General features: G+C 36.6%; 6 protein-coding genes across 6 annotated transcripts; 4 read left to right on the top strand and 2 right to left on the bottom strand.

The window, feature by feature from the left end:
* Positions 1–10,312: 10,312 nt before the first annotated feature.
* On the top strand, positions 10,313–12,480 carry LOC137631478 (uncharacterized). Its single transcript, XM_068363244.1, has 2 exons — positions 10,313–10,334; positions 11,067–12,480. Exons 1-2 carry the CDS (start codon positions 10,323–10,325, stop codon positions 12,429–12,431), a joined length of 1,377 nt encoding a protein of 458 aa, XP_068219345.1. The 5' UTR covers positions 10,313–10,322; the 3' UTR covers positions 12,432–12,480.
* A 2,043-nt stretch (positions 12,481–14,523) lies between these two features.
* Positions 14,524–16,323, bottom strand: LOC137630935 (adhesive plaque matrix protein-like). The gene is made up of 2 exons (XM_068362469.1): positions 16,011–16,323; positions 14,524–15,761 (listed from the first exon to the last, which is right to left on the bottom strand). The coding sequence occupies exons 1-2, from the start codon at positions 16,321–16,323 to the stop codon at positions 14,524–14,526; spliced, it is 1,551 nt and encodes a 516-aa protein (XP_068218570.1).
* Positions 16,324–17,729: 1,406 nt separating this feature from the next.
* Positions 17,730–19,493, top strand: LOC137630936 (uncharacterized). Its single transcript, XM_068362470.1, has 2 exons — positions 17,730–17,741; positions 18,144–19,493. Exons 1-2 carry the CDS (start codon positions 17,730–17,732, stop codon positions 19,491–19,493), a joined length of 1,362 nt encoding a protein of 453 aa, XP_068218571.1.
* A 2,009-nt stretch (positions 19,494–21,502) lies between these two features.
* On the bottom strand, positions 21,503–25,169 carry LOC137630937 (uncharacterized protein slr1819-like). Its single transcript, XM_068362471.1, has 3 exons — positions 25,139–25,169; positions 22,216–23,229; positions 21,503–22,149 (listed from the first exon to the last, which is right to left on the bottom strand). Exons 1-3 carry the CDS (start codon positions 25,167–25,169, stop codon positions 21,503–21,505), a joined length of 1,692 nt encoding a protein of 563 aa, XP_068218572.1.
* A 544-nt stretch (positions 25,170–25,713) lies between these two features.
* On the top strand, positions 25,714–35,254 carry LOC137630938 (uncharacterized). The gene is made up of 5 exons (XM_068362472.1): positions 25,714–25,733; positions 26,136–27,468; positions 29,248–29,336; positions 33,451–33,507; positions 33,887–35,254. The coding sequence occupies exons 1-5, from the start codon at positions 25,722–25,724 to the stop codon at positions 35,243–35,245; spliced, it is 2,850 nt and encodes a 949-aa protein (XP_068218573.1). The 5' UTR covers positions 25,714–25,721; the 3' UTR covers positions 35,246–35,254.
* A 5,075-nt stretch (positions 35,255–40,329) lies between these two features.
* On the top strand, positions 40,330–42,053 carry LOC137630939 (uncharacterized). Its single transcript, XM_068362473.1, has 2 exons — positions 40,330–40,341; positions 40,749–42,053. Exons 1-2 carry the CDS (start codon positions 40,330–40,332, stop codon positions 42,051–42,053), a joined length of 1,317 nt encoding a protein of 438 aa, XP_068218574.1.
* Positions 42,054–57,500: the final 15,447 nt, after the last annotated feature.

Below are 57,500 nucleotides of genomic sequence, written 5' to 3' on the forward strand. Positions count from 1 at the left end.
AGAGAACTTCCTTTCAATCAGCGAGGAGCCTTCAACCTTTGTACTGAACTCTGGAAACGACCTGACTTTCCCAAGCAACGACCAGTTCCCTGGGAGCATTAGTAACGACATCTCAGGGACCATCGACGTACGCATTCCTCAGCAACTTTATTCCTCTCCTTGAGTGATTGACCTCTGACCACGGCTGCTGACCTTATCATTCAGCTTTGAGTCTTTCAGTGGATAAAACCCACAATCTTTAAATGATCAGATGTTGAATTATTTGTTATTATGTTTATTAGGTTTATGATGAAATGTTGATTTATTACAAAAATAAATATTCTGTCTAATGAAACATGCTGTTATTGATCCACTTTAATGAAACTGGTAGAGAATGCGAAACAAATTTAAAAATACTAGCATACAAAATTTAATATATTTAAAGACATTACAAATAGAATTTTCGTTTCTAGAGAGCTTAAAAAATTGAAATAAATATTTGAAAGTGAATTCTCATTGCAAATCTTAGAAAATACAAAACAATTTGAAAATATTTAAAGAAACTCTATATAGAAAAAAAGAGCAATTAGGTGGCGTAAGACGCATAATGAAGGTATATAATTGCTTTAATCAGATATACTAAGCTGGAAATTAGTAGTTTAATTCTTCTTATAGTCTACAAGGGAAATTTCTGAAAACCTTTTCAGTACCATTAGGCCTATTATATTTTTTGGAAAAAAAAAGAAGACGGGAATGTAGAGATTGGAGACGCATCTTGGATTACAAAAGTTAGCAGAGGGGGAAGGGAAATTTCTGAAAACATTTCAAAATCACTGGGCTTATTTTATTTATTTTTTTTTTTTGGAAAACAAAGAAGACTGAAACGACTTTGTTTTGACTCCTGTGAAGTTCGTATACCGATGCAAAAAAACTTATCCATTTACATTCTAAAGAAATGTCTTTGGGATTCTATAAAGCATTTCATATTATCAGACGCCTTTTAACTTTTCGTTAGGGCAGGATAAGATGAGAAACGAAATAAAGTATTGAATTCTGAAACGATTCGAAAAAATAAGATTGGCCAATGAAATGACTTGTTTTTAAGTTAATAACTTGTTGCCACCAGTTTAGTTTCGTCTTTCCTTGAATTTATTCTGAGCATAAAGTGATCTTATATATATATATATATATATATACACACACACACACATATATATATATATATATATACACACACATATATATATATATATATACATATATATATATATATATATATATATCTGTGTATATATATATCTGTATTAGTAAGATTAACATCTCTTTTTTTACATTTTTCTTTTTTCTTGCCTCACATATTATGACTGCCACGGGCGTAACCAAAACCAGCTCACACGAGCTCTGAACCGCTTCAAACAGCAGCTTCTGTTTCGTGACTGGCATGTATTGTAAGATAATCTCTCCTCCATTATCTCTTAACTTACTACAGCTTCAGAGCTACTATTCTTAAGACCTAGTCATGTATTGTAAGATAATCTCTTGTCGATTATCTCTTAACTTACTACAGCTTCTGAGCTACGATTCTTAAGACAGTTGAAAGACCAAAAACTTCATTGCGTGTCTGATCAAATTTTTCCTATTAGTGTTTGACCTTTCTTGATGTTTTCAACTTCTTTTAACCTCTTTTAAATGCTGCATCTGAAGATTTTTCCCATAGTTGTATTTTAATGCTTACCGGTAGACCATATGGCTCAAATTACATATATAGAAATAGTTGTGTAAGTTTATATCAGAGTGACTTTAGCAGACGAAGCTCATTTAAGAAGAAATCATGTAAAAACTGATCCAAAATTATACATAAAAAATTGCCCTTATTGTTTTACAACTACAAAGATAAGATTGTTGAAGGAATATGATATATTATTATTATTATTATTATTATTATTATTATTATTATTATTATTATTATTATTATTATTATTATTATTATTATTTTTTTTTTTTATTATCATTATCAAAGCCACGGGATATTGACTCAAAGAGATTATTTGAAAAGATAATATTATTATAATGATACCCAACATCGTTAAATCGTTAAAGTTTTTCAGCTTATCAGTTAATCGACCAGTCAACCAATAAATAAAAGAAACCAATAAACATGGATCCATATTAATTATAAAGGTTCATAGTACACTGACCAAAGATTCAACATAGATGTTACGTCGTAAAAGTAATGGTTGAAGGAAACGTATTTTTAAACACGTTATCCACCTCAAAACTAAGTATTTTCTTGACCGTTCATCATTTATTAATCTATTTATTGTCCTATTAAGCAGGACAATGCCCTAAAGACTGACCATATATCATACGATCAGCGCCCACTCAAGCTTGGACCAATGAGGGCCAGGCAATGGCTGCTGATGACTCAGCAGATCAACCTATAAACTCCCCCCAAGCCCCCATCTTTAGCTCACAAGGATGGTGCGGTTGCAGCGACCAAAGGAACTATCGAATTTGAGAGGGACTCCAACCACTGCCTTGCGTTCACCAGTCAGGGACGTTACCATATCGGCCACCACAAGAAATATAAAAAAACCAGCTAATATTAGATGGTCTTCCTTATCCTATGTTCATTGAAACTTGTAATTTTTCTTCCACATATTCTTTAATGATAAAGACTCTTTATTTTCCCTTTTCTTTTCATATTTCTTCCTTTTAAACCCCGATCACACCTACGCATGGATGCAGTGGATAGTTACGGAGGCTCCATCCGCAGCCATCCGTGATGAATTCTCATTCTTAGCGTAGAGTCTCCTTGTCAGAATTTGCGAATGTCCTGTGATCCGCCGCCGAATTTTATAAGTGATCGCATGTTGCACGTTCTAATGAAAGCTCTATGAATTAAATCACACTCTCAGATGAGGCATATTTCTGCATGGTCACACTCGGAACTATATCAGTAGCACGTTCAATTGTACCTAACAAAGCATTCTCTATTCAATAGTGATATTTATAAGTAATTCTGTGTCCTTTTCTTGGTAACTGTAATGACTTAATTAGATTTTCTCATCTGTGCGGACGAGAAAATTCTGTGTTGTATACTCACTCTCTCCGAACGGCATTTGCCACTATCTTTACTTTATCCTCGGCTTCAGTACTCTTTCTGGCGATGGTTATAGACATGCACACTTCTCTAAGATAACCTACATTTCCATGATTATTTGTTATAAAAGACAGAAAAATTCTTTCTATTCATTATGAAGTGATGATTGTATAACTTTTAAAACATTGGGTTTGTTATCTTATTTTACTCTAGATAATTGTAAAACACGGTCAGTCTATCAGTAAAACATTTTAATATTAATTGTAAAGTGATTATGTGATTGCGTAATAACTCCACGATAGATAGCCATCGATAAACATAAAACTACTCTTCGGTAATAACGGACCTTACGTTAAGCGGGGTTTACACGGTCGAACGGTTCGTCAAACCCGGTTGTCGAACCTTTTATTCAAACGGTTCGAAGACGTGGAGTCAGCCATTAATGCATAAGGTTTGTGGACAATGAAGCCCTGCTTACAAAAAGTCAAGCGTGGACAGACTTTCTTCGAACTGTTCGACGAACGTGTTCGACAACTAAATACCTCATTCACACGTTTGAACATTACTTCAAACACTTGTCTGTCGAACAACATTCGACGAGCCGTTCGACCGTGTAGACCTGCCTTGATACAGAAATGTATGGAAAATATAGATGTTTTCTTTGACGCCAGAAGTCTACTATAATGTATAATTGTCAGGCATACGATGAACAAAAGCTTATCTTCTTATAACAAAAACAAATTTCTGCCCCAGAGAGAGAGAGAGAGAGAGAGAGAGAGAGAGAGAGAGAGAGAGAGAGAGGTAATATGAATTTAGTTCACTCAACAAATACATTCGTTTGTTCTTCTGTTGTTCCACTTTACGTGTAATGTTTGTGAATAGGAAAAAGTTAGTTCATTCTTACGTATCAAATATTACGTAGACTATCAATACATGAAAACAGTGGGCAATACCAATATGAAATATGTGTATGTGAAAGAAATACAAGTATTTTCTACCATGGATAAGAACATTTATAAGTAAAAATTTCGTTCTGGTTTATTTATTTAGCTCTCTCTCTCTCTCTCTCTCTCTCTCTCTCTCTCTCTCTAACCCAATATATGCATATGAAATAAAAGCAAATTTTCGTATCATACATAAGAATATTAATGAGTAAAATTACTGATTTAATACTTTAAGACTTAATCCCCCCCCCCCCTCTCTCTCTCTCTCTCTCTCTCTCTCTCTCTCTCTCTCTAACCCAATATATGCATATGAAATAAAAGCAAATTTTCGTATCATACATAAGAATATTAATGAGTAAAATTACTGATTTAATACTTTAAGACTTAATCCCCCCCCCCTCTCTCTCTCTCTCTCTCTCTCTCTCTCTCTCTCTCTCTCTCTCAGGTGTTTAATCGATCAATTCAAGGGGAAATAATGATAAAAATGTATCAAATTGGTATTGGTAAATTTACTCCTATATGCTCAAATGAATACACCAAACAACCATTGCAATTGAATAAATTTTTATTTATCTTGTATTATTTCACGTACTCATAATTATGTAGGTTGTAAGTTATGATATACTTTTATGGAGAATAAATGTTACATAAGTTTTGAACATGCTATTAGCAGTAATATTTGGTGGTATAAACTCCAAAGACAAAAGTGCCAGTTTTTTCTTATTCATTTTCAGTCAATGATTCCCTACTGTTAATACATCCATACTATATCCATAGTTTCCGTATTTTCTACGTAGGTTCATCTTTACCAAGATTCTTGGGCAGGATGTGTTGTACTATGCTAGCGGTATTTTTAGATTTATTTCAGAAGCAGGTCTTCTGAGAGCTATTTAACTCTTATAAGGGCATCTTTGATTTTATGGCTTTAAATTAAATATCCTTTGATTGTTTAATTATAAAAAATTATATTGGCATCAGTGATTTTCGATATCAGAATGCTAGAAAACTCAAAATCAATCAGTCAATCTCTACGCAGCCACCCACGCCATCCATGCGTGGGTGTGATTGGGGTATTAGGTCTACGATTTGAAACACTATGTCTCTTGTTTCATTAGACCTGTTCTTAAGAAATAAAAAGGAAACTATGAAATGGGCTGGAAAAGGACATTAGGTAGCCTATTCCTTTACGTTTGGTCTTTAAAGAAAAGAAGGAATATTATTTATTACGCATAGCGCGGAACCCCTGAAGAGATAAGAAATATATCTTCGTAAAGTCCCATTGACAAGAGAATGTTTGGGAAGGAATTTCGTGGTCTTACAATACAAACTAGACCATTATAATCTCCGGGGAGTTTTGCCATGTAAGAGAGCTTGAACTATGTCAAGAAAAAATCATCCATAAAAGAATGGGAAGTTATGGGAGTTATTCCACCATATCAGGAGAAAGTACACGTCTATGGGATGCTGTGAATGGGATTAAAGAATTTTTCTGATGCTATGAGGAATGGGTTATTTGATGAATGATGATGTGAGGCGGATTTAATGTGCTGTTCAATTATTATCGAATGTCATGTTTATAAAAACAAGTTTCTTAAAACGAAAAGATGCCAGAAGTATGATGTCGAATTGTGAAGATTGAGGATCACAGTATAATTCATAACCAGATTTAAGTTTCAAGATTTTTCAGTTTCTTCTTTCATTAATGACTGAAATATAACACTGCCATGCAAGAAACTTCCTCAACCTCATAATAACAGCATATATTTGAATCAATGTTATATATCTCAAGGAAATAAAATGTATCCTTACCTAGAAATCTACTAAATCCCACTTTATCCTATCTACCTTGATCTTATAAAGAAGAACACTTTATTACAAGCCCACAGAAGATCACTTTAATTCCCATTCAAAACGAAAAACCCATTAAAAGTATAAATGTTTGGAAAAGAAAATTCCTGACATGTCCCTAGCTATCTATAAACAGACAGCATGAAAAAAAAAAATTATCCACATTCCACGACCTATTGTAACCAGCAACAATAATAGATCTTCACAAAAACATACATCTGTGTAACTCGAGGGGACATGCACTCAGGTAACTTTTTCTTTGATAGCTCCGATACCTCGAATGATAGTCTTCAACTCCCGGAGAGATTCACCCTTAACTATCAAATGAAAGATGGCTCCTTCAGGCGGTCGACGGAAGCCTTCAATTTTTAAAGAGTTATTATCTCCTGAAGTTCCCACCGAGTAGATCAATCTAATTCGTTCACCTACTGAAGGTAATTGCACTGACACGTGGAGAGAGAGAGAGAGAGAGAGAGAGAGAGAGAGAGAGAGAGAGAATGTTTTTATATAAATTTCAACCTTTCTCTATTAATCAAAACTAGAACGAAATCATCATCTCAAGAGAGAGAGAGAGAGAGAGAGAGAGAGAGAGAGAGAGAGAGAATGATTTTATATAAATTTTAACCTTTCCATGTTACTCGAAACAGGAATGAAATCATAATCTCAAGAGAGAGAGAGAGAGAGAGAGAGAGAGAGAGAGAGAGAGAACTAAAGTTTTTATATAAATTTCAACATTTCTCTATTGATCAAAACAAGCATAAAACCATCATCTCAGAGAGAGAGAGAGAGAGAGAGAGAGAGAGAGAGAGAGAGAGAGTATGATGTTTAGAAATTATTCGAGCCTTTTTTTAACGCTTTCAAGAAAATTGATAACATAAAACGCATCCAGCATGAATGTACCAATTTCAGATGCTGGAATGTCAAACTATATTCCTTTATTCAAAAGAGTTTTTTTTATCATTTTATGAAAATGATTTAAAATACGTCTTAAAGCTAACTTTTACCTTCGATAAATGGGTTATGTTTTTTCTTCAACTAATCTGTTAGTATTTTGGTTGGAAAGATGACTAAATTTGTTTAATGTAAAAAGGTAAATATTTGTAGACTTTACTGTATAGCTGAATGGAAATATCGTATCTAAGAACGATTAAAATGTAATATTTTGTCCTTAGGCAAGGTATCGTGAATATATTTTTTTTTCTTTATGTATTTTATTAAATAAAATAAGAATTTTTCATATTACTTAACAACTCACACTATTAAAAAAACCCGTAATTTTAATCGGAAATTCTCCGTAAAAATATACTGTTCTCAGCCGTATTTCAGTAAAATACAGGCGACTGTAATTTTACCCTAGTTTTTTTTATTATCTTTTACTGGTTGGTGACCGTAATTATCACTCCTTTACGTCAATATATCCGTTTTAAAACGGTAAATGTCTGGCAACATTTATGCCAGGATTTTTACAGTTTTTATTACGGCAAATTTTTAACAGTGTACTATAATGCTTAACGGAGCTTCATTTTATATCTGTCTGTATGTCTGTATGTCTGTCTTTCACACATATGCATGGGAAAAAAATCACAATGGAATTCATCAATATAAACAACATGTAAATTCTATATATTTCTGTCTCAGGCCAAATGTCTGCCGGCCAGTCTGTGTTACCATATTTGTAGCAACAGAAATGTATACAATGAACTAAATCATCTCTCTCTCTCTCTCTCTCTCTCTCTCTCTCTCTCTCCATCAGAGATCTAATTTTCGTTTGTTGTTGGCCGATATCAAAGTGACAAGTTTATGGAAATAATAGCTTAAACGGCTCTTTCAACTCTTCGAAGAATTTTTATTATCATTTTTCTGTGGTTTTAAAGATATTCTGTTACATCAATTTTAGTTGTATGAAGTGTTTAAGATATTCGAAGGTTCTTAAAGACACGTTTAAAAGCATATATGTATATATGTATACACACACACACACACACACATATATATATATATATATATATATACATATATATATATATATATATATATGGTTGGTTTCGACCTGGCCTTTCATTAGAAGGGGCTAGCGTTCGATCCCAAGTATGAGGTAGAAATTTATCTCTATTTGAACACGATGTTGTGTTGATATTTATCCATATATATATATATATATATATACTTATAAAATAAAAAAAAACATCTAGTTACGCATACAGATACACACACATACAAAAAAACACACAAATAACACACACACACACACACATATATATATATATATATATATACATATATATATATATATATATATATAAATATATATATATATATATATACATATAGATTCACACACACTCATATAATATAATTGTTTAACATCATCATCCTCATCAGCCGTTACTAGTCTACTGGAGGACAAACGCCTCAGACATGTCCTTCCACTCGTGTCTGTTATGGGCTTTCTATGCCAGACAATACCAGCAAATTTTTTAGGTCGGTAAGCGAAATGTATGGTATTTCAAAAGTTGTGACCGAAAAACCACCTTTTAAAAGGAAAGGAAACATAAACACAACCTAAATAATACGGAAGGTTTCACCTGTCCCAACTAATTAGATTTACCTTTTTTAAGGTGCATATATATATATAGTGTATATATATATATATATATATATGTATATATATATATATATGTATGTATGTATATGTATATATATATATATATATGTATGTATATGTATATATATATATATATATATACAGTATATATGCATATATTTGTATATATATATACATATATATACTGTATGTATATATATATATATATATATACATACATATATATATATGTACTGTATATATATATATATATATATACACAAGTATATACATATATATGTAAATACACACACACATATATATATATATATACATATATATAAATATATATGTATATATGTATATATATATATATATATATAAATATATATATATATATATATATGTATATATATATATATATATATATATAAACTACAACAAGTAACAACAGATGCAGTCGTTTTTTGTCCACTGCGGGACAAAGGCCTTAGACTTGTCCTTATTCATGTCTGGGGTTGGGACAGTTTTCATCATAATGCTGCCACTGCGGATTGGTGATAGTGGGAGAATATCCTTTGATCGATTACGATAAACCATCCTAGAATAGGTGAGCTGCCTAGTACAGCTTTGCTGATCATGATGATACAGAAACTCTCTAACAACGTTAAGGTACCTCCATTCATATACAGTATATATATACATATATATGTGTGTATATATATATATATATATATATATGTGTGTGTGTGTGTGTGTGTGTGTTTGTATAAACAAGAGCATGCAATAGAGAGAGAGAGAGAGAGAGAGAGAGAGAGAGAGAGAGAGAGAGAGAGAAATTAACTAGTGATTTTGATAATAATTTGATTTTTCCTTATAAGTATAATAGATGTTTAGTAATGTATATGACGAAGCATATCAATTATCTTCCTATTAACCTTCATATGAAAATTAAAGTTTTCATTTTTCGAAATATCATTTTTTTTTTTTTTTTAGAAAATTCGCGTATATTCGATTTCATGTATTACCTGAAATTCTTTATAATTCTAAGTTTAATATTATATTCTATTCTTAATGTGTTATGGAGATTCTCTTTCATATACATCAAGCTGTTTATCGTTTATCCGTACTGACATTTGAGAGATTTATTTAACTGTTAATTAATATGAAATCCACGAGGTTGGTGGCTTGCGAATTATACAATTTCTGTTTTGAGGTAAAATTAGAGTTTAAAAAAATATTAATCTTTAACGCCTCTTGAAAAACTCCCAAACTTCGAACAAAAAATGAATTGAAAGGAATTTTTTCGATGAAAAACTGTTCAGGCATCAAGATACCATGATTAATTAAGGGTAGATACAATGAGGGTAGGCAGAAATCATAATAGGAAAGAAGAGAAGTGATAAAAACCTCATAAAAATTTGGGTTAGGGATATAAAAGAAGTGGAGAAGAAAGCTGAAAATAAAAGGAATGAAAATTGGAGTAAATGTCAAGAGAAAAAAATGGAGGAAGAAAAATAAAGAAAAGAAAAAGATGGCAATAGAAAGAAATGAGAGAGAGAGAGAGAGAGAGAGAGAGAGAGAGAGAGAGAGAGAGTAATGTGAAGAAAGGTATGGCTAAGAGATAAGAAATGCGATGAAGACTAAAATCTAGAAGGTTAAAGAAAAAAAAAAGATGAAAGGTGGATTCGAGGACTTACGAGATCAAAGATGAGAGGAAAAAAGTACGAAAGGAAACTAGGTAGTGTCAGAGGGGGTGGGGCTGATACCGTGGTGATGGGGCTTCCAAGGTGAAATGAGTACGGCATATATATAGCAGGACTCTAGACTCAGTTATCACACTCACTCCTTCCCCTCTGACGCCATGAAGCTTCTGGTGAGATGGCGACTCAAGCGTTCTTTTTTTTTCATAGAATTTTCTTATTTCTTAACTCAAAATTAAATTTATCTTTCTGATTGTAAATGATACTTGTAGATACATTACAGTAAAATTCTAAAATATAATTCTACAAAAATAATAACTGAACGTAAATGGAAAAACTAAGAATATGGATTGATATAATGCAATATAGTGATGTTATTTTATTTCTAGATTATTGTATCTAAGAAATTGGTCACTGGTAGACAAATTAGGATATCATATTCATTAAAAAAATAGATGACTCTTCTAATGTAGATTCTAATATATCTTCAGATATGTGTTCCGATCATACATGCTGTTATTAAAATCAAAGTAGGCTTTGGAATGAAATCATTTATATGATTTATATAATGATAGATTAGTTAGTTATAGAGTTTAACTATGGGAACATATATAAAAAATTTTTAACATTTAGGTGCATAAAACTAACATGTAAAAGTATACGTATGCACAAACACGTTCCTGTATATTAGATATATAATAAGATTTGTACTTTAACAAAAACATAATTAGACATAGAAACATATATACATACTGTCTTCACAGGTATCGATCTACTGACCCACTGAAGGAGACTAATTGGAGACTAGTTTCAGCATCTTCAACACTCCAAAATATTAAATTTTTAGTTCTTTAATAAAAAAGGGCATGTTACTGATATATCTTTATATCTCTATCGCATTTTAGGTTTTCATCTGTGCTCTCTTAGCTGTTGAGGCAGCTAAGTTGCAGGGCTACGAAACTCCACATTCGGGTTCAGGGGGCGTACCTTTACCTGCACCATCCGGGTCTTCCCCTTCTGTATTTACTGAGTCTGCAGGTTCTCATCATCAGGTCCCACTTACATCTGGAGGACATTTCAACCAGCATCAGATATCTTCTTTGTCCTCCAATGGGCAATCCTTTGAGCATCAGCAAACACCTTTGACCCCAGAAGGACCATTCAACAGGGCCACAGGACCCTCCTTCTCTGGTCTAGGACAGTCAGTTGCATCAGAACACACATCTCAGGTTCATCATGCTGGATTAGATCAATCATCTTTTAATGGACAGATATTTGGAAGTAACATCCATGGTGGTGCGTCTCCAAGTGGTCCATCAGGTCCAGCTGACCAGTTTCCCTTTAGATCTGATGTGGATGGCCATGAGGAAAGTTGCCCAGAGGGACAACTTCGTCACTTGGATGGAACTTGCGTTGTTCCTGAAATAACACGAAATGTATTCGTTTATGCTGCTCCTGCAACAGAGCCCAGGGCTCCTCTATCTCCAGTAGAAGTTCCTCTACCTAAGGAAGAGCACAACATTGTCTTTATCCGTACTGCAGATAGGGGTGATGGTCCAGAGCCCATCATCATTCCACCACCCCAGAAGAAGCACCTTATCTATGTACTCAACAAGGACTCTGGTTCTCAAGAACCCAAAATCATTGAATTACCAGCACCTGAGCCCAAGGAACCAGAAGTTTACTTCGTAAACTACGCTGATGGAGAAAACCCGACTCTTCCTCATGGAATAGACTTTGAGACTGCCCTAAACTCCGCAATCCAGGGAGAAGGACAAGTCATTGGAAGCAGCCAAGGTGGTGCTCTACTAACTGGAGAACACAGACTTAGTCATCTGGGAACTGGTTCCGAAGATGTCAGACATACGGTTGGTCCACTCGACAGTGGCTTTATTGTTGTCACCGACTCTGATTCAAGCGATGAAGATTTCATTTCAGGCAACGATATATCAGCTTCGTTTGGAGTGAGCTCTGGTGGTCCACAGAACTTTGTAAACAATGGTCGGTTTACAAATGGAAATGGAAATGGTATTGTTGGTCCATCAGTTGCTACATACCAAGCCCCTACAAATAATGGTGCTGGAATCCCTCATAGGTTTAGCAATGGCATTGTTGGTCCTTCAACTCATTCACACCAAGCTCCTTCAAACAATGGTGGTGTTATCCCTCAGAGATTTAACACCAACTTTGGTGGTTCTCCAGCAGCTGTAAACCAAGCTCCAACAAGGAATGGTGCTGCCGTCCCTCAACGCTTCTATTCTTCTCCTTAGACATTTAAAATCCAGACCGGATGTGGAATATTTAATTTCCTATTTATTGCCTTTTTCATATGTTCTTAGCCTGTATACGATTTATCAATAATAAAGATAATAATTAATGTCCATTTCTTTTAGCGGATGTCTTTATTCTCCTGGAATGTGGTATGTGTTTGTTAAATCATGTATGCATTAAGGATTTATGAGTTTCTTTGAAAATATGATTTAATATATTAGTATATAAATATATTAGAATTCAGTTGTATTATTAGAAGGAAAAGCTGCCCTACAACAATAAACATTATTCACGAAAACTTGAAATTTGCTAGAAAAATATTAGGATTTCCATAGTATGTTAAAAGTTCAAAGAGAAAAATCAAATATAAAGAAGATAAAAAGTATCGATGAAAAGATAAAAAAGAATAACTGATAGGACTTTAAGATGCTGATATTGTTTGGCCAAATCTTCATAAAATTGCAACCTGACTACAAGTCTTCAAAACTATTTCATTAGGACTGTTGATTTATATTGAAAACGTACCTGCTGAGGGATCAGCTGGACTGGTGTTCGAGTTACGCTCTATTTCGATAATTTCTTATTTTATCTGCAACCTCACCATCCTCATGAGCTAAGCATGTGAGGTTTGGGGGAACAATAGGTCTATATGCTGAGTTATCAGTAGCCATTGTCTGGCTCACCCTAGTCCTAGCAGGGTTAGAAAGGTGTCTTTGTCGTTGATCATATGTATAATAGGTCAATCTCTGAAGCATTGTCACTGTCTCTTGCCTCTGCGTTCATTTAGGGCCTTTAAACCTTTAATGAACATTTTGTGTGATTTGTCTGTGGAGGCAGTCGACTGTTGAAGATGACTGGCCGTGTCAGAGGACTGAATGCTTAAAATGATTAACTGTAGATGATAATGAACAGTCGGTAAGATTAGCCAATAATATTCTAAACTCAATATATAACGTTTATGATTCCCTGATAAATTCTTTTTATATACATTTGATATTTGATGTCATTGGTTATGAAATCATATGAATTAAATATCTTTGATTTTGATGTTTGTTAATTAGAGATTCTTGTTTTAGAGAGAGAGAGAGAGAGAGAGAGAGAGAGAGAGAGAGAGAGAGAGAGAGAGAGAATTGAGTACTCAGAAGATTTATGGAAATAGTTACACCTTGTTATAATTTAAGAATTTTGAAACTATGGCTCTTTAGTATTTTCCTGCCATAATATCATTTGTACGGAGAAATAATTTCAGAAATATTAACAACCGTAAATTGCCGATATCATTTTTTTTTTACCTGCCACAGTGGATTCCATATTCCAATTATCTAGATTTCTAATTTTCATCTTTAATATGAAGGTAGTTTTTAGTCAACATAATACTTAAATTTTTTTCTTTACCCTACGATTATTATCATCTACCGCTCCAAATTTGTTATCTAGGTTTGATTCGGATTTGTAGAAAATTCATTTTGAAATCGCTCTATCTTTTAAAAAGTTTAATCAAATTATTGATATACATTGTTAACGAAAATTCACGAATATTTTATGTAAGTAGCATTTGGAGTAAGGACAAAAAATTATCCATTTTTCTGGTTATAAATTTTCTCAAAGACTAAGAATAATTCAGCTCTTACCAACCTTGGTAAACTTTAAACTACGAACAAATAATGAATTGTTGATTAGTCTGCAGACACATGTACTAATAAACGAGCTAAATTCAACAAAAGTCAGTTTGTGAATTCACAGAATTTTCTCGAAAGTTTTGAAAAAGAATAAAGATTTAAAACATTTAAAAAAAAAATTTCTAATATACAATACAGAAATACTTTACATCTTAGATGAATTCTGTTACTATCTTCTTTGGATTTAGTATACCAACTATCCATCATTGGCTAAAATATGAAAAACTTACCCATTCCTATGGATATATGTAACAACCTAAAAAGGACTTTATGCTTGACGAGACTTGGCCTGATCTGCCTCTAATTGACATTTGTCATTATGAATTACATCTAGTCAAATTTGCTTGATTGATTTTGATTTACTTGGCATCGTGACATCAAAGGTCCTTAACATCTAAAATTGAATAATTAACTAAGAATGAGAGATGTCTAAAATAATACAGGGGTCAAAAGGCTGTTGAGTCTCTGCCAGGTGGTAGGTCAGTGTTGGGTACTTTACCAGGTGGTAGGTCGGTGTTGGATACTTAGCCAGGTCGTAGGTAAATGTTGGGTACTTTGCCCGGTCGTAAGTCAGCGTTGGATACTCTGGCAGTTGGTAGGTCGGAGTCGGATACTTTGCCAGGTGGTAGGTCGGCGTTGGATACTTTGCCAGGTCGTAGATTCGCATTGGATACTTTGCCAGGTGGTAGGTCGGTGTTGGATACTTTGCCTGGTCGTAAGTCAGCGTTGGATACTTTACCAGCTGATATGTCAGCGTTGGATACTCTGCCAGGTGGTAGGTCGGCGTTGGATAATCTGCCAGGTGGTAGGTTGGCCTTGGATACTTTGCCAGGTAGTAGGTTGGCCTTGGATACTTTGCCAGGTAGTAGGTCGGCGTTGGATACTTTACCAGGTGGTAGGTCGGCGTTGGATACTTTACCAGGTGATAGGTCGGCGTTGGATACTTTGCCAGGTCGTAGGTCAGCGATGAATACTTTGCCTGGTGGAAGGTTGGCGTTGGATACTTTGCCAGGTAGTAGTTCAGCATTGGATACTTTGCCAGGTTGTATGTCAGCGTTGGATACTTTGCCAGGTGGTAGGTAGGCAATGTATACTTTGCCAGGTATAAGGTTGGCGTTGGATACTTTGCCAGGTAGTAGTTCGGCGTTGGATACTTTGCCAGGTGGTACGTCGGTGTTGGATACTTTGCCAGGTGGCATGTCTTCGTTGGATACTTTACCAGGTCGTAGGTTGGCGATGAACACTTTGCCAGGTGGAAGGTTGGCGTTGGATACTTTACCAGGTAGTAGCTTGGTGTTGTATACTTTGCCAGGTGGTACGTCGGCGTTGGATATTTTGCCAGGGGGTAGGTCGGCGTTGGATACTTTGTCAGGTGGTAGTTCAGCGTTGGATACTTTGCCAGGTGGTAAGTCGGCAGTGGATACTTTCCCAGGTGGTAGGTCGGCGTTGGATACTCTGCCAGGTCGTAGGTCGGTGTTGGATACTTGCCAGGTTGTAGGTTGGCGTTGGATACTTTGCCAGGTGGTAGGTCGGCGTTGGATACTTTGCCAAGTGGTAGGTCGGCGTTGGATACTTTGCCCGGTGGTAGGTCAGCGTTGGATACTTTGCCCGGTGGTAAGTCGGCGTTGGATATTTTGCCAGGTCGTAGGTCTGCGTTGAATACTTTGCCAGGTCATAGGTCAGCGTTGGTTACTTTACCAGGTCGTAGGTCGGCGTTGGATACTTTGCCAGGTCCTAGGTCGGCGTTGGATACTTTGCCCGGTGATAGGTCGGCATTGGATACTTTGCCAGGTTGTAGGTTGGCTCTGATACTTTGCCAGGTCGTAGGTCGGCGTTGGATAATAGCTGCTAATAGCTCGGAGTGGGTTGCCCTTCTTATGCGTCTTCACATTGCCATACAGGTGACCTTGGCTAAAATGTCCTGTGATGGTCTGGAGTGGACGGCGTTTGGAACTGCATTGATGGTTTCAATAGTTTCGTTCGCCTCCCGCTTGATCTCCTCGATGGGGTTGTAGGAGAGCTTTTCAGATTTATAAGAAATATCCATCCGTATAATGTCGATTTTATGGTGATATTCTTCCATGTCTATCAAGATAAAGGCAGCTGCCTTGTCAGCTCTTCTCACGTTCACTTGGGCCTCCTTCCTCAGCTCCTTAGCCGCATCCCTCATGTCAACGGAGACGTTGCCAGTGGGGAATCGTCCATGGTACATAATGGCTTCAGCCAGAAGCAGGGGATGGAGGTTATCAGTAGTATGAGTGAAGGTTGATTCTTTTCTTGGATAATTTCTGTCATTTTTGGCAGTCTAAGTCAACGGAAATGTTTAATAATTTCCAGTTATGAAATAGGTACCTTAATTTCACTGAGAATTCAGAAGCTTGCTATTTGTATTGAATTTAGTATAAATAACTAAGGATGATATTAATAATTAACTTTCATGTATGCCAGAAACAAGTTGCGTACTTCTAATTCATATTTAACAACGTCCGAGACAAATTTGATAAAGGGCAAGAGACAAGATTTATTCTGATATGTTTTAGCTCTTACATTTGCAATTACTATACATAATTGATAATTGAGTAAATAGTAAAACTTATCATCCTTTTATATATCTTTTTCCTTGAGGTTTTTGATGGAGCTACCAACGAAATTACTTTACCTATTATCTCATTTGTATTTATATTACAGTATTGTCTTAGTGCTAATTCCTTTATTTCCTTATTCCCATTAGTGTTACCTCGTTTTTTCTCGCATACTATTGATTAAAGTATTTATACATACTTCGTAATAGTTTTCGTTTTCACTTTCCAATTTATTTTCTCTGTTTTCTTATTTGTAAAAGGATTTATATTTTCATATCTACTAAATAATATTACTATTATCTAAATCTTGTAAAATTCTCGGTTTCCTTTGATTCTATAGTTAAATGTTATAAAACTTGAATAAAAACCTTTACTTGTTATATTTATGACTACCTATTATGGCATCTATAACCCTGATTTTTATTCAAAGACAAACTAGAGCAAACGCATTCATTGGACAAAAGTGGAATTAGGAAAAATGCCGACTCATGTCGATCGCTAAGAATGTAAGGAAATTCTCTATGAGGTATCAATGCTTACTTCCAGACCAAAAATATTTCACGTATCAAGACACCATGCCTTATTAGGGGTGGATGGAATGAGGTTACGCTAAAGAATGAAAAGAAAGAAAATACGAGAGAGGGGAGATAAGACACGAAGAAAAGTGGTGTTAGGGAAACAAGAAAACATGAATGGTGCTGTAAATATGAGAATTGATTAGAAGAAAGAAAAAGGAAGAAAATGAAGTTGAAACAGTATGAAAACGAAGACAAAAACATGAAAAAGGTTCCATTAGGAGATAAGAAAAAGGACGAAAGATTCTAAAAGCTGAATATAAAATAAAAAGGAATAGAGGTAGAGTCAGTAACATGAGTTCACAGACGAGAGGAAAAAATTAGGGAAGGAATCGTAGCGTTAGAAGGGGTGGGGCTAGCTCGTAACAGTGATGATAGGGCTTCCAAGGTGAAATGAGTACGCATATAAATAGCAGGAGATTAGACTCAGTCGTCACACTCAGTCCTTTCCTTCTGACACCATGAAGCTTCTGGTGAGATGGAGACTCAAGCGTTCTTATTTTCTCTAGAGTGGGGTTTTTCTCATATTTATCAATTAAATTTTTCTTTCTGGCTGTATTGATAATTTAAAAAACATTGGTCTAAGATTATAATTCTTTTTTTCTATAGGGTGGAAGATAAGTTTGAAATAATCAGAATTTCAATTGAAATAACGCAAAGTTAGGATTTAATTTCCTTGAATGTTTTGTGTATTTATATTTCCATGAGGTATGAGTAGGTTTTAAAACCGTTATGTATTCCATAGAAAAAGAATATGAATACTTCATTTAAAGTTTATTCCACGAAATTTGTATTAGCATCGCTGCATAAGAAAAAGTGGAAAAATGAACTTCAAGATTTAACTAAACTATCTCTCCATCTCTGTCATATTTTAGGTTTTCATCTGTGCTCTCCTAGCTGTTGAGGCAGCTAAGTTGCAGGGCTACGAAACTCCGCATCCGGGTTCAGGAGGAGTACCTCTACCTGCACCTTCTAGGTCTTCCCCTTCAGTATTTACTGCGTCTGCAGGTTCCCATCACCAGGTCCCTCTTACACCTGGAGGGCATTTCTCCCAGCATCAGAAATCTCCCCTGTCCTCCAATGGGCAATCCTTTGAGCATCAGCTAACACCTTTGACCCCTGCAGGACCATTCAACAGGGCCACAGGACCCTCCTTTTCAGTTGCATCAGAACATAAAACTCAGGATCATCATGCTGGATTGAATCAACCATCTTTTAATGGACAGATATCTGGAAGTAACATTCATGGTGGTGTGTCTCCAACTGGTCCATCTGGTCCAGCTAACCAGTTTCCCTTTGAATCTGGTGTTGATGGCCATGAGGAAAGTTGCCCAGAGGGACAACTTCGTCACTTGGATGGAACTTGCGTTGTTCCTGAAATAACACGAAAGGTTTTCGTTTATGCTGCTCCTGCAACAGAGCCCAGGGCTCCTCTACCTCCAGTAGATGTTCCTCTACCTAAGGAAGAGCACAACATTGTCTTTATCCGTACTGCAGACAGGGGTGACGGTCCCGAGCCCATCATCATTCCACCACCCCAGAAGAAGCACCTTATCTATGTACTCAACAAGGACTCTGGCTCTCAAGAACCCAAAATCATTGAAATACCAGCACCTGAGCCCAAGGAGCCAGAAGTTTACTTCGTAAACTACGCTGATGGAGAAAACCCAACTCTTCCTCATGGAATAGACTTTGAGTCTGCCTTAAACTCCGCAATCCATGGAGAAGGACAAGTCATTGGAAGCAGCCAAGGTGGTGCTCCACTAACTGGAGAACACGGACTTAGTCACCTGGGAACTGGTTCCGAAGATGTCAGACATACAGTTGGTCCAGTCGACAGTGGCTTTATTGTTGTCACTGACTCTGATTCAAGCAATGAAGATTTCATTTCAGGCAACGATATATCAGCTTCGTTTGGAGTGAGCTCTGGTGGTCCACAGAACTTTGTAAACAATGGTCGGTTTACAAATGGAAATGGTAATGGTATTGTTGGTCCATCAGTTGCTACATACCAAGCCCCTACAAATAATGGTGCTGGAATCTCTCATAGGTTTAACAATGGCATCGTTGGTCCCTCAACTCCTACACACCAGGCTCCTTCAAACAATGGTGGTGTCATCCCTCAAAGATTTAGCTCCAACCTAGGTGGTTCTCCAGCAGCTGTAAACCAAGCTCCAACAAGGAATGGTGCTGCCGTCCCTCAACGCTTCTATTCTTCTCCTTAGACATTTAAACTCCAGACCGAATGTGGAAGATTTAAGTTCCTATTTATTGCCTTTTTCATATGTTCTTAGCCTGTATACGATTTATCAATAATAAAGATAATAATTAATGTCCATTTCTTTTAGCGGATGTCTTTATTCTCCTGGAATGTGGTATGTGTTTGTTAAATCATGTATGCATGAAGGATTTATGAGTTTCTTTGAAAATATGATTTAATATATTGGTATCTAAATATATTAGAATTCAGTTATATTATTATTAGGGAAAGCTGCCCTACAACGATAAACATTATTCAAGAAAACTTAAAATCCGCTAGAAAAATATTAGGATTTCCATAGTATGTTAAAAGTTCAAAGAGAAAAATCAAATATAAAGAAGATAAAAAGCATCGATGAATAGATAAAAAAGGAGAACTAATAGGACTTCAAGATGCTGATTTTGTTTAGCCAACTCCTAATAAAATTGCAACCTGACTACAAGTCATTAAAACTATTTCGATAATTTCTTGTTTAATCTGCAAAGTCACCTTCCTCATGAGCTAAGCATGTGGGGTTTGGTGGAACCATAGGTCTATCTGCTGAGTTATCAGTAGCCATTGTCTGGCTCTCCATGGTCCGAACAGGGTTGGAGAGGTGTCTTTGTCGTTGATCATATGTATAATAGGTCAATCTCTGAAGCATTGTCACCGTGTCTTGCCGCTGCCATTCATTTAGGGCCTTTAAACCTGTAATGAACATTTTGTATGATTTGTCTGTGGAGGCAGTCGACTGTTGAAGATGACTGGTCGTGTTAGAGGATTGAATGCTGAAGATGAATAACTGTAGATGATAATTAACAGTCGCTAAGATTAGCCAATAATATTTTAAACTCAATATATAACGTTTATGATTACCTGATAAATTTTTTTTATAGACATATGATATTTGATGATATTAGTTATGAAATTATATGAATTTGATTTCTTTTATATTAATGTTTATTAGTTAGAGATTCTTGTTTTAAAAGAGAGAGAGAGAGAGAGAGAGAGAGAGAGAGAGAGAGAGAGAGAGAGAGAGAGAGAGAGAGAGAGAGAGAGAATTGAGTACTCAGAAGATTTATGGAAATAGTTACACCTTGTTATAATTTAAGAATTTTGAAACTATGGCTCTTTAGTATTTTCCTGCCATAATATCATTTGTACGGAGAAATAATTTCAGAAATTTTAACAACCGTAAATTGCCGATACCTTTTTTTTTTTTTAACCTTCCACAGTGGATTCCATATTCCAATTATCTAGATATCTAATTTTTATTTGTAATATGGGGGTAGTTTCTAGTCAACATAATACTTAGATTTTTTTATTTACCATACGATTATTATCATCTACCGCTCAAAATTTGTTATCTAGTTTTGATTCTGATTTGTGGAAAATTCATTTTGAAATCGCTCTGTCTTTTAAAAAGTTTAATCAAATTATTGATATACATTGTGAACGAATACTCATGAATATTTTATCTAAGTTGTAATTGGAGTAAGGACAAAAAATTTGAAATTTTTCTGGTTATTAATTTACTCAGAGACTAAGAATAATTCAGCTCTTACCAACCTTGGTAAACTTTAAACTACGAAAAAATAATGAATTCTCGATTAGTCTGCAGACACATGTACTAATAAACGAGCTAAATTCAACAAAAGTCAGTTTGTGAACTAACAGAACAATACAGAAATCATTTACGTCCTAGATGAATTCTGTTACTATCTTCTTTGGATTTAGTATACCAACTATCCATTATTGGCTAAAATATGAAAAACTTACCCAGTTTTATGGATATATGTAACAACCTAAAAGGGACTTTATGCTTGACGAGTCTTGGCCAGACCTTCCTCTACTTAACAGCTTTCATCTTTAATTGCGTCTAGTCAAATTTGCTTGATTGTTTTGAATTTAATTTACATCGGGACATCAAAGGCCCTTCACACCTAGAATTGAATAATTAACTAAGAATGAGAGATGACTAAAATGATACAGGGGTCAAAAGGCTGTTGAGTCTTTGACAGGTGGTAGGTTGGCGTTGGATACTCTACCAGGTGGTAGGTCGGCTTTGAATACTTTGCCAGGTCGTAGGTAAATGTTGGGTACTTTACCCGGTGGTTGGTCAGCGTTGGATACTTTACCAGGTCGTAGGTCAGCGTTGGATACTTTACCAGGTCGTAGGTCGGCGTTGGATACTTTACCAGTTGGTAGGTAGGCATTAGATACTTTGCCAGGTGGTAGGTCGGTGTTTGATACTTTGCAAGGTGGTAGGTCAGCGTTGGATACTTTGCCAGGTGGTAGGTCGGTGTTTGATACTTTGCAAGGTGGTAGGTCAGCGTTGGATACTTTGCCAGGTGGTAGGTCGGTGTTTGATACTTTGCAAGGTGGTAGGTCAGCGTTGGATACTTTGCCAGGTGGTAGGTCGGTGTTTGATACTTTGCAAGGTGGTAGGTCAGCGTTGGATACTTTGCCAGGTGGTAGGTCGGTGTTTGATACTTTGCAAGGTGGTAGGCCAGCGTTGGATGCTTTACCAGGTCGTAAGTCCGTGTTAGATACTCTGCCAGTTGGTAGGTCGGAGTCGGATACTTTGCCAGGTGGTAGGCTGGTGTTGGATACTTTGCCAGATGGTAGGTCGGCGTTGGATACTTTGCCAGGTCATAGGTCCTCATTGGATATTCTGCCAGGAGGTAGGTCGGCGTTGGATACTTTGCCAGGTGTTAGGTCGGCGTTGGATTCTTTGCCAGGTAGTTGGTCGGTGTTGGATACTTTGCCAGGTTGTAGGTCAGCGTTGGATTCTTTACCAGGTCGTATGTCGGCGTTGGATACTTTGCCAGGTGGTAGGTCAGCCTTGGATACTCTGCCAAGTGGTAGGTGGCCGTTGTAAACTTTGCTAGGTAGTAGGTTAGAGTTGGATAGTTTCCCAGGTGGTAGGTCGGTGTTGGACACTTTTCCAGGTGGTAGGTTGGGGTTGGATACTTTGCCAGGTGGTAGGTCAGCCTTGGATACTCTGCCAAGTGGTAGGTGGCCGTTGTAAACTTTGCTAGGTAGTAGGATAGAGTTGGATAGTTTACCAGGTGGTAGGTCGGCGTTGAACACTTTGCCAGGTGTTAGGTTGGGGTTGGATACTTTGCCAGGTGGTAGGTCAGCCTTGGATACTCTGCCAAGTGGTAGGTGGCCGTTGTAAACTTTGCTAGGTAGTAGGTTAGAGTTGGATAGTTTCCCAGGTGGTAGGTCGGTGTTGGACACTTTTCCAGGTGGTAGGTTGGGGTTGGATACTTTGCCAGGTGGTAGGTCAGCCTTGGATACTCTGCCAAGTGGTAGGTGGCCGTTGTAAACTTTGCTAGGTAGTAGGTTAGAGTTGGATAGTTTACCAGGTGGTAGGTCGGCGTTGAACACTTTGCCAGGTGGTAGGTTAGGGTTGGATACTTTGCCAGGTGGTAGGCCGGCGTTGGATACTTTTCCAGGTGATAGGTCGGCGTTGGATACTTTGCCAGGTCGTAGGTCACCGATGAATACTTTGCCAGATAGTAGTTCGGCATTGGATACTTCACCAGGTGGTACGTCGGCATTGGATACTTTGCCAGGTGGTAGGTTGGCGTTGGATACTTTGCCCGGTGGTAGGTCGGCGTTGGATTCTTTGCCAGGTGGTAGGTCGACGTTGGATACTTTGCCCAGTGATAGGTGGGACTTGGATACTTTGCCAGGTCGTAGGTTGACCTTGGATACTTTATCAGGTGGTAGGTCGGCGTTGGATAATAGCTGCTAATAGCTCGGAGTGGGTTGCCGTTATTACGCATCTTCACATTGCCATACAGGTGACCTTGGCTAAAATGTCTGGTGTTGGTCTGGAGTGAACGGCGTTTGGGAGTGTATTGATGGTTTCAATTTTCTTGTTTGCCTCCCACCTGATCTCCTCGAAGGGGTTGTAGGAGATTTTTTCAAATTTATAAGAAATATCAACAGGAATAATGTCGAGTTTATGGTGATATTCTTCCGTTTCTGTCAAGACAAAGGCAGCTGTCTTGTCAGCTCTTCTCACGTTCACTTGGTCTTCCTTCCTCAACTCATGTCAACGGAAACCTTGCTAGTGGTGAATCATCCACTGTCAATAATGGCTTCAGCCAGAAGCAGGGGACAGAGTCTCTCAGTAGTGTGAGTGAAGGTTGATTTTTTTCTTGGATAATTCCAGTCATTTAAGCAGTCTAAATCAGAGGGAATGTTTAATAATTTCCAGTTATGAAATAGGTACCTTACTTTCACTGAGAATTCAGTTGCTTATTATTTGTATTTAAGTTAGTAATAAATAACTAATGATGATAATTATAATTAACTTTAATGTATGCCAGAAGCAAGTTACGTACTTCTATTTCATATATAACAACGTTAGAGACAAATTTGATGAATGGCAAGAGACAAGATCTATTCCAATATGTTCTAGCTTTTACATTTGCAATTATTATTATCATTATTATTATTATTATTATTATTATTATCATTATTATTATTATTATTATTATTATTATTATTATTATTATTATTATTATTGCTTTTCTCATATGTTCTCAGCCTGTATTCGATTTATGATTAAGCACCATCCTAGTTGGAAAAGCAGAATGCTACAAGCCCAGGGGCTCAAACAGGGAAAATAGCTCAGTGAGGAAATGAAAAATGAAAAATGGAATATTTCAAGAACAGTAACAGCATCAAAATGAACATCTATATAAACTATAAAAATTTTAATAAGAGAAAAAAAAATCATATAGAATAGTGAGCCCGAGTGTACCCTCAAGCAAGAGAACTCTAGCCCAAAACAGTGGAAGACCATGGTACAGAGACTATGGTACTACCCAAGACTTGAGAACAATGGTTTAATTTTGGAGTGTCCTTCTTCTACAAGAGCTGCTTACCATAGCTAAAGAGTCTCTTCTACTCTTACAAAGGGGAAAGTGGCCATTGGACAATTACAGTGCAGTAACCCTTTGGGGGAAGGAGAATTGTTTGGTAATTTCAGTGTTGTCAGGTGTATGAGGACAGAGGAGAATATGTAAAGGTTATTCCAGACTAATCAGTGTGTGTAGGCAAAGGGAAATGAACCGTAACCAGAGAGAAGGAACCAATGTAGTAATGTCTGACCAGTCAAAAGACCCCAAACTCCTAGCGGTAGTATCTCAATGGGTAGCTGGTGCCTTGGCCAACCTACTACCTACTGCAATTCATATACATAATTGATAATTGAATAAATAGTAACACTTCTCATCCTTTTAAATATCTGTTCCTTGACCTTTTCGATGGAGCTACCAAGGAAATTACTTTTACTTTTATCCCATTTTTATGTAATTTAGAGTATTGTGTTAATTTTATTCCCTTTATTCCCATTATCATTACCACGTTTATTTTAAACTTTTAATTTATTTTCTCTTTTTTTTCACTTTTAAAGGACTTATATTTCATATCTACTTGTAATTGTTATTTCTTAATCTTGAAAAATTCTCGTTTTCCTTTGATTGTATATTGGCATTATATATAATTAGAATAAAATATTTTTATTTTGTCATATTTATGAATACCGATTATGGCATCTATAACCCTGATTTTTGTTTTTAGAGACTAACTAGACCAAACTTACTCACTGACAAAGATGAAATTCAGAAAAATGCCGCCTCATGTCGATCGCTAAGAATGTAAGGAAATTTTCGATGAGGAATCAATGCTTACTTCCAGACCAAAAATATTTCACGTCTTAAGACACCATGCCTTATAAGGGGTGGATGGAATGAGGGTACGCTAAAGAAGGAGAAGAATGAAAATGCGAGAGTAGAGACAGAAGATACTAAAAAAAGTGGAGTTAGGGAAACCAGAAAACATGAATGGTGCTTTAAATATGAGAAATGATTAGAAAAAGGGAAAAAGAAGAAAATGAAGATGAAAAAGTATGAAAAAGAATACAAAAACATGAAAAAGGTTCCATTAGGAGATAAGAAAAAGGACGAAAGATTCTAAAAGCTGAATATAATAGAAAAATAAAAAGGAATAGACGTAGAGTCAGTAACAGGAGTTCACAGACGAGAGGAAAAAATTAGGGAAGGAATCGTAGTGTTAGGAGGGGTGGGGCTAGCCGGTAACAGTGATGATAGGGCTTCCAAGGTGAAATGAGTACGCGTATAAATAGCAGGAGATTAGACTCAGTCGTCACACTCAGTCCTTTCCTTCTGACACCATGAAGCTTCTGGTGAGATGGAGACTCGGGCATTCTTATTTACTGTAGAATGGGGTCTTTTTCATATTTAGAAATTAAATTTCTCTTTCTGGCTGTATTGAGAAGTTGAAGAACATTGGTCTAAAATTATGATTGTTTTTCTTTTTTTATAGGGTGGAAGAAAATTTTGAAATAATAATTTCAATCGAAATAAGGCAAAGTCAGGATAAAATTTTCCTGAAAATTTTGTGTATCTAAATTTCCATGAGGTATGAGTCGATTTTAAAACCGTTATGTATTCCATAGAAAAAGAATATGAATACTTCATTTAAAGTTTATTCCACGAAATTTGTACTAGCATCGCTACATATTAAAAACATACTAATGAACTTCCAGATTTAACTAAACTATCCCTCCATCTCTGTCATATTTTAGGTTTTCATCTGTGCTCTCCTAGCTGTTGAGGCAGCTAAGTTGCAGGGCTACGAAACTCCGCATCCGGGTTCTGGAGGCGTATCTTTACCCGCACCTTCTAGGTCTTCCCCTTCTGTATTTACTGCGTCTGCAGGTTCCCATCATCAGGTTCCTCTTACATCTGGAGGACATTTCTCCCAGAAATTTCCTCAGGCTTCCAATGGGCAATCCTTTGAGCATCAGCAAACACATTTGACCCCTGAAGGACCATTCAACAGAGCCACAGGACCCTCCTTTTCCGGTCTAGGACAGTCAGTTGCATCAGAACATACAACTCAGGATCATCATGCTGGATTGGATCAACCATCTTTTAATGGACAGATATCTGGAAGTAACATACATGGTGGTGCGTCTCTATCTGGTCCATCTGGTCCAAATGACCAGTTTCTCTTTGAATCTGGTGTTGATGGCCATGAGGAAAGTTGCCCAGAGGGGCAACTTCGTCACTTGGATGGATCTTGCGTTGTTCCTGAAATAACACGAAATGTATTCGTTTATGCTGCTCCGGCAACAGAGCCCACGGCTCCTCTACCTCCAGTAGACATTCCTCTACCTAAGGAAGAGCACAACATTGTCTTTATCCGCACTGCAGACAGGGGTGATGGTCCCAAGCCCATCATCATTCCACCACCCCAGAAGAAGCACCTTATCTATGTACTCAACAAGGACTCTGGCTCCCAAGAGCCCAAAATCATTGAAATACCAGCACCTGAGCCCAAGGAGCCAGAAGTTTACTTCGTAAACTACGCTGATGGAGAAAACCCAACTCTTCCTCATGGAATAGACTTCGAGACTGCCTTAAACTCTGCAATCCATGGAGAAGGACAAGTTATTGGCAGCAACCAAGGTGTTGCTCCACTAACTGGAGAACACGGACATAGTCACCTGGGAACGGGTTCCGAAGGTGTCAGACATTCTGTTGGTCCAGTCGACAGTGGTTTTATTGTTGTCACCGATTCTGATTCAAGTGATGAAGATTTCATTTCAGGCAACGATATATCAGCTTCCTTTGGAGTGAGCTCTGGTGGTCCACAGAACTTTGTAAACAACGGTCAGTTTACAAATGATAATAGAATTGTAGGTCCTTCAGCTGTTACACATCAATCCACTACAAATAATGGTGCTGGAATCCCTCAGAGGTTTAGCAATGGCATCGTTGGTCCTTTAACTCCTACACACCAAGCTCCTTCAAACAATGATGGTGTCATCCCCCAGAGATTTAACACCAACCTTGGTGGTTCTCCAGCAGCTGTAAACCAAGCCCCTACAAGGAATGGTGCTGCCGTCCCTCAACGCTTCTATTCTTCTCCTTAGACATTTAAACTCCAGAACGAATGTGGAATATTTAATTCCTTATTTATTGCTTTTCTCATATGTAATTAGCCCGTATTCGATTTATAATTAATAAACACATTAATTAAGCTCAATTTGTTTTACTTTATTTCTCAATTCCGTGAATACATTGTATAAAACTTCTGTATACATGGAATCTATTTTATTTCATTTTTGTCAATCTATCTTTTTTTTTTTTTTTAGATATAGCCAACTGTAATTGTCCCCTTCAATACTGGAAACTCCTCTATTGAAGTTTTACATGTATTATGCATTATTTTTGTTACTTTATGTAAGCATTAATAATTCATAAGTTTCTTTTAAAGTATAATAGGATATATTTTTATCTAGATATATAAACGTTAATTTTATTACTAGTAAGGAAAGCAATTTGACAACGAATAATAAAATTCAAGAAATGTTGAAAATCTCTCGAAAAGTATAGGTATTTTCATAGTATGTTAACAGTCAAAAGAGAAAAATCAAATAAAATAAGATAAGATGAATGAATAGAAAGATATAAAAAGAATAATTGGGAGGATGTTGAGAGGCTGATTTTGTTTGGTCAATTCTTAATAGGTCATTAAAAATATTTCCTTAAAGTTGCCGTAACCTATTGGAAACGTCCCTACCTGGCGCCCAGCTGGACTTGGGTTCGAGTTCCACTCAAGGTCAATAGTTTTTCATCCTCACCATCCTCGTGAGCTAAAGGATATGGGGTTTGGAGGAGCCTATAGCTGTACCTGCTAAGTCATCAGGAACCATTGCCTGGCTTTGCCTAGTCCTAGCTTGTGTGGAGAGGGGCCTTAGGCACTGATCATATGTATATGTGGTTCGTCTTTCGTATATTGTCCTGCTTTCTAGGGTATTGTCTCTGTCCCTTACCTCTGCCAATCATGGGCGGCCTTTAAACCTTTAATGAAAATTTTGTGAGTCATCGGTGGAGGCAGTCCACTGTTGAAGAGGACTGGCTGTTTCAGATGATTGAATGCTGAAGATGATAACATTAGCCAATAACGTTCTAAGCTCATTATATAATATTTATGATTCCCTGACAATTTTTTTTACAGACATTTGATATTCACTGACGTTGGTTATGAAACCAAATAAATTTGATGTCTTTAATATAAGTGTTTGTCAGTTAGAGAATCTTATTGTAAGAGAGAGAGAGAGAGAGAGAGAGAGAGAGAGAGAGAGAGAGAGAGAGAGAGAGAGAGAGAGAGAGAGAGAGAGAGAGAGAGAGAAACCCAGCCAATGAGGGGGGGGGGGGGGGCAAGCCAGGCTCAACTTGGTGCCTGTCCAAAGCCCGGGTAATTGGGGAGGGTTGGCGGCAGGAAAGACATCTGGCCATGAAAAATGGAGAATGGGGAAGTTAGTTTACAAGGAGAGAGATTGAAAAGAGTTTAAAATTTCAAGTATTTAGGATCAACAGTTGCAGAGGATGGTGGTCTGGGGGCAGAAATAAACCACAGAATACAAGCAGGAAGTAAATATTGGATAAAAGTGCGTGGGGTACTATGTGACAGGAAAATATGGGTTAAGTTGAAAGGTAAAGTACACAGAACAGTTGTGAGACCGGCAATGATGTATGGAGCGGAGACGTGGGCAATAAAAAAGACAGAAGAGAAGAAACTGGATATGGCAGAGATGAGAATGTTGAGATGGATGTGTGGGGTGACAAGAAGAGATAAGATACTGAATGAGGTAATTACAGGTACCACATGAGTTAGAAAACTATCAGATAAGATCCAAGAAAGTAGACTGAGGTGGTATGGTCATATCATGAGAAGAGATAAACAGTATATTGGGAGGAGAGTGATGGAAATGGAGGTATAGGGAACGAGAAGGAGATGGAGAGCAAAGCGAAAGTGGATGGACTGTATCAAGGATGACCTTCGATCCAAGGGATTAACCGGTGATAAAGTTTGGGACAGAGGTAGATGGAGAACGCTGGCCAGAAACATTGATCCAACATAAATGTGGGAAAAGATGCAGACAAAGAAGAAGAAGAAGAAGAAGAAGAAGAAGAAGAAGAAGAAGAGAGAGAGAGAGAGAGAGAGAGAGAGAGAGAGAGAGAGAGAGAGAGAGAGAGAGAGAGAGAGAGAGAGAGAGAGAGAGAGAGAGAGAGTTGAATACTCAGAGGATTTATGGGAATTATTTCACCTTATTATGATTTAAGCATTTAAGAAGTATTGGTCTATAGCAACTTTCCTGTCATGGTGTCATGTGTCGGGAGAAATAATTTCAGAGATAGTGACAACTGCAAATTGCCGATCACTCCTTTCAACATTCCACAGCGGATTCCACATTCCAAATATCTATGAATTCAATTTTCATCTGTAATATGATTGTTGTCTTTAGACAACATAATACTAAAAATTATTTATTTAAATTACGCTCATCATTATCTATAGCTTGAAATGTGTTATCTAGTTCAATTTGAATTTGTATAAAAATTCCTTTTGAAATGAATTGGAACTTTAAACATTCCAACATAATTGTTGGTATAGATTATGAAAAAATATTCATGGATATTTTATCCTAATCTTATTTTGAGTAAGAAGATAAAAGGATTTATTTTTCTGGTTATATATTTACTCAGAAACTAAGAATAATTCAGCTGTTACAATCCACAGAAATCTTTCAAACTATGATCAAATAATGATTTGAGAACACAAATTTAACGTATGTCTGCTCGTGCCCTAACAGAATTTTCTTGAACGTTTCTACGAAGAATAAGGATTCATAGAATTATCAAAAGAAATTTTGAATATAGAATACAGAATTTAATTTCATCTCTGATGAATTCTGTTAAGATCTCCTTTTTTTGAGCTTTAGTGTACCAACTACCCATCATTGGCAAAAAGAGGAAAAACTTAACCAGTACTGAAGTCATATGTAACAACGTGAGAGGGACATCATGCCTGAAGAGTGACGAGTCTTGGCTAGACCTTCCTCTACTTTGCACCTGTTATCTTAAGATACTTTTATTCAAATTTGTTTTACGCTCGAATAACTCGCGAATAACTGTGTGGGAGGCAGACCAGAGAACGTTTTTTTTTTTTTTTTTTAATTTGTAATCTTATGAAATTCATTTGCACTAGTTTGAATGAAAAGCAAGACTCTAGTTTAGTTGTTAGTATGGTTAAGAGCCAGACTGTGAGTCCCGTAAAAGTAACTAGGTGGGAGACAGACCAGGGAACGTTTTTTTTTTCTTCAAATGGTAAACTTATGAAATTCATTTGCACTAGTTTTGATGAAAAGCAAGACCCTAGATTAGTTATTAATATCGTTAAGAGCCAGGCTTCAATTACCGTGGGAGACAGACCAGGGAACGGTTCGAAGGAATTTTTTGAAGTATATATTTTGGGGACGTTTAAAACTTATCAATTCAATTGGTTGAATTTATATGTGAAATAGAATTTTGGATTAGTTATTTGCATCGTTAAAAGCAAAACCGAAACTCTGGGTTGAATAGCAAAACGCTGTAAGCCTTTGGCCCGAATTTAATTGGGGAAGTAGCCTAGTATATGAAAATAGTGATTTATTCATTTGGATTTCTTTGACGTTGTGACAGAAATAGAGAATTGAATAATCAACTATAGATGATAAATTAATAAAATAAAACAGATTTTTAGATAAAACTCTCAAAGATGACGTAGAGCTTCGATTCATCCTTTCTATGAGTAAACCTACAAAGAATTCTGGATAACTTGTGTCATTTTTTTTGGCAGTCTAATGAAATGTTTGATTACCAAGTCATGAAATAGGTACATTAATTTCACCAAGAATTCAGTTGTTTACTATTTTCATTAAAAATAATCAATGAAGATATTGATAACTAACTTTTATGTATACAAGAAGCAAGTTGGATAATTCTAATTCTCATATAATAACGTCAGAGACAGAGTTGAAAATGGGCAAGATATTGAATTTATTCAACGGTGTTCTATTTCTTCCATTTTGTATTGATATACAGAATAAGTAAATAAATAGTACCATTTGTCCTCTTATTATATTTACATTTCTTTGATGACTTTTCAAAAGAGCTACCAACGAAACTATTTCTTTATTATCCCCTTTTTATGCAATGTAGAGCTTTCAGAATTCAATTACATCATAGATGAAATCTGTTTGCATCTCCTTCTTTGGATTTAGTTCACCAGCTATTTATCATTAACTAATGATGAGAAAATAATCAAGTTATAAGGGTTTATGTAACAACTGAAAGGTCCATGAAGCCGAGGAAGTTTTTGCTTGAGTTTCCTCCACTTGACATCTGTCATCTTGAGCTACTTTCGTTCAAATTTGCTTTACGCTCGAAAAATTTCCCGTTAAAGTAGCTAGGCGGGAGGCAGACCAGGAACGTTTCAAAGGATTTTTTTTGGAGTCGGAATTTTTGGAAACTCATTTGCACTTGTTTTGATGAAAAGCAAGACTCAAATTAGTTATTGATATTGTTAAGAGTGAAGCTGTAACTCTGTGTTGAATAGGAGAATGCTATAAGCCTATGACCCAAATCGTGACAGTAGCCTACTATACAAAACCGCTGAGTGATTGATCAATTTCAATTTCTCTGGCATTATGATACCAAAGGTCATTGGCACCTAAAACGGAGAAGTGAAAGATTAACTATAATTGAGAAATGACTAAAATGAAACAGGTTATTATATAAAATTGTCGAAGATTAAATAGTGTTTGATCTCATCCTTGGCATGAGAGAAGGCTGCAAAGAAGTTTGGATAGCTTCTGTCATTTTTTTGTCAGTCTAAAATCGGTGAAATATTTGGTTTTTTAAACATGAAATAAGTATCTTAATTTCCCTGGAAATTCAGTTGTTGGTATTTTTTGTTAGATAATAATGAATAACTATTGATGATATTATCAATTAGGTTTCACGTATACCACAAGCAAATTAAATACATGTAATTAACATATAATCTCGTCAGAGACAGAGTTGAAATTGAGCAAGCTCATCCATTTGCAATTGATATTATTATTATTATCATTATCATCATCATTATTATTATTATTATTATTATTATTATTATTATTATTATTATTGTTATTATTATTATTATTATTATTATTATTATTATTATTATTATTATTATTATTATTATTATTGTTATCATATATATTTTTTGAATCTAATATGTATTTCTTTTTTTCCTTTTTTATTAGTAATATTATATAAATTTTTATATAAACTTTTTAGTATAATTAATATTTTCTCCATCTTATTGAATATTTCTTTTATCCTTGATTCCTAGTTGACATGATATATAATTTGAATGAAACCTTTATTTCTGTCCTATTTATGAAAATTAATAGTGACATCCATCACCCTACTTAAAAAAAAAAGAATGTAGAGCAAACACATTCACTGGACAAAGGTGAAATTTAGAAAAAATGCCGAATCATGTCGATCGCTGAAAATGTAAGGATACACTCGAGGTATTAATGCTTACTTCCAGACCAAAAGTATTTCACGTATCAAGACACCAGGCCTTATTAGGGGTGGGCGGAATGAGGGTAAGCAGAAGAGAAAGAAGAAAGAAGTTGTAAGAGAGGAGGCGATAAACATGATGAAATGGGAAACTAGGGGAATAAGAATGAGGCTGTAAATAGGAGGATTGAAAGAGAAAGAGCAAGAAAGAATATACAAAAATGCGAAGAGGAATAAAAAGAAATGGGAATAGAAACTTGAAGAAGAGCATCATTAGGTTATGAGGGGATGAAAGACATATTGAAAGATTTTAAAAACCAAAAAAAAAAAAAAAAATAAATAAATAAAACATTAAAGGTGGTATCAGTGACACAAGAGTTCACAGACGAGAGGAAAAAAGTAGGGAAGGAAACGTAGTGTTAGAAGGGGTGGGGCTGACTCGTGCCAGTGATGATGGGACTTCCAAGGTGAAATGAGTCCGCATATAAATAACAGGAGATTAGACTCAGTCATCACACTCAGTTCATCCCCTCTAACACCATGAAGCTTCTGGTGAGATGGAGACTCAAGCGTTCTTATTATTCGTTCAGTGATCTCTTTCTATAACTTAGGCAGTTGAAGAGACATTGCAGTTTAATGGAATTTTTTTTTATGTCAATATGATATAAACTAAGGTTAAAATAATAAGATTTTCAATTGAAATAAAGCAAAGTTAGGATGTAATTTCCTTGAAAGTTGTGCGTATCTATATTTTCAGGAGGTATGAATAAATTTCAAAGCAGTTATATATTTCATAAATTTAAAAACAATATGAATACTTCATTTAAAGTTTATTTCTTGATATAAGTATTATCATTGATGTATAAGAAAATGCAGAGTAATGAACTTTAATATTTAACTAAACTATCTCTCCATCTCTGTCACATTTTAGGTTTTCATCTGTGCTCTCCTAGCTGTTGAGGCAGCTAAGTTGCAGGGCTACGAAACTCCGCATCCGGGTTCGGGAGGCGTACCTTTACCTGCACCTTCTAGGTCTTCCCCTTCTGTATTTACGGCGTCTGCAGGTTCTCATCATCAGGGCCCGCTTACATCTGGAGGACAGGCATCCCAACATCAGGTATCTCCTCTGTCCTCCAGAGGTCAATCCTTTGAGCAGCAGCACACACCTTTGACCTCTGAAGGACCATTCAACAGGCTCACAGGACTCTCCTTTTCCGGTCTAGGACAGTCAGTTGCATCAGAACACACAACTCAGGTTCATCACGCTGGATTTGATCAAACATCTTTTAATGGACAGATAGCTGTAAGTAACATACATGGTGGTGCGTCTACAAGCGGTCCATCTGGTCCAAATGACCAGTTTCCCTTTGAATCTGGTGTCGATATCCATGAGAAAAGTTGTCCAGAGGGACAACTTCGTCACTTGGATGGAACTTGCGTTGTTCCTGAAATAACACGAAAAGTATTTGTTTATGCTGCTCCGGCAACAGAGCCTACGGCTACTCTACCTCCAGTCGATATTCCTCTACCTAAGGAAGAGCACAACATTGTCTTCATCCGTACCGCAGACAGGGGTGACGGTCCCGAGCCCATCATCATTCCCCCACCCCAGAAGAAGCACCTTATCTATGTACTCAACAAGGACTCAGGCTCTCAAGAACCCAAAATCATTGAATTACCAGCACCTGAGCCCAAAGAACCAGAAGTTTACTTCGTAAACTACGCTGATGGAGAAAATCCAACTCTTCCTCATGGAATAGACTTTGAGACTGCCCTAAACTCTGCAATCCATGGAGAAGGACAAGTTATTGGCAGTAGCCAAGGTGTTGCTCCACTAACTGGAGAACACGGACATAGTCACCTGGGAACGGGTTCCGAAGGTGTCAGACATTCTGTTGGTCCAGTCGACAGTGGTTTTATTGTTGTCACCGATTCAGATTCAAGTGATGAAGATTTCATTTCAGGCAACGATATATCATCTTCGTTTGTAGTGAGCTCTGGTGGTCCACAGAACTTTGTAAACAACGGTCAGTTTACAAATGATAATAGAATTGTAGGTCCTTCAGCTGTTACACATCAATCCACTACAAATAATGGTGCTGGAATCCCTCAGAGGTTTAGCAATGGCATCGTTGGTCCTTCAACTCATTCACACCAAGCTCCTTCAAACAATGGTGGTGTCATCCCCCAGAGATTTAACACCAACCTTGGTGGTTCTCCAGCAGCTGTAAACCAAGCCCCAACAAGGAATGTTGCTGCCGTCCCTCAACGCTTCTATTCTTCTCCTTAGACATTTAAATTCCAGAACGAATGTGGAATATTTAATTCCTTATTTATTACTTTTTTCATGTGTACTTACCTGTATAAGATTTATGATTAATAAAGACACTAATGAATCTTAATTTGTTTTACCGATTTTCTCAATTCTCTGAATATAAGGTATGAAGACTGATGTATACAAAAAATTTGCCTTTTTTCTATCTTTGGCAATCTAAGTTCGTTCTATATATAGCCCATTGTAGTTGTCCCTTTAATACTGGCAACCCGTCTATGGAAGTTTTGCATGCAGTGTGCCATATGTTTGTTACTTTATGCAAGCATTAATGACTTATAAGTTTATTTGAAAAAAAAAGTAATCTAATATATTATTATCTAGATATATTAGAAGTCAGTTGCATTATCAGTAAAGAAAGCGGTCTCATATAGATAAATATAATTGAAGAAATGTTGAAAGTTTATCTAAAATACATATGGATTTGCATAGTATGTTAAAAGTCAAAAGAGAAAATACAAATAAAAATAAAATAAAAAGGATGAATGGAAAGATAGAAAGAATAAATAAGAGCATGTCAAGAAGCTGACCATGTCACTAAAACTATATCCTTAAAGTTTTTGTGGCCTATTGGAAACGTCCCTACCTGTCAGCTAGCTGGACTGGGGTTCGAGTTCCGCTTAAGCTCAATATTTTTTTTTTTGTAGTGTCTGTAACCTCACCATCGTCGTGAGCTAAGGATATTGGGTTTGAGGAGCCTATAGGTGTACCTGCTGAGGCACCACCAGCAATTGCCTGGTCCTTTGTTGTGTGGATAGGGGCTTTAGGCACTGATCATATGTATATGTGGTTAGTCTAATGGGTATTGTTCTGCTTGCTAGGGTATTGTCACGGTTCCTTGCCTCTGACACCATGAGCGACCTTTGAACCTTCAATGAACATTTGTGAGTCGTCGATAGAGGTAGTTGACTGTTGAAGATGATTGACTGTGTCAGATGGTTGAATGCCTAAGGTGATTATCTGTAGAGGATAATTAGCAGTTGATAAGATAAGCTAATAAAGGTCTAAACTTACTATATAACATTTATGATTCCCAGATAATTTTTCTTTTTTTTTAGACATTTGATATTGTATGGCCAAATGAAACCAAATGAATTTGATATCTTTGATTTGAATGTTTACTTGTTATTATCATTATCATTATTACTAGCCAAGCTACAACCCTAGTTGGAAGAGCAAAGTGCTATAAGCCCAAGGGCTCCAATAGGGAAAAATAGCCCAGTGTGTAAAGGAAATAAGAAAATACATAAATGATGAGAAGAAATTAACAATAAATCATTCTAAAAACAGCAACAACGTCAAAATAGATATGTCATATATAAATTATTAATAACGTTAAAAACAGATATGTCATATATAAACTATAAAAAGACTCATGTCAGCCTGGTTAACATAAAAAAAATTTCTCCAACTTTGAACTTTTGAAGTTCTACTGATTCAACTACCCGATTAGGAAGATCATTCCACAACTTGGTAACAGCTGGAATAAAACTTCTTGAATACTGTGTAGTATTGAGCCTCATGATGGATAAGGCCAGGCTATTGGAATTAACTGCCTGCCTAGTATTACGAACAGGATAGAATTGTCCAGGGAGATCTGAATGTAAAGGATGGTCAGAGTTATGAAAAATCTTATGCAACATGCATAGTGAACTAATTGAACGACGGTGCCAAAGATTAATATTTAGATTAGGAATATGAAATCTAATAGACCATAAGTTTCTGTCCAACAAATTAAGATGAGAATCAGCAGCTGAAGACCAGATAGGAGAACAATATCCAAAACAAGGTAGAATGAACGAATTAAAACACTTCTTCAGAATAGATTGATCACCGAAAATCTTAAAAGACTTTCTCAATAAGCCAATTTTTTGTGCAATTGAAGAAGATACAGACCTAATGAGTCTCTCAAAAGTAAATTTGCTGTCGAAAATCACACCTAAAATTTTAAAAGTCATACAAATTTAAAGAAACATTATCAATACTGAGATCCGGATGTTGAGGAGCCACCGTCCTTGACCTACTTACAATCCTACTTTGAGTCTTGTTAGGACTCAACTTCATACCCCATAATTTGCACCAGGTTAGAGATTCTTGGTGTAAGAGAGAGAGAGAGAGAGAGAGAGAGAGAGAGAGAGAGAGAGAGAGAGAGAGAGAGAGAGAGAGAGAGAGAGAGAGAGAGAGAGAGAGAATTGAGTACCTAGGGGATATATGGAAATATTTATATTTTCTTATAATTTCAGTATTTAAGAAGTATCGTTTTTAGCATTTTGATTTTTCATGTCATAGTATCATTTTAAAACAAAAATAATTTAAGAAAGATTGACAACCGCAAATTGCCAATCACTCTTTTTACCTTTAACAGTGGATTCCAAATTCCAATGATCTAGATATTTAGTATTTTCTATAATATGAGGGTAGTTTTTAGACAACATAATACTGAAAATCATTTATTTACCTTACGATTATCATTATTTATAGCCTGAAATTCTTTATCTAGTTTAATTTGAATTTGTATAAGATTCATTTTGAAATCTTATTGGCTTTTAAAGAAAGGTTTATTTAATGGTTGATATACATTGTGAACGAATATTGCAGAATATTTAATATGAATTGAATTTGGCGTAACAACAAAAATTTTTATGTATATTTTTTTCTGGTTATAAATCTACTCAGAAACTATGAATAGTTAAACTATAACCATCCTTGGAAAACTTTCAAACTACTATCAAATAACGATTTGAAGATTAGCCTATAGAGATATGTACCAATTAACGAGCTAAATTTAACATATGTGAGCCCAGTCACTTCCACGTTAACTACCAGTATTTTCTTGAAAGTTCCATGAAGAATAAATTAAAGAATCGATAAAAGAAATTCTAAATATAGAATACAGTTTAACTTAACCTTAGATTAATTCTGTTAATATCTCGTTTGAATTTAATAAATCAACTATAGTATTTATCATTAGCTAATGATGAGAAACTTAACTAGTTCTAAGGACATATGTAACAACTCAAAGGACCATAAAGCCTCGCGAGTTTTTGCTCGACCCTCCTCTGCTTGACATCTGTCATCGTGAGGTACTTGAGTTCAAATTTGCTTCACGCTCGAGTAATTCCTGCCAAAGTAACTAGGTGGAAGGCAGAACAGCGAACTTTTCAAAGGTATTTTTTTTTTTTTTTGAGTCAGAAACTTATGAAATCCATTTGCACTAGTTTTGGTGAAAAGCAAGACAATAGATTATTTAAAAGTATCGTTAAAAGCCAGGCTGCAAGAAAGCCGTAAGGAGGTGACTGAGAGACGAGTTGAATGTAACTACATTTTTTTGGTCGGAGCATGAGTATATGTACAAACCGTGCCAGTTAAAAACGGCACAAAAATTCAAACACAAAACACAATGATGAGGGAACATACAGGCATGAATAGGTTATCAGTGCAAGGGGAGAGCGATAACGACAATATACGAACAACTGAAATACCGTTACTGTACCAGTTGAATAAGAAAATGCTATAAGCCTATCACCCAAATTGTGGAAGTAGCCTACTATATAAAACCAGTGATTGATTGAGCAATTTAGATATCTCTGGCATCGTGATATCAAAGGTCATTGACACCTAAAAACGGAGAAACGAATGATTAACTTTAATTGATAAATGACTAAAAGGAAACATATTATTACATAAAATTGTCGAAGATGACTTAGTGTTTGACCTCATCCTTGGTATAAGTGAAGGCTGCAAAGAATTTGGATAACTTTTGTTATTTTGTTAGTCTAAAAGAGGGGAAATATTTTATTATTTTGTCACGAAATATCATGTCACAAAATAATTTCACTAAGAATTATGTTGTTCGCTGTTTTTCTGGTAGATAATAATGAATAATTGTTGTTGATATCATTTAGCCTTCACGTATTCCAAAAGCAAGTTGGCTACTTCTAAATCATATATAACAACGTCAAAAACAAAGTTGAAAATGGGCAAGAGACCGGAATTAATTAAACATGCTTTAGCTCTTCCAATTGCAATTGATATACAAAGTTAATAATTGAATAGATAAAAATATTTGTCATCCTTTTCTTAAGTTTCTATTCCTAATTTCTATTATTATTATTATTATTATTATTATTATTATTATTATTATTATTATTATTATTATTATTATTATTATTATTATTATTATTATTATCATTATTATCCAGTATATATTATTCGAATATAATATAAATTTATTTTTCTGTTTTATTATCAGATAATTATATACATTTTTATATAAACTTTTTAGTAAAATTAATATCAATTTAATCTTATGGAATATTTTTTTTTATCATTGATTCCTCGTTGATATGATATTTAATTTAAATGAAACCTTTTTCTGTCCTATTTATGAAAATGAATAGTGACATCCATCACCCTACTTTTTTTCAATGACTAGCTAGAGCAAACTCATTCATTAAATAAAGGTGAAATTTAGAAAAATGCCGACTCATGTCAATCGCTAAGAATGTAAGGAAATTCTGGATGAGGTATTAATGCTTACTTCCAGACCAAAAGTATTTCACGTATCAAGACACCATGCCTTATTAGGGGTGGATGAAATGAGGGTACGCTAAAGAAGGAGAAGAAAGAGAATGCAAGAGAAGAGAGAGAGGACACGAAAAAAAAGTGGAGTTAGGGAAACATGAAAACATGAATGGTGCTGTAAATATGAGAATTGATTAAAAGAAAGAAAAAAATAGAAAATGAAGATGAAGAAGCTTTAAAACAGGAAGATAAGAACATGAAAAAGGCCCCATTAGGAGATTAAAAAAAAAACATTTTAAAAGCCGAATAAAACAGAAAAATAAAAAGGATTAAAGGTGGAGTCAGTAACATAAGAGTTTACAGACGAGAGGAAAAAAGTACACAAGTACCCGTAGTGTTATAGAGGGTGGGGCTAACTCGTAACAGTGATGATGGGGCTTTCAAGGTGAAATGAGTCCGCATATAAATAGTAGGAGATTAGACTCAGTCATCACACCCAGTCTTTCCCCTCTGACATCATGAAGCTTCTGGTGAGATGGAGACTCAAGCGTTCTTCTTTTTTGTTCAATGATCTTTATTTATAACTTAGAACTTCAATTTTTCTTTCTATAACTTAGGTAGCTGAAGAAACATTGCAGTTTACTTGAAAAATATTTGAATGTTAATAAGATGTAAACTAAGGTTAAAATAATATGAATTTCAATTGAAATAAGGCAAAGTTGGGATGTGATTTCTTTGTAAGTTTTTGGTATCTATATTTCTACGAGGTATGAGTAAATTTTAAAACAGTTATATAATTCATAAATTCTAAATGAAGATGAATACTTCATTTACATTTATTCCATTAATTTTTTATTAGCATTACTGTATAGGAAAAGTCATAGTAATGAGTTGCAAAATTTAACTAAATTATCTCTCCATCTCTATCACATTTTAGGTTTTCATCTGTGCTCTCCTAGCTGTTGAGGCAGCAAAGTTGCAGGGCTACGAAACTGCGCATCCGGGTTCGGGAGGTGTACCTTTACCTGCACCTTCTCGTTCTTCCCCTTCAGTATTTACTGCGTCTGCAGGTTCTCATCATCAGGGCCCTCTTACATCTGGAGGACAGTTATCCCGGAAATCTCCTCAGGCTTCCAATGGGCAATCCTTCGAACATCAGCAAAAACATTTGACCCCTGAAGGACCATTCAACAGGGCAACAGGACCCTCCTTTTCTGGTGTAGGACAGTCAGTTGCATCAGAACTCACAACTCAGGTTCATCATGCTGGATTAGATCAATCATCTTTTAATGGACAAATATCTGGAAGTAACATTCATGGTGGTGTGTCTCCAAGTGGTCCATCTGGTTCAGCTGACCAGTTTCCCTTTAGATCTGATGTCGATGGCCATGAGGAAAGTTGCCCAGAGGGACAACTTCGTCACTTGGATGGAACTTGCGTGGTTCCTGAAATAACACGAAAAGTATTTGTTTATGCTGCTCCGGCAACAGAGCCTACGGCTACTCTACCTCCAGTAGATGTTCCTTTACCTAAGGAAGAGCACAACATTGTCTTCATCCGTACTGCAGACAGGGGTGACGGTCCCGAGCCCATCATCATTCCACCACCCCAGAAGAAGCACCTTATCTATGTACTCAACAAGGACTCAGGCTCTCAAGAACCCAAGGTCATTGAATTACCAGCACCTGAGCACAAGGAACCAGAAGTTTACTTCGTAAACTATGCTGATGGAGAAAACCCAACTCTTCCTCATGGAATAGACTTCGAGACTGCCCTAAACTCCGCAATCCATGGAGAAGGACAAGTTATTGGCGGTAGCCAAGGTGTTGCTCCACTAACTGGAGAACACGGACATAGTCACCTGGGAACGGGTTCCGAAGGTGTCAGACATTCTGTTGGTCCAGTCGACAGTGGTTTTATTGTTGTCACCGACTCTGACTCAAGCGATGAAGGTTTCATTTCAGGCAACGATATATCAGCTTCGTTTGTAGTGAGCTCTGGTGGTCCACAGAACTTTGCAACCAATGATCAATTTACAAATGGAAATGGTGCTAGCGTCCCTCAAAGGTTTAACAATGGCATCGTTGGTCCTTTAACTCCTACACACCAAGCGCCTTCAAATAAGGGTGCGGTTCTCCCTCAAAGACTTAGTACAGGTCATGGTGGTTCTTCAGCAGCTACACACCAAGCCCCTTCAAGGAATAGTGCTGCTGTCCTTCAACGTTATTATTCTTCACCTTAGACATTTAAACCCCTAAACGAATGTGGAATGATTAACTTGATATTTATTTTTTGACATATCTAATCAATTTGTAAGAGATATATTAATAAATGTAATAACTAAAATATATTTTTTGACTGTGTTCCTATATTTTGTATTAACAATTATTTTTTTTCATGGTCTCCAATCTAAGCTTGTATTATATATTGCTTACTGTTTTTAATCTATTCAATCCTCGAGTGGCTTTGCTTACATTATGGTATAATCTAAGTACTAGGTACTATACCTTATGTGCAGTAGAGAATATTTCTGAGAACTCATAGATTATATATGCGTGCATGTACACGAACAAACACATATTATAACCTATGCGTTTTCAGAACCATGCTGTACTACATGCAAACAATATATGCAGATATTGCAGAGGTGATAAACTTAATCACAACACATGTTGCCATGGCAGCTTTTTCCCTTGAACGCAAAGCCAGGATTGTCCTCCACTGAATAACTTCGCTTAAGTTACGATTAGAATTCAAGAAGTGACAGGTCTTGTCAGTGGGCTGGAATTTTAGATTAGATTTGCTTTTTCTTTGTAGAGGGACCAGTTGAAAAAACCTAGGTTTTAGTGCCGCTCATTCTTGACAGAGAAATCTTCTACTGTTGGCCTCAGCTTATGTGATTAGGTATCAACCGTTGAACATTCCCAGCCGGGGGTTGTGTATTATCATGTAGATTAATTTGGGGAGTCAAACAGAGAACGGGCATTTTCAAGTCAGGTATTGTAGTGAGTTATACAGTCCTCGTTTAGTTTCATATTGGATAAATTAGAAAATTATATGATTGACCATTTTAGTATGCTTATGCTAATGGGGTTATTCAAAATGTACTTTGTCTTTATTGTCTTATACATCAGATACGTGGTCCCTTACTAAAGTTTTAGAGCATAAAGCTGGTTATAACCCAGAAAGCTATGGAAATGATAATGATGGAAGTAACACTAAGAGACAGAAAAAAAGCAACATGAATACGAAAGCAAACTAAAGTAGAGGATATTCTAACAACATGTAAGAAAATAAATGGACATGGGCAGGACATATAATGAGGATGGCAGATATTAGATGGACATAAATAATCATAGAATGGGTCCCTAGATATTTCAAACAAGCAGGGGTAGGAAGAGAAGACAATTTGCTGGTGTAAACTGTCATAGAAAGATCATAAACAGACGCGTATGGAAGGCCATGTCTGGACGGAGATACCTTAACGTGGTGAAAGGGTTAGTGTATTGAATTGATCAGCAAAGCTGTACTAGTCAGAGCCACCCAAAATAGGTTGGTTTGTTGTACCTGAACAAACTAAAGTCTTGCACCATCACCAATCTGCAGTGGTGAGCGTAGTTATGAAAATGGCCCAACCCAATACATGACCGAGACATTCTTAAAGGCTTAAAGGCTGCTCATGAATGGCAGAGGCAAGGGACAGTGATATTGCCCTATCTAGCAGGAAAATGCCCTGGAGGCTGACCGTATATACATATAATCAACGCTAAAGCACCCTTTCCACCCATGCTAGGGCGAGGGAGGGCTGGGCACTGGCTGCTGATGACTCAACAGGTAGACCTATAAGCTTCCCAAAACTTCACATCCCTAGCTCACAAAGATGGTGAGGTTGCAGACACTATAAAAACTATCGAGTTTGAGTGGGATTCGATCTCCCATCCGACTAGTAACCACGCAGGGACGTTTCCAATAGGCCACCGCAACCAATGTCCAGCTGTGAACTAGAAATGGCTGTGTGTATATATACATATTAGTCCGGGAGCTCACAGAGATTTGTATTACATTTCGAGTACAAAAGGTTTGATAGCTACAATCATCAGCTAGTATGATGGGGATCCTCGAATGGTCATTCTTAAGTTATGCCGTTGTTGCGTTGAGTAGGGGGCGCAGCTGGAACTGCCCCCCAAATCCGGTTTAAATTGCATTTTGGAGTACATCAACCAAACCTGTGATAAAAGTTTCGTTTTGGCACTGTGATTACAGATGTGCCATTCTTAAATGGCGCAATTGGTGCAAAACGCATTTAAGAAGGGCTCAAAGGGAGCACTACTGTCACATTTAAATCACAATTTGAGTACATCAATGAAAGTTTGTGGAAATATACCTTAGAGCTTCCTGATGAAGAATCAGTAATTCTTAAGTGTCAAATTTGGTGCAAAACCCATTTAAGAACGACCTAAAGAGGGCGGTATTTTTTTGCACATTTAAAACACGTCTTACGTACATTAACGAAACTTTGTAGAAATATTCTTTAGACCTTCCTGATAAAGGATCAACAGTTCTTAGGAGTTGAAGTTGGTGCAAAACACAGTTAAGAGCGGCCTAAAGAGAGTGTAATATTAGCACATGGAGGATTAACGTATATTTTCTAGCGCCATGACCTCTCTATGTACCATGAATAAAACTGTGAGAATCTTTGTTTTATATGATATAGAAGAACAAAGGAACTGCAAATTTATATATTTAAGTATTTATTTATACAAACAAAGTGCTCTTGTGAACAGTGAATACAAGAAAAGGTGAACTGGTGAAAAGTGAATGCAAGAAAAGGTGCACTGGTGAAGAGCGAATACAAGAAAAGGTGCCCTGGCGAAGAGTGAATGCAAGAAAAGGTGCACTGGTGAAGAGTGAATGCAAGAAAAGGTGCACTGGTGAAGAGTGAATGCAAGAAAAGGTGCACTGGTGAAGAGTGAATGCAAGAAAAGGTGCACTGGTGAAGAGTGAATACAAGAAAAAGTACATTAATGAAGAGTGAATTCAAGAAAAGGTTCACTGGTGTAGAGCGAATACAAGAAAAGGTGCACTGGTGAAGAGTGAAAACAAAAAAAAGTGCATTGGTGAAGTGTGAATACAAGAAAAAGTACACTGGTGAAGCGTGAATACAAGAACAGGAGCACTGGTGAAGTGGGAAATACCATACGTGCCAATACTGTTTACAATTCGATCTTCATTTATGCTATTTAACTGGATATCATAATTTAATATCTAACTTATTTAACTCGTGAATTATTTTTTTCTTTAAATGTAATGTTTCACACCTTTTGTAAGATAGTAGTAGTCGTAGATATGGTAAAACATTGTCATCTAATAATATGCTGCTACAGGTATTGACCGGGCACTAACATGTCTATTTGCAAGTGATTATGTTCTTTGAAACCAAAACTGCCTTTTGATAGACACTCATATTAATTAGTGCACACATACATGTTTCACATTTGCTATAAATCTATTGCTAAAGTTTATAAGATGAAACATTAAAACTGCTGATGAATCTCTCTCTCTCTCTCTCTCTCTCTCTCTCTCTCTCTCTCTCTCTCTCTCTCTCTCTCTGTTAGGAAAAGATATGTGAATATACTTATAATCATGAGTTCAACTAGTATTTACTGGTATAGTTAATTATCATCTCAGCCTGCCTTTCTGTAACAAGATTTTAGTCATCCTCGTCACAACACTCCTCTTCATCTGAAGATGCAATGTCCAAGTCGTCCTCATCATTGTCCAATGCTTCTAAATCATCTGTTTCTGGGATAAGGCATTCATGGAAATGCTCCCCTTCGAATCTAACCGGTTTGTAATGGCCATCAACCAACTGCCAGCCATTTTTCTTCAGAGGGATGCTGCTCTATATGAGTTTGATCTGCTCTTTGTTGTTAGCAACAATAGAGGAACGCTCAATTTAAAGACTGAGCTCGTCTTCGCAAGGTAGTAGTCCACTTGCATCTATGCCCTTCAAATTGGCTAGTAGGTATTTTCCATTTCGATTTGGTCCATGTCTTCATAAACTTCTGATACCTCAATTCATTCAGCCAAGTGTTTGCTTTATCCTCAGCTCCATACATTGTGGCTGTGAACCTCTGAAGAGCTTCATTCGTCGTACTAGAAATTGTAGAGCTCATTGCCATTACTCTGAAAGTCTTCTGATAGTCAGGTTGCTTTCCTAGAGTTTGGAGAGGCCTGACCTTCCCTTTTCTGACAAACGCTGATGCATACTCTGATCCTGTGAAGGCATGGAAAGCTGGCAATGCTGCACAAAGATATGGTAATAGTTCCTTCCATATTGCAGTCAGGCTGACTTAATGACGATTGCTCTTTGAAAATGTTCTTATATCCATCCGCAATGTTGGCTGAAAGCTATTGCAGTGGTACAATAATTTCACTGCAATATCTGTGTCGGATGCTGTGACCACTGTGTCAATTCTCATGATCAACTGATAAGGGCTAATTCATCTACTGCGTTTCACTGTATCATACCCTCTGTCCCCTGGAACTTATAACATTCCCCTTAGACATCTAGGAAGACTTCACAATCGCCAAAAATTTTAGCATATGAAGAGTTTTGCCATTCATTGGTAAGAAACTGAGGTAACTGTTTCTTGAAGGACTTGGACTTTAGGGCATCGTTTAGATTTCTTGGCACTCGTCTCTGCTCTGACCCTGTGATGTTGAAGGTTCTGTTGTCAGGTCCCCACCTGTCTCTTTCAGTGTCCTTAATTGAAGTCTGTGGATAGTCATCAAAGTCTATATGTATGCGTTTGGCTGACGTTGTTAAACTCTGGGTAAGAATACTTCTGGCTAGTCCTCTGTATGTAGGGACAAATTTAGTGGCAAGGTATGTAAGAGAAAATGTCCATCTATGATATAAGCACTGAAGTGCTTTGGCTGCTGTTCAAGACCTTTCAATTTACTCTCGATATATCAAAGAGCGCACTCCTATCGGTCTTTGACATCACTTCTTCAGGGCTGGTCAAGGACAGAGGTATTGGAATCAATGGGTACTGGAGAATATGCTGCATGTCATTGTCTCTTCTTGGTGGACAGTATAGAGAGACGTCCCATCAGATCACGTGATCCCTTAAGCACTGCAACTTAAAGTGTTATTTATCCGACGATTGCTTGCTCAGCCATCTACAAAGGTTTTCAGCTTTTCCTTCTTTATTAGATTTTCAAACAAATTTTATTTAGATTACTCATGCAAGCCTGGATGCATTCCTTGTGTCTGACTTTTCCTTTGGTTGGTACACAGAGAAGGCATTCATGGATTTCATCATTGGTACCTTTTCCTTTGGAAATATTGTACAATACCTCTGAACCTTCCGTGTTTCAAATAGATTGTTCGTATCTAAGATTTGTTTGATGATTTTCTGAAGATCCTCATTGTCACGTTGAATTCGTCTTGGCCTAAGTTCTGTAGTAAAATCTTCTTTGCTAGTCAATCCTGTCCTCTCTTGCTGCTGACTAATGAACGATGCTTGGGTAGCCTTTGTTACCATCCATCTAAGGTGAGCGGAGTAGTCATTAGTGAAAGAGGTGATTCCTGTCAGTTGAGATGTAGCGTCGGCATTAATAGTTTGTTCCAGTTGTAAATCTACAAGAATTCTGGTGAAATCATGTTCTGTCCTTCGCACTGTGTATACACACCGATTAATTATCTCTCTAAGTCTGGGATGAGTCGCATCAATATTCAATAGCACTAATTGGTATTTTGTTAACCACCGGGAATAGTTGATGTGGTCTGTGGCAAAGGACGGGTCAATAATCAGTGTAAGTGTGAAGACAGAGCTCGATGTTATTTGTCCGGATAGCTCTTTCAAGTTGGTGAAACATGTTAATGTACTCCACATACATCATCCAGAACTTTGCAGTGTATCCATGAGCTCCTGATACAGTTGTCTTGGTGAATTTAGAATACTCTTTCGAAAAATTTTCAAAAAGATCTGCATTGATCACCAGCTCAATCGCATGTTCTTCTGTATTGATATGTCGATAAATTTACAGTTTCATCCATTATGGGGAAACTGGAATAAAAATATATTTGTTGCATCAGAAATAGTGTAGTTCTAACGAATTTAACGTTTATTTTGACCGCAAACCATCCGATTTAGAGATTTACTATGTAATTGGAGTTAAAACAACAAGTTGTCCCAGAATGCAGAAAGACCCTACTTCATCCCGACAATTATGGGGGACACCAGGTGGGAACCGGGGTTTTGGGTGGGGGGGGGGGGGGGGTGTCAAATGATATTTGCAATAAATGAATACTTATCCTTCCACCACCCCTCCCCCTATACCCCTATCTAGCCCTACCAGGGGGGGGGGGGCTCTGCCCCCCCTGCGACCCCCCTTAAGGCCACAGTGATTTTCAGGGCACTACTGAACCTAAGAAAACCCACCTAACCTAGCATAGGGGCCCTGTATCCCTACCTAGGCCTACGGGGGGGGGGGGGGCTCCGCCCCCCCTGCGACCCCCCCTTAAGGCCACAGTGATTTTCGGGACACTACCGAACCTAATACAACCACCTAACCTGGGGCCCTGTACCCCTACCTAGGCCTAGCCCCTGCGACCCCCCCCCTTACAGCCACTACCTAACACATCCATCAAACCAAATCCAAAGTGATGGTACTGCTGTATACATCGTTATACTATCACCATTATAATATACTCTATAAATTAATGAAGCTTACCTTAAACTGTTGGTTCATAAAGATGTGCTGCTGCTTTGAGGAAAACGTGAAGCCGTTGGGAAGGTTCCTTGGCATGCAGCACAATTTTTATTTTGTAAAATTAAATTGTGTCTCTGGCACAAATGCACTAGTTTTACAACAAATTCATTGTAAGTTAGGAGACAGTCAGGACAAGAAGATGGAATTTCAACTTCTTGTGCAACATGAGATGACGTGCTTTCTATGGTCTCCATGTCTAAGAACGAAATGAAATGCCTGGGAAGATAATGTATTGTCGCGCTGTTGTATTGTCGCGCTGTGATTGGCCAAACATGTATGACGTCATAGTGGACAGGCGCTGTGATTGGCCAAACGTATAAGACTTCATAGTGGACTAGTTTGTCAGCGGATTATAGTGGTTACAGGGCTCATTTAAGCAAATACAAGACACAGTCAACAATAACAACAGACTTAGAAAAAATCTGGGAGGAAGACATGAGTAGCGTGAGTTTGATCGTCGATATATAAAGAACTAGGCATTTGCGACAGATAATATTTTACAGAAATACTACAAAAGACTTGCTTTACTCGGGAAATATATTATTATAATAGATTTCCCATAATGGATGAAACTGTAATAATACCGATATGTCCTTTCACAGTAGATATCAGGGTACGAAGCTCTTCTCTGTAATCACATGTTTCTAGAAAGGCCTTGAAATGCAGGCTTTCGAAGGCAAGGCAAAGAGAGGTTAGAGTCTCAGGCATTGGTTGAAGTGTTTACCTGTGAGGAACTCAATCAAAGAACCTGGTGTAAGGACCCCAGTCTCTATTGGCATATCTGGTCGTCCTGATTCTGTTATGAGTTTTCCTTAAATTTTGAAATAACCCCGTAAACTCACAAAAGACCTCAATATTTTAGTGGGTTATCAAAATTTAAAATTAATTAATAAATATTACAAAATTTGTGATCAATTATTCAGCCAAAGGGAATAATAAAAACATCAGTTAAACCCTTCTTAACTGGCTATCTTCCATACAAAGTAAAGTAGCCACTATACTGGTATTATGCAACCCTGATTTTTATAATCACGAGCCCCTGGAAAGAAAAGTTACAATTAGTACTATCATTCAAAAAATTTTATCACTTATATATTCAGTGAAACAACAGTAGTAATAACATAAACAGAAGAGCTCACAATAGCGTGTTGTGGCACATGTGGAGGAGAAGAAATGAGTGAATATATAGGCCTAAAGAAAGTGAATATAGGCCTTTTCAATAACCTAATAGTAATACCCTCTTTAGGCCGTTCTTAAATGGGGTTTGCACCAACTTCGACTCTTAAGAACTTTTGATCCTTTATCAGGAAGGTCTAAAGAATATTTCTACAGAGTTTCATTTATGTACGTAAGACGTGTTTCAAATGTGCAAAAAATACCGCCCTCTTTAGGTCGTTCTTAAATGGGTTTTGCACCAAATTTGACACTTAAGAATTACTGATTCTTCATCAGGAAGCTCTAAGGTATATTTCCACAAACTTTCATTGATGTACTCAAATTGTGATTTAAATGTGACAGTAGCGCCCCCCTTTGAGCCCTTCTTAAATGCGTTTTGCACCAATTGCGCCATTTAAGAATGGCACATCTGTAATCACAGTGCCAAAACGAAACTTTTATCACAGGTTTGGTTGATGTACTCCAAAATGCAATTTAAACCGGATTTGGGGGGCAGTTCCAGCTGCGCCCCCTACTCAACGCACCAACGGCATAACTTAAGAATGACCATTCGAGGATCCCCATCATACTAGCTGATGATTGTAGCTATCAAACCTTTTGTACTCGAAATGTAATACAAATCTCTGTGAGCTCCCGCACTATATAGCCTTTATATATATATATATATATATATATATATATATATATATATATATATATATATATATATATTGTATATATATAAGTTTTATATATATATAATATATATATATATATATATATATATATATATATATATATATGTCTGTGTGTGTGTGTGTGTGTGTTTGTGTCTGTGTCTGTGTGTGTGTGGTGTGGGGAAATGTAGCTTTGATAGCTAATTTTTTTTTCAAATGTAAAAGAAGATAAACGAGCATTTTTATGCCTTTATCTCTTATGAAAAAATTTCATATTGAGATTATTTCTACTGAATGCAATGGAATTTAAATTTTTTAGTTTTGTTGTTAATTATATTATAATTTGGAAACGAATCCATTTATACCGTTAGTGCTGCAAATACTGTTCTTAATATTATCTTAACGGTTATCACTGTTGATAACAACCTTCCTATCGTAATAACCAGATAACTCCTAATCAATCAAGAAATTATCATAATAAACAAAGTTAGCCAAATCAGTATAAATACGCGGATTTTTAATTATGTATTTAATCAACAATACCAGACTATAATTAAAGCCTTCAATATTTTTTTCTTTAGTTCAAGAAAATTCATTATTTACTACTTCAAGATCAATATCCTGCAGGATACCACAAACTCCTACTGTTTTTCGCTTTTTATTTTACTCCTCTTAAAGGGCAAGTTGTCTACGACATTATTGAAATATACTTATACGTTATTATTAAAACATTATTATTTTCATGTCCTGTGCTCAAGTAATTTGTAATTTTTTCGACCATGTTTTGCAAAGCTGTTTATTATTATATTTGATGTTATATCAGGGTCAAATTATGAGGAAAAAGACAACAATAGCATTCCATTCCATTGGCATCAAGGTGGGAAATGCTGGTGGATATTATCTCTCTCTTCTCTCTCTCTCTCTCTCTCTCTCTCTCTCTCTCTCTCTCTCTCTCTCTCTCTCTCTATATATATATATATATATATATATACATATATATACATACATACACACACACACACACACACACACACATATATATATATATATATATATATATATATATATATATATATATATATGTGTGTGTGTGTGTGTGTGTATGTATGTATGTATGTATACATATTTATATATATATATATATATATATATATATATATATATATATATATATATAAAGAGAGAGAGAGAGAGAGAGAGAGAGAGAGAGAGAGAGAGAGAGAGAGAGAGAGAGAGAGAGAGAGAGAGAGAGAGAGAGAGAGATAATATCCACCAGCATTTCCCATCTTGATGCCAATGGGATTGAATGCTATTGTTGTCTTTTTCCTCATAATTCGACCCTGATATAACAACAATTATAATAATAAACAGCTTTGTAATACATGGTTGAATAAATAAAACCAGTGAGTGATTGAGCAATTTAGATATCTCTTGACACCTAAAAACGGAGAAACGAATGATTAACTATAATTGAGAAATGACTAAAAGGAAACATATTATTACATAAAATTGTCGAAGATGACTTAGTGTTTGACCTCATCCTTGGTATAAGTGAAGGCTGCAAAGAATTTTGGATAACTTTTGTTATTTTGTTAGTCTAAAAGAGGGGAAATATTTTATTATTTTGTCACGAAATATTATGTCACAAAATAATTTCACTAAGAATTATGTTGTTCGGTATTTTTCTGGTAGATAATAATGAATAATTATTGTTGATATCATTTAGCCTTCACGTATTCCAAAAGCCAGTTGGCTACTTTTAAATCGTATATAACAACGTCAAAAACAAAGTTGAAAATGGGTAAGAGACCTGAATTAAATAAACATGCTTTAGCTCTTCCATTTGCAATTGATATACAAAGTTCATAAATGAATAAATAATAATATTTTTTGTCATTTTCTTAAATTTCTATTCCTAATTTCTATTATTATTATTATTATTATTATTATTATTATTATTATTATTATTATTATTATTATTATTATTATTATTATTATTATTATTATCCAGTATATATTATTCGAATATAATATAAATTTATTTTTCTGTTTTATTATCAGATAATTATATACATTTTTATATAAACTTTTTAGTAAAATTAATATCAATTTAATCTTATGGAATATTTTTTTTTATCATTGATTCCTCGTTGATATGATATTTAATTTAAATGAAACCTTTTTCTGTCCTATTTATGAAAATGAATAGTGACATCCATCACCCTACTTTTTTTCAATGACTAGCTAGAGCAAACTCATTCATTAAATAAAGGTGAAATTTAGAAAAATGCCGACTCATGTCAATCGCTAAGAATGTAAGGAAATTCTGGATGAGGTATTAATGCTTACTTCCAGACCAAAAGTATTTCACGTATCAAGACACCATGCCTTATTAGGGGTGGATGAAATGAGGGTACGCTAAAGAAGGAGAAGAAAGAGAATGCAAGAGAAGAGAGAGAGGACACGAAAAAAAAGTGGAGTTAGGGAAACATGAAAACATGAATGGTGCTGTAAATATGAGAATTGATTAAAAGAAAGAAAAAAATAGAAAATGAAGATGAAGAAGCTTTAAAACAGGAAGATAAGAACATGAAAAAGGCCCCATTAGGAGATTAAAAAAAAAACATTTTAAAAGCCGAATAAAACAGAAAAATAAAAAGGATTAAAGGTGGAGTCAGTAACATAAGAGTTTACAGACGAGAGGAAAAAAGTACACAAGTACCCGTAGTGTTATAGAGGGTGGGGCTAACTCGTAACAGTGATGATGGGGCTTTCAAGGTGAAATGAGTCCGCATATAAATAGTAGGAGATTAGACTCAGTCATCACACCCAGTCTTTCCCCTCTGACATCATGAAGCTTCTGGTGAGATGGAGACTCAAGCGTTCTTCTTTTTTTGTTCAATGATATCTATCTAAAACTTAGAACTTCAATTTTTCTTTCTATAACTTAGGTAGCTGAAGAAACATTGCAGTTTAGTTGAAAAATATTTGAATGTTAATAAGATGTAAACTAAGGTTAGAATAACATGAATTTCAATTGAAATAAGGCGAAGTTAGGATGTGATTTCTTTGAAAGTTTTTGGTATCTATATTTCTACGAGGTATGAGTAAATTTTAAAACAGTTATATAATTCATAAATTCAAAATGAAGATCAATACTTCATTTACATTTATTCCATGAATTTTGTATTAGCATTACTGTATAAAAAAAGTCACAGTAATGAGCTTCAATATTTAAATAAATTATCTCTCCATCTCTATCACATTTTAGGTTTTCATCTGTGCTCTCCTAGCTGTTGAGGCAGCAAAGTTGCAGGGCTACGAAACTCCGCATCCGGGTTCGGGAGGTGTACCTTTACCTGCACCTTCTAGGTCTTCCCCTTCAGTATTTACTGCGTCTGCAGGTTCTCATCATCAGGGCCCTCTTACATCTGGAGGACAGTTATCCCGGAAATCTCCTCAGGCTTCCAATGGGCAATCCTTCGAACATCGGCAAACACATTTGACCCCTGAGGGACCATTCAACAGGGCCACAAGACCCTCTTTTTCTGGTGTAGGACAGTCAGTTGCATCAGAACTCACAACTCAGGTTCATCATGCTGGATTAGCTCAATCATCTTTTAATGGACAGATATCTGGAAGTAACATTCATGGTGGTGTGTCTCCAAGTGGTCCATCTGGTTCAGCAGACCAGTTTCCCTTTGATTCTGATTTTGATGGCCATGAGGAAAGTTGCCCAGAGGGACAACTTCGTCACTTGGATGGAACTTGCATGGTTCCTGAAATAACACGAAATGTATTTGTTTATGCTGCTCCTGCAACAGAGCCTACGGCTACTCTACCTCCAGTAGATGTTCCTTTACCTAAGGAAGAGCACAACATTGTCTTTATTCGTACTGCAGACAGGGGTGATGGTCCCGAGCCCATCATCATTCCACCACCCCAGAAGAAGCACCTTATCTATGTACTCAACAAGGATTCTGGCTCTCAAGAACCTAAGGTCATTGAATTACCAGCACCTGAGCACAAGGAACCAGAAGTTTACTTCGTAAACTACGCTGATGGAGAAAACCCAACTCTTCCTCATGGCATAGACTTCGAGACTGCCCTAAACTCTGCAATCCACGGAGAAGGACAAGTTATTGGCGGTAGCCAAGGTTTTGCTCCACTAACTGAAGAACACGGACATAGTCACCTGGGAACGGGTTCCGAAGGTGTCAGACATTCTGTTGGTCCAGTCGACAGTGGTTTTATTGTTGTCACCGACTCTGACTCAAGCGATGAAGGTTTCATTTCAGGCAACGATATATCAGCTTCGTTTGTAGTGAGCTCTGGTGGTCCACAGAACTTTGCAACCAATGATCAATTTACAAATGGAAATGGTGCTAGCGTCCCTCAAAGGTTTAACAATGGCATCGTTGGTCCTTCAACTCCTACACACCAAGCGCCTTCAAATAAGGGTGCGGTTATCCCTCAAAGACTTAGTACAGGTCATGGTGGTTCTTCAGCAGCTACACACCAAGCCCCTTCAAGGAATAGTGCTGCTGTTCTTCAACGTTATTATTCTTCACCTTAGACATTTAAACTCCTAAACGAATGTGGAATGATTAACTCGATATTTATTTTTTGACATATCTAATCAATTTGTAAGAGATATATTAATAAATGTAATAACTAAAATATATTTTTTGACTGTGTTCCTATATTCTGTATTAACAATGATTTTTTTTTTCATGGTCTCCAATCTAAGCTTGTCTTATATATTGCTTACTGTTTTTAATCTATTCAATTCTCGAGTGGCTTTGCTTACATTATGGTATAATCTAAGTACTAGGTACTATACCTTATGTGCAGTAGAGAATATTTCTGAGAACTCATAGATTATATATGCGTGCATGTACACGAACAAACACATATTATAACCTATGCGTTTTCAGAACCATGCTGTACTGCATGCAAACAATATATGCAGATATTGCAGAGGTGATAAACTTAATCACAACACAGGTTGCTATGGCAGTTTTTGCCCTTGAACGCAAAGCCAGGATTGTCCTCCACTGAATAACTTCGCTTAAGTTACGATTAGAATTCAAGCAGTTACAGGTCTTGTCAGTGGGCTGGGATTTTAGATTAGATTTGCTTTTTCTTTGTAGAGGGACCAGTTGAAAAGCCTAGGCTTTTGTGCCGCTCATTCTTGACAGAGAAATCTTCTACCGTTGGCCTCAGCCTATGTGATTAAGTATCAACCGTTGGACATTCCCAGCCGGGGGTTGTGTATTATCATGTAGATTAATTTGGGGAGTCAAACAGAGAACGGGCATTTTCAAGTCGGGTATTGTAGTGAGTTATACAGTCATCGTTTAGTTTCATATTGAAAGATCTAACAAAACCAAAGCAAGCAGGAGTCAGTACCATCCAAGACAAAGCAGGGAACTGCCTCACGGAAGAAGAAGACATACTCAAGAGGTGGACAGAGTACTGTTCCGACCTTTACAACTACCAGACCAATGGAGATCCCAATGTAATATCGTTCCACAAATCATCTAACAACGACGACTTCCCAGTTCTGAGAAAAGAAGTGGAGGAAGCGATCAGATCGCTTAAACATGGAAAAGCTGCAGGAGTAGACAACATCCCTGCAGAACTTATAAAGCATGCCGGAGAGACAGTGACTGACATCCTCACTAGCATCTGCAACAAGATCTGGCAGACAGGTGAATGGCCCACACCCTGGACACAGTCCCTCATCATCACGCTTCCCAAGAAAGGCAACTTACAGCAATGCCAAAACTATAGAACGATTAGCCTTATCAGCCACGCAAGCAAAGTGATGTTGAGAGTCATTCTGAACCGACTGAGACCCCAGGCAGAAAAGATCATTGCCGAAGAACAAGCTGGATTTAGAAGAGGAAGGAGCACAACGGAACAGATTTTCAATCTTCGAGTTTTGTGTGAGAAGTACAGCCAACACCAGCAAGACATCTTTCACGTGTTCATTGACTACAAAAAGGCATTTGACCGCTTATGGCATGATGCCCTCTGGGCCACAATGAACAGGTACAACATGGGACAAAAACTGATACTGACGATCCAACAGCTGTACAATAAAGCAACCAGCGCGGTCCTTGTCCAAGGCAAAATAGGCGAATGGTTCCGCACTTCAGTAGGTGTCCGCCAAGGCTGCCTTCTGTCACCAACCCTGTTCAACATCTTCCTTGAACAAATTATGACAGATGCACTCGAAGATCATGTGACCACAGTTAGTATCGGAGGACGAACAATCAGCAACCTTCGGTTTGCTGATGATATTGACGGCCTGGCAGGGAACGAAGATGAGCTGGTCAACCTCGTGAAACGTCTGGAAGAAACATCAACCAGATACGGAATGGAAATCAGTGCTGAGAAAACAAAACTAATGAGAAACAGCGACGAATCAATCAAAGCAAAAATTGTGGTCGGTGGTCAACAACTTGAAACAGTCCAACAATTCAAGTACCTTGGTGCAATCATCAGCCAAGAAGGATCCAAACCAGAAGTCCATGCAAGAATCGCACAAACAATAGCGGCGCTTGCAAAACTGAAGCCAATCTGGAAAGACAAAAACATCATCGCTGTCAAATACAAATTGAAACTATTGCATGCCCTCGTCATTTCCATCCTTCTGTATGCTTGTGAATCCTGGACACTGACGTATGAGCTACAAAGAAAGATCCAAGCTGCAGAAATGAGATGCTTCAGACGAGTGCTTGGCATCTCGTACATTGAGCATGTCACAAATGAAGAAGTCAACAGAAGAGTGAGACAACACTTAGGACGCCATGAAGATCTGCTGTCCACAGTGAAGAGGAGAAAACTAAAATGGTATGGCCACACAACAAGATCAAGCGGCCTGTCCAAGACAATTCTCCAGGGAACAGTTCAGGGGAAGAGGAGAAGAGGGCGGCAGAGAAAGAGGTGGACCGACAACATTGCTGAATGGACAGGAAAAACCTTCGCCCAGACCCAGGCACTCGCACACGACCGTGATAAGTGGAGGCTCCTATTGCGGTGTTCCACCATGCAGCGCCCCTACGATC

Source organism: Palaemon carinicauda, chromosome 39 (genome assembly GCF_036898095.1).
Source record: "Palaemon carinicauda isolate YSFRI2023 chromosome 39, ASM3689809v2, whole genome shotgun sequence".
In the NCBI taxonomy this organism is placed as follows: domain Eukaryota; kingdom Metazoa; phylum Arthropoda; class Malacostraca; order Decapoda; family Palaemonidae; genus Palaemon; species Palaemon carinicauda.

What these genes read in the sequence shown, in the direction of transcription:
- LOC137630938 (XM_068362472.1), top strand. An exon ending in GGAGAGTGATGGAAATGGAG is followed by an intron (nt 29,337 to 33,450) that starts GTATAGGGAACG and finishes TATAAATAACAG; the next exon opens with GAGATTAGACTCAGTCATCA. An exon ending in CTAACACCATGAAGCTTCTG is followed by an intron (nt 33,508 to 33,886) that starts GTGAGATGGAGA and finishes GTCACATTTTAG; the next exon opens with GTTTTCATCTGTGCTCTCCT.
- LOC137630937 (XM_068362471.1), bottom strand. Translation starts at nt 25,169, where the DNA reads ATGAGGCGGCATTTTTCTGAATTTCATCTTT. An exon ending in TTTTTCTGAATTTCATCTTT is followed by an intron (nt 23,230 to 25,138) that starts GTCAGTGAGTAA and finishes CACCTGATAAAG; the next exon opens with TATCCAAGGTCAACCTACGA. An exon ending in CAACGCCGACCTAACACCTG is followed by an intron (nt 22,150 to 22,215) that starts GCAAAGTATCCA and finishes GACCTGGCAAAG; the next exon opens with TATCCAACGCCGACCTACCA.
- LOC137630935 (XM_068362469.1), bottom strand. Translation starts at nt 16,323, where the DNA reads ATGTACCATGGACGATTCCCCACTGGCAACGTCTCCGTTGACATGAGG. An exon ending in CATTTTAGCCAAGGTCACCT is followed by an intron (nt 15,762 to 16,010) that starts GTATGGCAATGT and finishes TATTCAACGCAG; the next exon opens with ACCTACGACCTGGCAAAATA.